Genomic DNA, 72,089 nt, shown 5'->3' on the forward strand with positions numbered 1-72,089 from the left:
TGCAGTGACTCTCCGTATTGGTACCAAGATCATCCAGCCCGCTGAGAGTGTACGCAATCTCGGTATTGTGTTTGACACTTCCTTGAGTATGAATGCTCAAGTAACATCCTTGTGCAAAGGTCTCAACTACCAGATGCGCAATATCTCTAGAATCAGAAGATTCCTCGATAAGGACACCTGTCATCTTGTTGTCCGTGCTCTGATTCTTACCAGGCTTGACTATGGTAATGCCTTGCTGTTTGGGTGCAACTCAACATACATACAACGACTGCAACGGCTACAAAACTGGGCTGCCAAATTTGTCTGTCGTCATCATCAGAAAGCATGACCACGCCACACCATACTTACAAGATCTTCACTGGCTGCCGATTAGGGAGAGGATAACCTTCAAGATCTTGGTTTATGTGTACAAATGCCTCAACAAAACAGCACCTGGCTATTTATCATCTTGCCTGTCTCTCCATCGGCCTGGCCGCCCAACTCTACGCTCAGCATCCGACACTACTCGCCTCATGGAACCTAACTCAATCAAACTTCTTAAGTCAGCTTCAAGTCGCACATTCTCTCATTTTGCTCCTCACACCTGGAATGCACTCTCCACCTCTTTAAGAAGTGTATCAAACATTCTCTGTACCCTATCTAATGCGCTGCGTTCTTGACGTAGTAGTGCTATACAAATGCCCAATATGTATGTATGTATGTATGTATGTAGCCCGAGTTTTCCTGCAAGTGATCTTATTGTGTCTGTTGTTTCAGCCATCTTGGTAGCAGATTCCTTGAATAAAGCTATGTCGTCGGCATAGTCTAAATCAGAAAGCCTCACCTCAGGATATCTTGAGCTTCGCCTGGGTGGGGCCTGGGTATAAGAACAATACCTCTGTTGCTGTTGTCTACAGCATGTCTAACGATGAAATCAATGACCACACCAAATAGCAAGGGGGACCAGATATCGCCTTGTCTCACGCCTGTGACAATCTTAAACCAGGTGGAGATGGGTCCCTCTGACTTCACTGCACATGTTGTGTCTTCATAGGAATTCTTGATAATATTGATCATCTTACTAGGGATGCTATAGATCTTGAGAACTTCCCAGAGTGAAGGTCTGTGAACTGAGTCAATGGCCGCCTTGAAGTCAATAAAATTGCCAAGACATGGTAGTTACGGTGACAATTTGATCTTGGCAGGAACGGCCTTTTCTAAAGCCTGCTTGGTTTTCTCTCAACCTGTTGTCTATGTCATTCTTGATTCTCAAGAGCATGATGTTAAAAAAACACTTTCACTGCTATATCAAGTAAGGTGATCCCTCTATTGTTGTTGCAGTATGAGAGGTCCCCTTTCTGTGGTAGTGGTAAAAAGATGCCCTTTCCCCATTCGCTAGGAGTTCTTTCTTTTAGCCAAATGAGTCTGCAAATTTGTAACAGCCATTCTCTGATGTTATCGCCTCCATCCTTAAGTAGCTCAGGAGGAATGTTGTCGATCCCTGGAGATTTGTTTCTCTTCAGTAGTCTGACAGCTTTATTCAGCTTTGCCATGGTTGGTGGTTCCATGTTGATTTCTAGTTCACCAAATGAATTGAGCTGGGAGAAGTCAAGGAGTTCTTCAGGTTGGTCTGCATTAAGTATGTCCTCTAAGTATTCAGCCCCCCTCTGCAGCCGAGTTGCCTCATCCTTTATGATGTTCCCTTTAGAGTCTCTGATCTGTGTTACTCTCCTGCTGGATTTATCAATCAAGATGTTTTTCTTTTGGTAAACCTCTCTGATGTTGTTATTAGCAGAGGCTTGTTGGATGTTATCTACATTACTAAGCGTACCAAACTTTCTTACCATGTCGCAGGCTAGCTCTAGTTTCCCTGTTGAGATCCTTGTATTTCGCGTCAAGGTAAGGTTTGGCTTCTTTCCTCTTTGCAATCAGATCTCATGACTGTGTTGAGATCCAGTCTTCTTGCTTCCGCTTCCGATAACCCAATTCTTTCTTCGCAGCCTCATTGATGGAACTTCTGAAATGATTCCATTCTTTGTCGATGTCATCTTCATCTTCCAGTTCGACTAGAGCATGGAATTTGCCACCCACTGTAGCATCAAAACACTTTAGTATATTATCCCTGTCTAGTAGCTTTGCAAAGTCATATTTCATCTGTTTCTTTTGCTGCTTGGATGCTGCCAGTGAGAGACAGATGGTTGTAATTGCAAGGTTATGATCACATCCAATGTCTGCTCCTCGATATACTCTCACATCCTTTAGGGAGTTTTGCCATCTGCGGTTAATTACAGTATGGTCAATTTGGTTGACTGTTTTCTCATCTGAGAGTTCCAAGTGAGCTTGTGGATCTTCTTGTGTGGGAACATCGAAGAGCCAATGACTAGGTTAAGGGCTAGGCAAAAAGAAAGAAGTCTGATGCCATTGTCATTAAGGTTACTTTCTGCATGACTTCCAAGAGCAGGTTTCTGTGTGTCAAAGTGTTTCCATTTTGTGGAACTTTGTAAATTCTTTAGTCTTTTCAGTTCAAGGATAGTTGGTTTTATTTGAGATTTATTTGGTGTAAACCAGCCAAAGACGTGCTCTGAATTTATTGATTTAATTTAGTGGACGAACCCTCGAGTTCAATCTAAAACACTGTAAATAATTTGTACTTGAGGTCGAAAGCAAAACCTCTGAGTTGAAGGTTAACAAGACTGTGGTGTCATATTGGTTACAGCCGTTGGTAAGATGGAAAGTGAAATTCTTGAGTTGCGTGAGTTAGGTGTGAGTTGTGGATTGAGTAGAAGGGATCTATTAGATTTTGTACAGAAAGAAAGTGAGAAAATGCACACAGAACGCCTCAAAGAAAAAAAGGAGAAAGAAAGAGTAGATAGAGACGAACGCGCTCACAGTCTTGAAATGAAAAGGAAAGAAAAGGACATCCTAGATTCACAAGCAAAACTAGAGGTCAAGAGAGGAAGTGTTAGTAGTGATGATACGTCTTTCAGTGGTCACAGTTCAAGGTTAAAGGCTAAGGCATCCAAGTTACCCTCATTCGATGACACGAAGGATGATGTAGATGCATACTTATGCATCAAGTCAGTCGTGGGAACAGGAAGAATGGGCAATTAATTTAACACTCTCTTAAAGGGCAAATCATTGAATTTGTATTCTCATTTAAGTGCTGACGATTCCGCATGAAAGACGCGTTGCTTAACCGTTTTCATTTAAATGAGCATGGCTTCAGACTTAAGTTTCGGTTTGCGAGACCCAATAAAAAGTGCACCTCAATTTGCCGTCCGTTTAATACGACTCTCTCATAGATTTGTTTTTGCGGTAACAATTTTTGAACTGTTGCAGCGAAAATGCAGTGAAAGAAAGTAGTAGTGCGAACCCTCATGAAAGAGTAGCGTGCATGGTAACCGTACCCAGGTCTGAACCCCTTGCAGACTGCTGTGTACAAGAAGGTTATGTTACATTGAAATGTGGCTGCGAACTCCCTGTCATGACTGCTGCATGCATTAAACTAGATAAATCTGGCATGCCCATAACTAACGGTATAGTCAATGAAAAAGCCGCACAAGGTTTACGCGATAGTGGATGTAGCAGTGTAATACAGACGTAGCTTAGTACCCAATGAGCAATTGACTGGCGAAGAAAAGTCATGCGTCCTGGTTGACGGCACAATTCGTACTGCAGCCATTGCAAAAATCAAACTCGACACGCCCTACTACGTAGGATGGACTTATATGCAGTGTATGACAAATCCCATGTATGACGTGATAATGTAGGAGCACCAAATGCTCCAGACTTAAATTGGCAGAAAAGCAAAATACCTGAAAATGCAGCGACCGATCAATCGCACGCAAATAGTGAACTGAACGCTGTAGTAACTAGAGCACAGAAATTGGCGCAAGATAAACCGCTCAGAAAACTCAAAGTCCCTGACATCATTCCTGATATTTCAAGGCAAGAGATCGCGAAAGAACAAATAGATGATCCATCACTGTTTCGTGTACGCGAACGCGCCTCTGACGAAAATAAGAAACATAAATTTTATGGATCCTACTCAAGATTCTTTTGGCAAGACGATTTACTGTATCGAGAATTCAAATCCCCAAAAGTTCAATTTGGAGACTCATCAAATTGTCGTTCCAATGAAATTCCGTAGCTATGTCATGAAACTAGCTTATGAAGCAATTAGGAAGGCATCAAGGCCCACGTAAGCACCTGATAAAGTACTTTTTCTGGCCAAGTTGTCAAGCAGACATAACTAGGTATTGCCGTTCTTGCGACATATGCCAAAGGAAAATTCCTAAAGGCAAAGTTCCTCTAGGAAGTATATGCCTGTCATCGACACTCAGTTTCAGCGCGTTGCGATAGATATCGTCGGCCCGATACACCCCAAAACTGAAAGTGGAAATCGTTTTATCTTAACACTCGCCGATTACACCACACGTTATCCGGAAGCTGTTCGCCTACCGAGCATTGAAACTACTAGAGTAACCGAAGCCATGGGCGTTGTATTTCACGCATAGGTATCCCGAATGAAATATTATCTGATCAAGGTTCACAATTTACATTGTACCTCCAAGCTTGTGAAAGAAATTGCATTTCTATAGCATCACATGCACACCATCACAGACAGCATGTTGTGGACAGGTACACATGTATTTGAAAGGCACTGTCATATTCGATACTGTATATTGTGTGTATGGTTGCACTTGAACGGTTGGGCTATAGATTCTAGGTCATCAAGGCAAGGTTTGAACTATAACAGTGATGATCGTAAAGAGTACTATAGTTATTAACTACATGTAGGCTACTTTATTTCATAGTAACTTTACATCGGTGAATTAATTAGCCTGATAGGTTTCTGAATCGATACATATAAGACAGAAAGCTTCTCATCTTTAAAAAATAACATACCATTAAATACAGGCCATTTTTCCCGCTCTAAATATTACTGTAATTAAACGGGATACATCAATTTATTTGCATATATAACTCAAGCTATAATGACATAAAATTAGTGCAATTAAGGTGGTGCGGAGAGAACTTAACAATCACCTGTAAGAAGCTTGTTTTGCTGCAGTAAAAAAATTGTACTGACAATTGATTGACCAACATGGGGTAAAAAAAAAAAAAAATTACACATCAGGGCCCAATTTCATGGCGCTGCTTACTGGTAAGCAAATTTGCGTGCTTACTGTAGCAGAAAAATTTGCTTAAGCCTTAGCGTATTTCACAGGTTGGGCGGCCATATTGCGTGTTTACCGTGGATTTGCATTGCGACGTGATTTATTTTCATGCAGTAAGCACCGGAAGGTTAGCATGCCTTTTCGTGTTACGGTCAGCAGCGCTATGAAATGGATATCGCACAGTAAGCAAAAAATCGGCCGCTTAGCAGCGCTATATAATTGGGCCCAGATATGCACTTGCACCTTTCTGCTCAAAGTCAATTTTACTGTATCCCCCATTCTTTAATTTCACCTTCCATATACAATTCTATGGACATTAGTTTTAAGAAGGTTTTCAGTCATTGCAACACACAAAATGAAAGGCAAGTCCAGGGCTCTACTCTTTAAAGGGTTTGCATGGGTACATTTTGTAGGACACATAGTCCACAGATGTACTTTAACAGTTTGAAGATAAAGATGGTAGAAAGCTTCCCTCAACATATTACTTGCTGAGGTTTGTGGTTTTTGAAAAATGAGTAAAATTGTTTTAGCATGTGCAACATGTTTACCAGAACTGCAGTATTGAATACCATTACCGGTACATGTACATGTACACGTAAAAATGTTGCACATACTCTAATGATTTCCCAAAGATGAAAATTATTTTTGTGACATTGTTTCACTTAGTTCTCAGAAGCTACAGCACCTCAGCACTTTCTACTATCATTATCATCAAACCATGTAAGTTTAATCTGTGAACATCGTGTACAAAAATTACCCAAACCCTTGTTGAAGCAGAAGCAACCGAGTTGGTGACCCCTTGGCTAGTTGCCATTTTCTAGGCCTAGACATCAACAGCAAACCAGATTTTGTGTTGTTTACCATGTTTACCAGCATTAAACTGAGCCAAGTAAGTAGTTTATCACTAAAATTTCAAAAGAAACCCATCTCCATGTTGTGACTGAATTCTGTCACACTAACACCAACAATTTAGTATAGGTGGTTTCAAAACCATCAAATTCAGAGAGCCAGATTGCATCAGTTTACTGTAACTCAACTTTAAGGCATTTGCCTCGATAAGTCTATCAATTATTTGAACAACTCGCGCCGAAATCTCCATATTGGAATTAGCAAGTGATATTATGAAGCTCCTGATACAGTACACTTTTAACATTCCTAAATTGCGATGTTTCTTTTTAACCATTACCGCGTTCCACATGATATGTTGTATGGTTTCGTCTGCACATAAAGTTCATGATGATGTTAAAAAAAGGGCCGACTATTAGCTCAAGATGCAAGCCTTGATCTGATTATACTGGCCAGTTGAAATACTGGCTGCTTCGTATTAAATATAGAGAATATTTATGCTATATAAACCTCTCCTAGAGCAAATGACAACACCAATTTCTGCATCAATCATACATGTATTGTTGGTGAACGGTTCCTCTCAAACTGTATTGCAGGTATTGAGGAAAATTTTGTTTCCCCTTCGTTTAGATGAATTTAGATGTCTGAAATTAGTATCTTTACTTCGGTAGCTTTACAACCATCTACATGGCTCTTGAGAATAAAAGAAAAACGTAGTATTTGTGCTTTAAGAAAATGCTCTTCTTTTTATTTGATAAGGTTTTTGTTATTGAAGATTTGTTTGTACCTACATGTTATTTTAATTGTTTCCATAACCCACTACATATTTTCAAACACATCATTACCAAGGTCTAAAGCTTAGCATCTGAAATCTATATGGATTGATGAGCAGTTCACGACAGACTTCTTTCTCATAGATAATATTAGTTGAAAATCTAAGGAGATCTGAACACTCTATAAAATTATCTATACCAACACAAAACATAGAAGAAAATCATTTAAGAGAATGAACAAAGCACGGCTAAACAAACACTGACAGCAATATTGAACACAAAATTTGGTATGTTTCACACTGGATGAAATAAAATCTACACTTAATTACTGTGTTATTTGTGAAGTGTATGAAAAGACAATAGCTGAAATCAGCATATAACTCCACAGCCTCATATATGAACACACTTAAATCATTCTACATTTTACATTGTGTGGCTGACCATTGACATTCCTACTGTGTGCAAGCAGTACTGAAGTTTGTGTACAACTCCACTACATCAGTCTAAACTGTACATTAAAAAATAACTTAACAGTATGAAAATTATTTAAATTTTACAATTTTGTTTAAATATTCAATAGTCTTACATGTATAAGCTTATTTAGGATGAGGTTTAGTATGAAACCATACTGATTTGAAGAACACATCTAAGTATATCAAAAGTTTACTTTTACGTGTACTTTTACCGTCACACATCCTGTGGGTATGGGATACTGTAACATACAAATTTAACAACTGCAGACTAACAACAAACACTGCACTCTGCAAAGCCTCCAAATGTAAATGGCTATTTTCATTTCAACAAACTTCATCTTTAGCCATCCTGCTTTTCTTCCTTCAAATAAAAACATATATATATATATATATATTAAAAATGTTCCCAGTCAGTTTCCCTTGTGGTTTATTATTTGATATATATATATATATATATATATATATCAAATAATAAACCACAAGGGAAACTGACTGGGTACATTTTTAAATGATTTAGGATTGAACAAAGATTGAACCATAGGATTGAACCAACGACCTCCGGTTTAAAGTGCCGGCGCTCTACCAACTGAGCTACCTAGCCCTATGTTGGTGGTCTCCCAATTTTGTCAATATCTTTGTTCGGGGGGGGGGGGGGGGGGGGGTGCCTGTCAGAAGCCATTAATATCTATATATAAATATAGATAGCTAGATAGCTCAGTTGGTAGAGCGCCGGCACGTTAAACCAGAGGTCGATGGTTCAAATCCCGCTCTAGTCAATTTTTCTTTGTTCAATCCAAAATCATTTGAAAATGTACCCAGTCAATTTCCCTTGTGGTTTATTATTTGATATCTGATATAAAAAAAGTCGCATCCCCTTAAGGTGATCCCCTGTCTGCTGCCTATGTTGGTGGTCTCCCAATTTTGTCAATATCTTTGTTCGGGGGGGGGGGGGGGGGGGGTGCCTGTCAGAAGCCATTCAACCGCAAACTGCCGTGTAGCCAGGGACCACACCCGGGTAATGATACAACCTGGGAAGCGGCAGACAGGGGATCACCTTAAGGGGATGCGACTTTTTATATCAGATATCAAAAAATAAACCACAAGGGAAACTGACTGGGTACATTTTTAAATGATTTAGGGTTGAACAAAGAAAAATTTACTAGAGCGGGATTTGAACCAACGACCTCCTGTTTAACGTGCCGGCGCTATATATATATACATGTATACATATTTAATAGTTAAGACTTCTGGATAATAAATGAGAACTAAATTATTGTTACTGCGCAGACTAGGGCCCAATTTCATAGCGCTGCTTAACGGTATAAGCAAATTTGCGTGCAGCAGAAAAATTTGCTTAAGCCTTAGTGTATTTCACAAGTTAGCAGAAAAATTGGGCGGCCAGATTGCGTGTGATTTGCATTGTGACATCATTTATTTTCGTGCGATAAGCACCAGAAGGTTGGCATGCCTTTTCGTGTGCTTACGGTTAGCAGCGCTATGAAATAAAAATTGCACAGTAAGCACCAAAAAACGCCGCCAAGCAGCGCTATGAAATTTGGCCCTGATCCCAGATCTTAAATTTATACATTTTTTTTGCATTCATGTTCATTGTGTGTTTGTGTATGGTTAGGTATACCACATTTAAAACAGAGACCTATAACAAAATGGCATTGGGGTACCCTGCTGTGGATTGCAATAGGCAGAGGTCTTAAGACCAATTAGTTCTAGCCAACTGTCTGCCTTATATTAGATATTGAGACAGTGAAAGGTATAAACAAAGATCAAACATTAGTCTACCAGTCAGTTAAACCAGGCATGCAACTGTCCGTTGAAAAAAAAGAGGAAAATTTTCAAAGGCACAACGCAAGTGCGGAGCGAGGCAGCCGAAACGCCACAGGCCAAGATACCCACAATGGTACCCTAGAAAATTTTGAGGTTTTTTATGCTTAGGTGCATTTTTAGCATGTACTAGGCTTATTTTACATGATTGTAGTTGTTGCCAGGCATATATTAGGCTAAAAACTAATAATCTGCAAACGCGGAATTCCACGAACGCGGAAGAGTTGCATGCCTGTTAAACAGAGCAGTTGGTATGTGTAAATGCAATTCCGACTAAGCAATTTCGTGCAGGCATTCTATTCTTCCTAATTTGTTTTGCCCTAAAAACAAAAACAAATGATAATAATAATTGTGATTAAATACCCTAAAAATTCTTTTACAGTCTACACCAAGTACATGTAGGTCAGCCCTTGTACTTGATAAAATGTTCCTCCCTATTGGTGACAATGAAGGGAAAACAATGGACAAAAAGCCTAGGACATGACAGACCGGGTAAACGCTATCAATAAACCACAGTAAACAGCGGCAAACAATCCATTGGACCCATTATGCTCAAGCTGCCTCGTATCTTTAATACCGACATACTAATTGTGGCACAATCTTTTCTCTCACTTACTGTTGGTTTTTGACAACTTATTTTACAAGTCTGCTATCATTTTTCAAAGTATTTTTCCCCTTTGCAAACTTGGAAATTGTGTGTAATTGAACCCTAAAGCCCTCTGTACGGGTCTGAAAGTGGTTTAGGTTTTGTTATCTGTTAGAACATGGAACCAGTGTTTTAATCTGTGAATTTGGCAAGGTTACCACTGTTCAGTCATTCACTGCATACTTTGAAATTATTTGTCTCTGTTGTTCACCCTCAATATTGGGCAGTTGCTGGCAACTCCTTTATAAATTACTGATGTGTAGTGGCAAAGTTTCTAAGTAAAATATTTGAATTGACTTCACACCTTCATGCATGAAAGCACACAAGCATGAAAGCACACAAGGGTGTGACAAGGTTGATTTTCCCCACATAATTATCTTGCAACTTTGACGACCAATTGAGTGAAAATTTTCACAGGTTTGTTATTTTGTGCATACGTTGAGATATACCAAGTGAGACAACTGGTCTTTGACAATTACCAAAGGTGTCCAGTGTATTTAAAGAGTTTGATTTTAATTGTATCGTTATCTTTTGTATTACAACCAATTTGTCCCCTTTATCCACTTATTGGTCAATTCATGTTTTTCTCTTCAAATGACCAAATCAATCGATGCATGCACCACAACAAAATGACTACCTAATCAAGCATAATAACCACACATGTATACACTGTACATGCACATGTACAGTATCTAATAAAGATCCAACAAACTTTTGTAATGCACATCACCCAAAATATGTTTTAATGGCCGGTGATATTTAAACCATTCTTTCAAATAATTCATTTCTGAAGCATACACATGTTAGATGTACTGCAATAACACATGTGCCTAAGTAGTGTGTGCTTTATCAATCTGAACACACTAGCTACATCCCATTTCCCAATGCTTCTTGACTGAACTATCAATTACATGGACGCTAATCCTAGGGTATGGGCAACAAAGTGACAAGGAAGCATCAGCCTACTAACAGACTTGCTTATTTACTTATGATTTATGTTTGGAAGAAACTAGCTACAGCCCATTTCCCAATGCTTCTTGACTGAACTATCACTTATAGATGGAGGCTGTACCTTGGTGTACCTTGGGTAGGGGCAACATTAAAATAAGTGACAAGGAAGCATTAGCCTACCAACAGACTTGTTTATTTGCTTAATGATTTCTATTTGGAAGAAACTGTGTGTTAATAGTGACATAAGAACCATACCCACTGTCAACATTGTATATACTCTCCACTTTTATTTGGATTCATTCAATTCAAGTTCTCTCTTTTTGGATGTTGATTTGCATTTTTAGTCAAAGCAGAAATGGATGCATTTAGCTTTTAACCTCCCTTAAAAGGGTCTATGTACTTTTTTCTAACACACACACAATGTCCACAGATTTACATTAGTTTTTACACAGTTTGAGGATGATGATAGAAAGCTTCCCTTGGTGCTGTAGTTTTTTTTAGAAATGAGTAAAACAAATAATTTTTGTCTCAGTTTTAGAATGTAAAAATGTATTAACCAGTTATGCCATGTTTATGGTATAATATCATAACTGGTTAATGGGTTTTACAGCCGTGACACTTGTGTCCTTAAGCAAGACACATAACCATTGCTTCGTCCTTCGGATGGGACGTAAAGCCGTTGGTCCCATGTGTTGTGTAAACGCATGTATAAGAACCCAGTGCACTTATTGAAAAGAGAAGGGGTTCTGCATGGTGTTCCTGGCTGGATTGGCAGCATGTTGCGCCACAGCACCTTGTAAACCATTACATGGTGCTTAAGGATTAGGTCAGTAATAATACCTGGCACTTAGTATCCTTTGGCAAAAGGCGCGTTATAAATACGATTATTATTATTTATTAAAATAATTTAATTTTAAAGTTTAATGTAAATCTGTGGACATTTTGAAAAAGTACCCAAATCCTTTAAGGTACTTTTTGTAACACAAAACATAATGTCCTCAGATTTACAATTAACTTACTCAGTTTGAAATGAATGATGCTAGAAAGCTTCCCTTTAAATATTACTTACTGATGTGCTGTAGTTTTTGAGCAATGAGTAAAACAAGTCACAAAAATAATTTTCATCTCAGTTTCGTCTTTAGCATGTAAAAACATTTTAACTAGTTGTGGTACAATACCATAACTGGTTAATCCGTTTTTACATGAGACTAAAACAATTTTGTGACTCTGAGACTAAAATAATTTATGTGACATTGTTGTACTCATTTCTAAAAACTACAGCACCTCAGCAAGTAATAATTTAAAGGAAGCTTTCTACTATCATTATCTTCAAACTGTTTAAGTTTCAAGTCAATCTGTGGACATTGTGTTTTGTATAACAACAAGTACACAGACCCTTAGACAAGAAAGTAAAGTAGATCCTAGTGATATTTGCCGAGGGTTCTAGGATTGAGTAGTTGTACAGGGGTTGATTTCACAAAGAGACTACCTAACTTAGGACTAGTCCAAGGAGATATACAAATTGCATGGATAGTCCTAAGTTAGGACGAGTAACTGGTCCTAACTCGATATAAGACTAGTCCTAACTGTTTGTGAAATCCACCCCAGGTCCTGTTGGAATCTCAACAAAACACTATATTAAGATTCGCTATATACATGTACATACAAAATAGAGACATACACAAACACACACACACACACAAGGTGGATTCTCTGAAGAATGCAGATTGAAACTTTACACAGTCAAAGCATGAATGTATCTTTCAAACACCTGTTATAGTATATTATGAAGAAATTCTTTTGGAAGGTGTAGTAGTGCACAAAGCCAAAATTGGGAAATAGTGTAAATACCTCTTTGTATGCACTGAAAATAAAGGACAATAAATTATTTGCACAGCAAAGGTCAAGTACAAACTAATAAAATACATTACTGCTTAACATTAACAATGATGTTTTCTTTGTTAGGGCTTGAGGTGTGTACGATCCTACTACTGGCTGGCCAATTATCTTCAACTACATGATCAATAATTTTGTTAGTATCATGGCCAAAGGTTGACATGAATGCAAGTACATGTACATGTAACTGACAAGCACTCACCATGCAAGTTGAAGCAAGATTCCACAGTACATACATATATACACAAACATAGTTACAGTAGCATGCCCTCTCCACTTCCTAACTCAAATTCAATCAAGATTTTAAAAAAAAATCAAATGTTTCATGGTACTTGTCGCCTAGAGGGCAATACTTCCAAATACACCAGTAATTACAATTGAGACAAAGTTCTCTTTCAACACCAGCCACTCATTTTTTGCCTTTATTCTTGGCTGGACCTCTCGGTGGTGTCAAAGGTCGTCCTGAGTTCAGGCCATATGTAAACTTTTTCTTGTCTGCTGGTTTAAGAATCTGTGGGCAAAGAACACAAAGGGTGTAATAAGCATTTAATCTTCTGGCAATTAACATCACTAAACTAAAGACAATTGTTGGCCAAGATAACAAGTAAGACATTATTATATCCATGGTAATCCAAAAGCATAACAACAATCCCAGGTACAGGGGTAAATTCCAATTAGCTATTAGAAATTCAAATCCACTCAGCACAAAAAAATATGTACAAACCTTAATAACCTACATATTTGTGCCAGTCAGGTCAGTTTCCCAAGCAACGATTTGCTACTTGATAGGGATTTTTTTTCCCCAGTATTTTTTGTGTGTTGAAATATCAATTGAAAGCTAGCATACATTTGGTAAAAAAAAAAAAAAAGTTCAATGATCATACCAATCCAACTTGTAATAGGAAATGGTTTCTGAACATAATGCATATTTGAAGTCATTAATAGGGCACGGCAGTGGTTGAAAGGACATCGATGGCCGCCATGTAATTCCAGGCCTGAATGCCATGCTCTTAGCATTAATTGCATGCTAAATTGCTCTTTGCTTAAATACATACATTTACAAGGTGACCAAGGCGATCTCATTTAATGAAATTATTATTATTTTGTTTGTATGTGTTGTTAATTTTTTTATTTTAAGCAACACTTTAATGATAAAAGTTTAGGGTCACGGAATTCAGGTTGTAAATTTAGGGTAGGTTGGGTAACCCAAAACAGAACATTTATTTTGTTTGGCCTAAACACTTATATCAACTTTATAGCTTGCCAGCTGAGATGAGCAGATTTTAAAAATAAATAAAAAACAGTAATATAACTGCAATTGCTTAGCTTTATGGTATGGCAAACTAAGCCCCTTATCCTAAACTTACAAGTCAAAGCTTGTGTTGTTTGAAGTACAGTGGCGCCCACATTATAAGCCTTACATGCTACTTAGTGGAATGTGCAACACGATAACAATACATATTACAGCTGTACACATAAATCCATTACAGATCACTTCAGTGAACAATGGACGAAGTTATCACAGAGTGCCCAGCATCGTTCATAACCAACCTTCAATCCAGTTGTACAAAAATGATTTTGTTAACAATTATTAGTGCTAAAACAAAACAAAACAGTTCGCTTTGTAAAACATGATGATCACTATTAATTTTCAATGTTACCACAACGTATCTTTAAGCCTTACCGAATAGATTCTATCCAAATGCTGTACTTTTTACATTTGATTTCATCCGAGTCAGGCGCTCGTTTTGCAAACACTTCTCACAATTTAACTTAGCGCCTGTTGGTGAATATGCCGCCAGGTTCCATGATCGCAACTCAAAAACTGGCAGCAAAAATTTCCGCTGCTAACTCATAGCATTTAGCAGTGAAACTTGATACATTCCAATCACCAGCTTTCTAAGACCCCACACTGTGCGTGGGGCATATCATCCCTTTGATGTTTTTGGCGCGGTGCACAAAGCAAAATGTATCACAAATTGTAAGTTTTGAATTAGTTTTTCAAATAAGTTTGTTCCGACCAAAATGGATGTCAATCAATCGCCTAGGTAGCATCGGGCCGGGTTTAACAACATTATTTTGAAGTAAAGGATAATTGCAAGCATTTGTTGCTTTCACGTTTGATGACGTCATATACAAACTGGCATTATTTTTATTACATCATATGAAAGGGGGCCACTCTCCTAAAAAAAAGTCTATAGTGCACTGGGGGGAGCAAGGTACCCCCCTCTTTTACCTGAAAGGAACACATAAGTGTTTCATCTACACTCATCATCGCTCCTGCGTTGTCAAACTCTCCACAGTAGTTAGGTGCAGAGAAGAGTGTCACTAGTTGACGTTTGGCAAAAAATTCATAACCATCCTCAACTACCTGTCAACACAAAATAACAATTTGGAGGTGATTAATAATTTTAAATGAAATAACACTGAGGTGTCTTGAAATGTTTTGTCAACAATTTTTTGTAACCAATAATTGGCGAATAATTTTGTTAATCTGAGTCAGGTTAAAAAACACACAGAAAACTCCAAGTATAGTCAGAACAAATACCCAGAACTTTGAGCAGTAAGACTTAATTATGTGAACAAATACAAGCAGATAAAGACGACGTTGGTCATGTTTTGATCAACCACCGGAATGAAAAATTCAGCGGAATGGTTTTGGATCCAGTGACAGACTTCCACTCGCTGTGTTGCATTCCTTATTCCCATGATACACCTTAGGCCATTTATTCTTGAAGACTTGGATTACGGATTTCTAAAGCTACAAAAATGAGCGGGGACGGGAAAAAAAGGAAAACAAAAAAAGGGATTACGGCAATTCCAGCTCATGAAATTGGGCGGGCGGGAAAAGAAAGAAAAAAAAAAAACAATGAATAAAAGTGGCCGGCTTCTAAAACACATGAAAACTACCAACCTGTGAAAGAAAACACTCACCGTCTGAAATTATTACCGTTTTTAGATTTATGTTTGTGTTTGTAATGCATTGATTTCTCCTGTATCGCATCGCAAATTGCAATGCAATTTGGATGATTTGGGATTATATAACTAAACTGATGTTTTCTACTTGGAAAGTAAGAACAAACAGTTGTTATTTATGTTAAGAACATCTGCAAGGTATATTAAATCATTTAAACTGCTTTTTTTTTTTTTTTTTTTTCGACAAAGGAGCTGGAGAAATGCAAGAATTTAGATCTATTTTATTTTAATCGTGTGAAGAGTCTGCTAATGCGACGAAGCCCTCCCTCTCCAACTGAATATTTCATCGGTTCAACAACAATATACATGTAGTTCATGTTGTTCCTTTTATTATTAAACTGGTTTTAAAGTTGTCTCCTAATTTTGCACACATTTATTCTAAATATTATCCTATTTATTATTATGGAAATTCTTGGTTGTCTGTATCCAAAGATCCTTTCAAAGTTTCAAACTTGTGTCCTCATTGATTTTCTCGTTCCGTTCAACTGGACAATCTCCCAACCTTGACATGTATACATGCCCATGCATTGCTCAATTGCTAGCCTGTGGAGGGAAAAAATCTGAAGCCATCGTTGGTTGTCATGTATACGCACTTGGTCAGTTTTACGTGATAGTGTTTATGTACATGTACATACACAGAAAAGACACGTGTTTTACAAGCACACTCGACTCCTGGTGGTACAAAATGTACATCTAGTATGGGGGTTATAACACACTTCTTGCTCGTTCTGTATTCTGGTTGGCTGAAACACGGTCACGTGGGATGAACTATATAGGCTAATGATCGCGCCCGCGTGTTTTGCGGGAATAGTACCAGATCTGTGTTTTTTTTTACACACAAAATTGCGGCCATTCCGTAATAAATAAAAAAATGGCCTTACAGGTAGAAGTAGTACTTAACTCATTATATGTTTTAGTCAAAATTAACGAGAGGCTTAGGTTTGCCGTTTCCTCGATTTGCCTTCGTTTTACATATTTATTAAAAACAAGTGCCCCTTTCAATTGTCTAAAGCTAACAGCCCGCTCATCTGTAGGAAAATCATTGTCTTAAATTAAAGCAAGCCTTTAATTTAATGCACACACTATTCTTGACTTAACGACATCATTACTAAACATCAATGTTTCATGCACCGAAACTTGATGAGTATTGAGAGTTTTAAAGCAACAGAACTTTATAATTGTCAACATATGGCATGGCTTATTTTGAAAAATATTATATTATAAGCGTCATTGAACCTGATACAATGTACATGTATGTACTTGTGAGTAACCCTAAGTGCAGTTTTGAGATCTGCAGCGAAGATGATAAAAAGGAAATCGAAAACTAGAGGTACATGTACAGTTTTTGTTTACTACAAAAACAAGGTGTTCGTGGTGAGTGAGTGAATGAATTGGTGACAACATTTACCTCATCAATCCAATGACTGGTTAAGGAGTTATGATTTTTTTACAAATTAAACACCAACTTCCGGTTTGCATCGGATAAAAGGTCAAATAGGGGTTACTTTTTATGTAGCGCGTGATAAGTTTATTAAGACCTTTTAAATGATGGATGGGTTGTAAAAATCCAATATTTGGTTTAGAAGTTATGGTTTGTTCAAATATAAAATTTCAACTTCCGTTTTGAACCGGAAGGTACTGTCAAATGAGGTCACACTTGGTAGCGTTGGTGATGTCTTTTGAGTTCTATCTTTTGACGTATAGATGATAAAAATCAAATCATGTGGTTTAGGATTTTTTTATTTTTCAAACATTATATATCAATTTCCAACTTTAACTGGAAGTCAAGGTCAAACAGGGTCGCATATTGTATAGCACGTGATAAGTCTATTAAGACCTTTCAGATGATGCATAGATTGAAAAAATCCAATGTATGGTTCAGATGTTATGATTTTTTTCAAATATTAAACATCCGGTTTGAACCGGAAGACAATTTGTCAGGTCACAAATTATAGCGTTAGTAATGTTTTTCAAAGCCTTATCTGACGACGTTCAGATAATAAACAACTAATTTCTGGTTCTGGGGTGATATTTTTTCAAATAATTAACTGCATCTTCCTGTTAAACTGGAGGTCAAGGTTTAATAGTCAATGTTGTGTATCGTTTCTTAAGTTGTTACATACCTACCCAATGACGTATAAATATATAAAAAATCAAATGTGTGGTTGTGAAATTATTTTTCTTTGACCAATTATTTTCAACCTCTGGTTTGAACAAGAAGCCAAGTTTAAACTGATTTCATTTGTGTAGATCCCGACTAGTTCATTAAAACCTTTCAGCTGATGTATGACTTGTAAACATTTTATAATTATGTGATGGACTATCTGAAGGTGTATAATGTATCTTATAACATCAATGCATATGTATTCCTACTTGTAGTTTTGGTGCGAGACGTTGTTCATTAATACTCAACTACTGCGATTCACCGCGATTCACTCAGCGCTCGATGTTACTAAAAACGTTACAGCGCCCTCTTTCGCTGGACTAAAGAGAGCACTTTGGGAATTCCCGCGCTTGCACTGCATAGCGTACATAGCGTGCGTTGTTGATCAAAATGGGGTAAACGCGTGGGTCAACAGGTGCTTTGACGTCCCTTTTCGACTGATGTAAAGGTCCAAATTTTGTTATTTCTGTGCAAAAGATTGAGCGGGATTGCTGTTTTACAATCTGAAACAAAAATTACGTTGAAATGATCAGTAGTTTTAAAAACATGAACACGATAAGATTTTATGAAATTTTCAAATTTTGTTTTGCACTAGAAGTATTAAAAATATTTTACGTGTTCTGTGAAGCATTTGTCCAACTTTTAATGATCTATCCGATGATGTGTAGATTGTCAAAATCCGATTCATAGTTTTTGAGTTATGATTTTTACAAATATTAAACTTTGATCTAACGTAATTCAATTCCCGGTGACGTCATAATGACGTAATTAAGTATGTGTTGTCTTGATACTGAGGTTCAACTATCTGTTGAGTTTCAACATTCCAATCAATCTCAATCTTGGGTTATTCCGTAGAAAAGCTCGAAAGTTGTTTTTTGACGAAAAAAACCCGAAGGTGAACTTCGACCCAGGGTAACGACCCGGATGCTAAGGTCGTACGATTTTGGCGTTAACTTTTCAAATGTTGCCCCAGTCTTGGTCTATCAGATGCGAAAACTTTGAACATCATAGCTTTCATATTCGTTGAGATACAGCAAAACGAAAATGGTCCCTTTTCAACTTTAAAAACCCTGTAATTTGACACCTAATGACGTCATCATGACGTAATGAAAACTGTGCCGTCTTCGTATTGAGGTTCAATTGTCTGGTGAGTTTCAAGGTTCAGTTTGGCTTGAATCTTGAGTTATGCTGTAGATAAGAGTTGACGGGAAGAAGAAGGAAGATGGAGAAGAAAAAAAAAACAGAGCAATAACAATAGGTGTTCGTGCATTAGCACGAACACCTAAAAATATTGCTCTGTATGATTTATGATTATATTGACCCTTTCAATTCTGAAGATGAATTGAACAAAATCTTCCGGCGCCTTGGTGAGCGGTTTAAAGTATCTGGACTTCCGACAAGTTCGCACTGTATGAAACAAAGTTTGACCCATCCTTTAAATTTACAGATAATGACGTGAACAAATTAATATTTGCTTTCGTCTGCTGACAACATTTTTTGTAAGTTTACTAAGTACGTACATGTACTTAAAATCAAATCTCTCTATAAGAACTTAGCTAAGAAATCTGTTTATAACAAAAGTTTATTGTTTTGAAAAATCCTATCATGAGCAAGAAAGATTTTCAGCTTGGCTTTTTCTTGTGAATATTCATTGTATGCATGTTGTTTATAGTTCCCGTTGACACTATGTGGTAGAAATAAAAAGTTGAAATGTATAAAAGTAATCCGTTTTCATTTTGATTTCTTTGCATTTTGACACCCACGGCTTTGAATTGATAATATTATAAATTTCGTGAGGTTTGTGCTCTGGATGTTATACTGTTGTAAAAAGCGGTCAGTTGCATTACACAAAAAGGACATGGTAAAAAACACACTTGTCACAATTCAAAAATTTCCTCTATCAAAAAGCTTGCGAAAAAGTTATTCTATGTTACACACAACTCTTATACATGAGTATCCAACAGGATACTTATAAATGGTCAGCAACTTGAACTTTTAGGTATACATGTACATAGAAAAACCGTGGTCAGTCGCATTACAGCTTTCCAGACAATGTAGCAACGCCTACATGGAGCCCAATCTGAGTTCTTATTTGGCAAAATTGGGTTCATTCCTTGTCTTGATTTTTTGGTGTCATGTCCATGTTTGCTTGGAATTGCCCATAAGCTTCATAAAGATCCATTGTAACAAACGTACACTCGCAAGAAATTAAGGAGTACTCACCTGATGAGCTCTGCATATGAGATCCAAGTCATGTTTGCTAAGAAACTTTGAGACTATTTCAGGTCCAAATGTGAATGATACACCCCTGTCATTTTCACCCCAACCATTGGTTTCTTTGTCAGGGTCTGACCAAAGCAGATCACACAGTAGACCTTGGTCAGGGACATCTGTTGGTCGCATGATACGCCTTATTTGTTCCATTGCTTGCAAGTCTGGTGATAATCCTGAAAAAAGGGTAACACAGTTTAGTCTCTAACAAATTTAACAATGTTCAAATGCAAGGTTTTTTTCTTTATCCCCCCCCCCCCCCCCCCTTAGTTTGTCAACCGAACATTTTGATCGTCCGCAGGTTTTTTCACTAGCCCGCAAGTATTGACACACATCAAAACATAACAAATAAAAACAAAAAACAAAAAACAAAACATGGAAGTGACATTTGCAAAATTGCATTTTTGGACGATCTTATTTCTTAAAGCGACACGTTGCCTTGGATCGGTCGAGTTGGCAGCGTTTGACCTTAACGGTGGTCTGCTGACCAAATGCCAGTGGAAACTGCAGCGGACCAGCTGAAACGCCTTGCCAAGTGGTCCGGCTGACCAGTCAAAAATAACAGCAGCGGTACTACAGAACTATGACTATTTATTTATTATTTTAAGGTTGGAATAAAACGTAAAATCATTCACTCAAGGTTTGTGACAATAAATGTAAGAAAAAATAAACACTAGAGGGCGTTTCAGATAATTCGGTAGCAGGAGAATAAACGTCCTCTATTGGTGAAATCCAAAACTAGTTTCAACCGCCTTGACAAAAGACCACACAGCAAAACATGCACATTCTGTCAACAGCGTGGTTGTCAGCGGAGTAGATTTCCGTGGGAATAAAGTTGAGCGTGTTCTACGAAAAAACTGAAGACGGTGTAGGCTGTAATGGCTTCATTCAACAAAAATTACCAATTTAGGATAACTGGATGAGCAAAAAAGAGTATTGTTTATGTACGATTCTTCCGTCCTGGTTTTGGTTTATTTTGTTGCGATTTGGTTGGGGCTTGGTTTGGTTTTTTTGCGGGCCGATTGGGCATATGAAGACGCAGTATAATTTGATCACAAGCGCGGTTTGGTTGTTTTTTGTTTGTTTTGGGTTTTTTTGCGGGATTATTTTAAGCAAGGCTTGCGTGATAAAGACGCAATCATGTTTTAGATCACATACATGGTTATTTATGCTGCTTTTTAAAACGTTTTTTTTTGTCACAGAAATTTTATTCACAAAACAGACAGCGACACCCACAATTCCATATTTTTGGTTACACATTTTACAAAAATAACCGTTTTTCTGGCTTCAGGATATGTTGCAACTATTTTGTTGCTTCTTTTTGTTTCTGGACGAGAGTGGGAAGATGGTGAGAACTTCTTCATCCGCCTTGTTGAATAGAACACTCCATCTTCCAACTCATGAACATATTCGCACCTTTGCACTCACAAACATTCATTATTTGTATAATATTCTACTTTTAAAACATCTTTCCAGCTATATGCATTTAGTAAAAAAAATTCAAATACTTTTCATAGACCAACTCGCCCGGTCCAAGGCAGCGTGTCCTTTTAATTTCTGCCCTAAATTACACTTTTTCCATCTTTTTCCAACAAACTTCGTGTTTCAAGTCAGTACATCTTTGTGAATCACTGATCAGTTGACAATACACATTGAGAAACAATGCAATGAATCCAGCGGCTGTGTGTTTTACATCTGCAGGCGTGCTGCACAATATGCGGCAAGCCTTTTCATGCCATTCATGAACGCCAACTACATTGAATCACATATGGTAATTATCAACAGCCACCAATGACCAATCACAGCGTTTGGAATATTGGTGAGCTTGGACTTTGGACCGTGCACTGTGTGTTGTCTCTAAGGCCAAGTGCACGCATGGTGGATACTTAACAGTCAGCATGTGGTTATGTCCATCGTGTTTTAATTATTGTATGTGTACCGAAATGAACGTTAGCAATTCCGATCAACAATTTCATTTGGATTTTACCCACAATAATTTCATCAACATTGAGTGTCAATTGTAACATTCATGTATGTTGTCATGAAACATGGTTGCCTGGCTTATTAGCTGCACGATTGTTTAACGTTGGGCCAATGATTTTCTGTTTCATGTTTTTAATTAGAAACTAGAACAGCGAAGCTGCCATGGCGAGCTGCTGATCACCAGATAGAACCAATGACTGACAGAAAAAACAATCATTTGATCGATTAAGGTTTTCATTGATTTAGCTCATTCAACTGGAACCAGTGATCTTTGAGTTTTATCTTTTCATATTATATGCATCTAAGCAGCAATAATTATTTGATTAAAACTTTGCACTCTTCAGTGATGCACTCGTTGAGTTTTATTTGATTTAGGTTTCAAGTGAGTACATCATGGAAATAAGGAGTTATGCCTATTCAATGTGTTCATAGTTTTAGCTCATTCAACTGAAACCAGTGATTAATTCTTTAAGTTTTATCTCTTTATATTAATCTATATGTAAGAAGCAACATTTGACCTAAGTTTCAAGTCAGAACATCATTGCAATCAGGAGTAATGACCATTTAAGGCTGTTATTGTTTCAGCTCATTCAACTGGAACCAGTGATGCACAAAGGGAGGTTTAAATCTTTTCTTTTGAATCTATGTAAAAAGCAATAGTTTGAAGTCAGTTCATCATTGAAATAAGGAGTTAAGTCTATTTAATGTTTCATTGTTTTAGACCATTCAACTGAAACCTGTGATTAATTCTTTGAGTTTTATCTTTTCATATGAATCTACTTGTAAGAAGCAATGTTTGACTTAACTTTCAAGTCAGTACATCATTACAATAAGGAGTTATGACCATTCATTGTTTTTCATTGTTTTAGCTCATTCAACTAAAACCTGCGATTAATTCTTTGAGTTTTATCTTTTCATATGAATCTACATGTAAGAAGCAAGGTTTGACTTAAGTTTCAATTCAGTACATCATTACAATAAGGAGTTATGACCATTCATTGTTTTAGCTCATTCAACTAAAACCTGTGATTAATTATTTGAGTTTTATCTTTTCATATGAATCTACATGTAAGAAGCAATGTTTGACTTAAGTTTCAAGTCAGTACATCATTGCAATAAGGAGTTATGACCATTCAATGTTTTTCATTGTTTTAGCTCATTCAACTAAAACCTGTGATTAATTATTTGAGTTTTATCTTTTCATATGAATCTACATGTAAGAAGCAAGGTTTGACTTAAGTTTCAATTCAGTACATCATTACAATAAGGAGTTATGACCATTCATTGTTTTAGCTCATTCAACTAAAACCTGTGATTAATTATTTGAGTTTTATCTTTTCATATGAATCTACATGTAAGAAGCAATGTTTGACTTAAGTTTCAAGTCAGTACATCATTACAATAAGGAGTTATGACCATTTAATGTTTTTCATTGTTTTAGCTCATTCAACTAAAACCTGTGATTAATTATTTGAGTTTTATCTTTTTATATGAAACTACATGTAAGAAGCAATGTTTGACTTAAGTTTCAATTCAGTCCATCATTGCAATCTGGAGTTATGATCATTTATGTTCTTTATTGTTTAAGCTCATTCGACGGGAACCAGTGACAGAGAGTTTGATTTTTGTTTTAACAAATTATTTCAAACTTAAAGATTTTAATTTGAGTTTGTTTCTTTTAAATCCAGATGTCAATGTTCGAGCCTGAAAAAAAAACTTTTTTTATTCCAAAAACAATTTTTTATTAAAAAAAAAAAAAACCCTGAAAATTACTGAAATGACTGGCAATTGTATATAACAATCTCACAATGGCTTGTATATATACCAAAAACAACTCAACTCAAAGACTTAAACTTAAACCAAAAACTTTAACGCGGACGGCCGGACGGACGGCCGGAAATTGGTATTACATAGGCTCGCACTGCTCTGCAGCACGCCAAAAAGGTTGTTAATACCCAGGGAGTCACTTACAAACATTACTTTTGTAAAAAGTTGCACTGCTGACTTCATAAATGTTAATTTCAATCAATTTTTGTTTCTGAAAAATACTGTAAATTTCTTGTTGATTATTTTGTATATGGTGTCGATTATACATTTCAGACGATTTAACATAGTGTATTATTACAGTGATTTCAACAAAAGAAATTTTTATTCTGGATAGAAGTAAAAAAAACCGTCACTAAAGATATTTTATCAAAAATTTTATTCATCCACATCTTTGGATATAGATGCCATTCGCCCAAACCACCATGGTGTCGATCATACATGTACTCAGAGCAGTCCTGATACTTCACGGCAATTGCCCAATTGCCGTCGCTGCCCCTACCGATGGCCGCAATGCCCTTCAAAAACCCTTTCTTCATCATTGACGGCGTGCCCTTCCTCCCAGAAAAAAAATTATATTCAACGATGTCCAAGTTTGAAAATAAGCCAAACAGTCCTGATGTCTGTGTACATTTCACGCAAAGAAATATACCCCAATTTCACGCAAGTAATGCACAACAGCAGATTTCAGGCCAGCTAGTCGTTGTTCTTTGCGTGCGACAACAAAATACGAGAAACATTGAATGCTAGAGGGCGTTTCAGAACAATGCGGTAGTGTGAAATTTAACGCCCTCTATTGGAAAAATTCTGCGAACCAGGAACAAACGCCTTGAGACAAAGACTTGACGTGTCTGCACATGCTCAAGCAAGTGGTTGGTCCCCAAAAATTACATGCTTAGTACATGTAATGTACCATCATGTACACAAAGTTGTCGCGCACCGCATGCATTCATTCTGTCAACATCGTGTCCAAATGGTGCAGTTACGTGGGAATTTTAGCGTCTCTATGAAAAACTACACAACGTGCATGACCAGTAGTAGGATTCCGTATGAACGAAAATATTATTTTATTGTGTAGTGTAAGATTTGTTCTTGTTTTCCTTTTTTAATTGGATGAATGCTTTCTTTTTCAGTGGGTTAGTTTAGTGCATGATCATTGGGTATATGAAGCAATCGATTAAAATGGAAAAATTGGAAGAACTATTTCTTACAGCCAACTCGGGAGTTTTGCCCTTAGCAACTTTTTATGATTGCCTTGATGCCCTTTGAAATTTGCCTTGGTGCCCTTAAAAGCCGAAGTATCAGGGATGTCAGAGAAACGCCTTTTTATGAAAACCAATATTTGTAGTTCAAACTCTGTGGTGTGTTTGAACTTTAATGCAATTTGTCATATTTATGGATTCATCAGACCTCTGTTATGTTAATACACTTCACGACAAGACTTTGGTTTTTTAAATTTGAATTTTAAGAAACGGCATTTAATATAGTGGTGTCGGACGTACATTTCAGTGTCAGACGTACCTGTCTGAGGCGTGATAGGCTTGATTTCGCTCAGTGAATATTTTATTCATTTTTGTTTTGGCATCGATGCAATGCAAAATTTCTCTATTCTCTTGTGACCCAGATGGCCGATCGATCTTGAACTTCTACAGGTTTGTCAGTTTATGTATGTGGTGGATTACATAAAGTGCTTACACTGTCGGCAACTTTTTTGCTAGCAAAACCAACTCTGTAACTTTAAGTTTAACAAAAAAGAAGCTTAATAAAGAATGCAACTTCAATAGATTTAGACTGAAAAACATGAAGGGGAAAAAATGGGGGGAAAAAGAGAGAAAACAATTTCTTTCTAAATTGAAATCCCCTTTTCCGTTTCAAAGGGCGGATTTCCCCGAATTCCATCCGTTTTCCATGATGCGGAATATCATTGGCCCTATAAAGGGCTTCTATGCCAAAGATTATAGTATTTATTTCTGTTCATTTTTTTCCCACTTTTAAAAAATCAACTGAGCAGTGTTCTCCACACACGTAAATTGGGAGGGCGAGCCGCCCTCCTAAAATTTAGGCCGCCCTGCTAAAATTATTGGCCGCCCTGCCCAAAAATTGCCCTATTTTTAGACAGCATTTAATAAGATCAAACGAGTTCCTGACAAGCCAGAGCCGATTATAGCATCAGAAATGCGATCGTAAACAAAATGTCAAAACACGACGTACACACGGCCACATGGTTCGTATGCCGAGTGCATCAACCAACCATGCACACACACCACGCACATCGTCGACGTCGCCCAGAACATGGGAATCTCCACTGCATGCATTGTGCATGCACAGTCCGCACGCTGTGATTGGCCGTTGATAGACTCCAACACAATACGCACGTTCACAAACTGAGAAAGAATTGCCACACAGTGTGCCGCACGCATGTACGGAATGGTACAATGTACAGCATCGAAGCATATTCAAACATGTCGACTTTCGCCCATTGAGGGCGTGCGCGATGTGGGGCAAAGTTCATTGATAAATAAATTGTTCGGTGCGTTTATCGATCGTTAAATCTATATTATTTTATTACAAACGAAGTTCTTAACGACCGAACCGTTGATCACTAATTCATGAAAATAGTTATGGAGGGAAGAAGTATTATTTAGGGCCATAACTTGGGGAAAAGATCGTCCAAAAATGTGGGGTTTTTTTTTGTTTTTGTTTTCTCGTTTTGAAAATTGCACACGAAGACCGTCCGATAATGGTCCGATCACCCGCTTTCTAAATTCCGACGTGCGGCATGCCGATCATCCCTTTGAGGTTATTGGCGCGGCGCACAAAGCAAAATGTATAACAAATAGTAGTTTTGATTTAGTTTTTAAAATAAGGTTGTTCCAAACGAAGTGGATGTCGATCAATAGGTAGGTAGCGTCGTCTGGCCCAGGGGATGATACATTATTTTAAGAAAATGGTTTTCTCAAACATTTGTTTCACGTCCGATGACTTCTTATCAAAATGGGCGCCATTTTGATTACGTCATATTGACGGGCGCCATTTTGTTTACGTCATGCCGCCCTCCTAAAAAAAAAGTCTGTGGAGAACACTGACTGAGTACTTTGAAATTCTTTCACTTACCTCCATGACAACAGAATATCTTTTCATCAATGATAGCTGCAATAGGTAGACAGTTGAAGCAATCTGTGAATGTCTTCCAAAGTTTTATGTTGTATCTCCTCTTACCTTAAACAAAATAATAATAAAAAAAATTAAAAGTTCCACAATCCCGCATGCATGTGAAACTCGAATTAAAACAACAAACAAATTACAACAGGAACCTAAAAAAAAACAGGATTCTGGGTATCCCAAAACCAATTCGTATACCAAGATTTACATGTAATTTGATATGCCCAGTCCTTCTTGAGTTATGATCTTCATTTTGACAAGAAATTAAGTTAATTTAAAATTCCAATCAAAAGAACTTACATTCATCATAAAAACCATAGATTCTGTTGATACTAGCACACTCGTGATTGCCTCGTAACAGGAAGAAGTTTTCTGGGTACTTGATTTTGTATGCTAACAGCAAACAGATGGTCTCCAGGGACTGCTTGCCACGGTCAACATAATCCCCCAGAAAGAGGTAGTTGGCTTCTGGTGGAAACCCACCGTACTCAAACAATCGCAAAAGATCATAGTACTGGCCATGTATGTCACCTGGGATAAACACAAGAAAACAAACAAACACAGGTTATCATAGAATAATAAACTGTTACACTTTCTAAAGACAGAAAAAGATGTAAATAAAATTTTAAAAATGTCTAAGATTATTGAAAAGGTTGGCTTTCTAGATCAAACTTCTCAATGTTGGGCCTAATCTTATGCACAAAATTGGAACTCAACAGAGTTCATAACTTCACCACTTCAAAAAGTCAGATGACATTGTTAAAACTAGCTTAAACCACCTTGACAAAAGACCACGCACAGCAATATCCAGGGAACGATTTCGCCTGTATCGCAACGCAAATTGCGATGCAATTTGAATGATTTGCTATGCAATTTTAAAAAGTGAATCGCAAATTTTGCGCTCCAATTTGCATGTATATTTTGCAGTATTTATGCTTGATACAAAAATATTGATTTCTTATTTAAAACCATTCATACTAGGTTTTTCAAGGTTGAATTATTCCAAACCCAAATAATTCTGAATTACAAAGGAATAATCTCTAAGTTAAACTTCGTGTTGGGTAAGAAATATCGCTAAAATCATGAGAAACATGCACGGGTAAATAGCGAATATTCCCTGGTCTTCAAGCCGAGTATACCCGGGGGAATTATGTGATGCATCGCTGACCATGCTGACAGCTGTCCTTACTCTGTTTTGATGGAACGAAACTCGCATTTCAAGTTGGAAATATTAACGCAAATTGCTCTAAAATTTCAGGTAAAAGTGTCAAATTTATTGTTGAAATTGTCTACACATTATAACTCAACTTCTCGTTGGGTTGTTTGTACGTTTGGTTATTTTGTTTGTCTGACTACGGGGGTTAAAAATTGATGTTTTCATTTCGTAAAGAAAATGTTATTTTAATGAGTGTGTGAGACGTCACGTTTTTTTTTTTTCTGGCGTTCATGTTTTCCAAAACAGGTCGTAAAATTAAGCGTCAAGGTCGTCAAAAATTCCACATTGCTTCAGACAGGAAGGTCGTATGATGTTGATTTAAATTTGTTTTAAACGTTAAGATTTGCTTGTTTGGATTAGGATGATAAACGCAAAAATGAAATTTACTCGACATTCCTCATTACGATTGAGCGGGTCACATATTAACGTCATATCGTCCAGGCTTAATTGTACGTTACTAGGACACAGGTCAAGGCAAATTTTTTTAAACCATGGAGGTAGAATTGTTAGCACCAACTTGAGATTTGACTAGTTGACTTTTCTATAACAAAGGTGTTAGACAACTGACGAGTTGAGCTTTTAGAGGATTTTTTTTTTGTAACACAAAGCACAATGTCCACAGATTTACACCGTTCAAAGATAATGATAGTAGAAAGTGACCTAAAATATTACTTGCTGAGGTGCTGTAGTTTTTGAGAAATGAGTAAAACAATGCCATGAAAGTATGTTTTCACTTGCTAAAATAATTTTTGTCTTATGATAACTGAGACGAAAATTATTTTCATGACATTGTTTTACTCATTTCTCAAAAGACACAAGACTGCCAAAGCTATTCGGTCGAAAGTTTACTGGTCCGGGGCTAATATAACTGGGCCTGTGGTCCAGTGTTAAATTCGAGGCCCTTAACACCATGCACACTATGTAAAAGTACAATATGCAAGTGGGCGATTTCGCGGTAACACGCATTACGTTTTATAGGGTCCTTCATCATTCTCCATTCTCTGGCTGCAAGACTAATTTGATTTGAGTGTTCATCTTTTGTAAACCCAAGGTTCTAGGCTAGATCCCAATAATCAAACAAAAATGAAAGATCAACTGGTTTAGCTGAGAGAGCTCAGAAAAAATCGGTAACACGCGTTACGCTGAATGGAAAGGCCAAAAAAATATCAAACTTTATCTCAATTTTGTCCTTAAAGTAACCAGTCTACAACAAATTGGTTTATATTGTCATCAAGTACTATGCTAAGGTTTATTAAACTGGAGTAATAAAAAAATATCAAGTGTTACTTTTTTAGAAAATTGCAAAATAGTCGGTAACACGCGTTATGGTGACACGCGTTACAATTTTTCCCAGCTACATTGTTTGTAAGTCATTTCAATTATTGAGTTACAATTTCTCTAAAATCTTGACCAATATAAGTTGCACATTATATTTAAAGAGCAAAATAGTAAGTATAGACCTTTTTTATTGTTTTGCTCTACATATCTCAAAATTTAAGGTAACACGTGTGCGTTACGGCAACACGCGTTACAATTTGTCCTGCCACATTGTCGATGTCATTTCAGTTACAAATTCTCAAATTTATCAACCATTCAGTTGCACATCATATTTGAAGAGCAAAACAAGAGCTGTACACCTTTTTATTTATTTATTTTGTTAGTCGTCTACATATGGGTCTTTCCATGAAGTTGAGGAACAAATGGTGACATACAGGCCAAAAATTCAAGTTTCTTTGATTTTGAAGAAAGACTCACATTTGGATAGCTGATTGTTTATACTTCACATAAAAAAAAAAATGAAAATGATAACATTGACAGACAAACTATAATTAGGCACCGAATATAGTGAAGACTAGAAGGTTCTGGATGTAACATTGGAAACTATTTTTATTTTAGTTGAAGCTATCAGAACATATAGAAAATTTATTTCATCATCGAAAGGTTATGTAGTAATTGAGGTTGGGTGAACCTTTCATAAAAAAATTTTTTAAAAAGAATTTGAGACTCCCATTGCCCAAAACATTTTGTTGTCGTTTACAATCAAAGTATTTTCTTGTCTTGTTCCAACCAAACTAAAACAAAGTTTTTATACATCATAAGCATTAACACTTCTGTGTTTGATAATTTCATTTATTAATTTTCACATAACAGTCGATCCATATTAAGACAGAAATTACCAGAAAATTAATTAGTGTTTTAACTGACGCAAGTATAGCAAGAGTTAATGAAGAGGTTGTGGATGTAACAGGAAACCGTTTCCCATTACATCCAAACCACATCATACATCATGTATAGTTTTCAGTTTTACCAGCTAAACATCAACTCCCAAAAACTTTTCCCTTCAACACGAGAGTAATTATAAACTGGGAAACATTTTTTTTTTTTAGATATAGTATGTATATCAGTGATTCTGTGCAAAATATCTGCCAACACAACACACCTATGTTATTATCGTTAAGGAATTCACAGGGCGTGGATGTAAAACAAAACCATGTGTAGTATAAAGGCAATGATTTGTTAGACTAAGCACCCTACTACACTGTACATGTATAATTAGAAACACACTTTTTATGGGAACATTAACAAATGCAAGTACAGCGTCAGTTTATGAAGAAGGTGTGGATGTAACGGGAAACCGTTTCCCATTACATGTACATCCAAATCTAATCGTATGCAGTTTATAAGTTAAAAGTCAGAAACAGTTTTTAGCCAAGATGCATTGTGTCATCAGTCTGTCTGTGCAAAATATATGCCAACATAACCCACATTTTTTAGTTAGATATACATGTGTAGTATGTATATCAGTGATTCTGTGCAAAATATCTGCCAACACAACACACCTTTGTTATTATCGTTAAGGAATTCACAGGGCGTGGATGTAAAACAAAACCATGTGTAGTATAAAGGCAATGATTTGTTAGACTAAGCACCCTATTAATAAGAAACACACTTTTTATGGGAACATTAACAAATGCAAGTACAGCGTCAGTTTATGACGAAGGTGTGGATGTAACGGGAAACCGTTTCCCGTTACATGTACATCCAAATCATACCGCATGCAGTTTATTAGTTAAAAATTACTGTTCGTTTGTGCAAGACAACTTTTGCTGAGCGTGAGACATGTCAAATTGAGAAAACATACGAGAACCAATAAATGTAAGTGACTCTTTGAGCACACAAATAATATCTAATATAGGGTGAACAAAAAAAACTTCCTCTCCAGGCGGCCACGTGTACAGGTTGTTATGGCTGTTGCTTTGCATCATGTATGAAAGCACAAACTGGTCCGCTGGAAGAATGTTAATGACCTGCAAAAAATAATGTAAAAAATGAAGATATCAACAAAACATTGCAAACAAATCACACATGACTGAAGCTTGGCATTTTAAGGTAAGTATTTTATATTCCATTTTTTTTCAGTCACTGCAAATTTATGATTGTCAATGAAATAAAACAAAATCAAACTTAACTTAAAATTAAATAAACTTCCATTTCACTAGATTATACAAAATCAATTTACCTTTGCGATATGCATCTTCTTCGTCATTTGCTTCCCCACACAGGAGACCTGCACTGCCACAAAATCATTTATTGCGATGCTGGATGCCGTGTCGGATACGGTGTCGGATGGGTTGCTGGATGCGTTGCCCAATCTGATGCTGGGTGCACTGCTGGATGCGTTGCCGACTGCATTGCTAGATGCAATGTGGATTGCAACACTGGATGAGATGCTGGAAGCAGTCGGTGTTGAGTCGGTTGGGAGGTTGTACTCAAGAACTGCATCAAGGGAAAAAAAGCATGGCTAATTAGTCAGTTGTATGTTAATTGTGCATTTTTCTATTGTTTTAATCGAACAGTCTTTTAATTGGAATAATTAATTTGTGATACATATGAAACGAATTTAATAAAACATTGGCTGAAAACATTTTTGTGATTTTGATATATAAGTTTTAGGTCCTACCTTTCGGTGGTCTGGTGAAAATGACAGATTTCTGCATTTTGTCCACATAGTCTCATTCACACACCCACTTTCAGCAGAGGCAAGGCAAGAGTGACAAAAACATGACAAGTTTCTTGTCATTACAGCTCCGTCTGGTGTGCCCTTGATGGAATGCAGCTTCCTAGTTCCTTTTAGTGTCTTCAAATCGACTTTATCGTGTCCTTGAAGATGGTCGATTTCCTCCACATAAAACAGAGCGCTGGAAATGGAGGCATTTGCCATTCACAGGCTGCTTGGAGATCAGTTTGGAGAAGTTAAAAAGATCCTTAGCATTATTGATGATAAACTCTCCCCCAATCACGGCTTGAGATGCCTGGCGCTTGACAACAGCTGATTCGCCATCACTTGGACCCTTACCATGACGTGATCCAAAAAAATGGTAGATGATTGGTATTCCAAACGTTGCCTTGGACATTGCTACATCAAGAAAGGGCCCCTTACTCTTGTATTGACAGGAGGCACCATCCGAAAATCTTAAAATCTGTTGTAGGGGCCCCAATTTGGAAGCCAGGTGCTTTACGGCTAGAGATGTGAAATGATGAACCGCATGATAATCGTGTTTTTTGTCTGGGCGTGATGAAAACTAACGACTCTTCCATAGTGCTGACATTGCAGTGAGGGCAGTTATAATAACAAACAATGGGATGAATGGTGGCGCTGGAATGGTTCCAGTGGGCGGACTGAATTTCATCTTGACAGATGCACATGAAATTCTCTGCAAAGTCTTGCACCATCACCACAGTTCCACATGGGACTTCTCCTTCAATGAGGTTTGAAAATTGACGGTTTTGCCAAGATGCATTAAAAAGGTGCTGACTGATGGACATAAGGAAAATACTTCAATAATTGAACATCATTGTGAATTGGAGGTTTGTTTTATAAAATATGGGATAACAACAGGTGTTGCTCAACTTCGTGGAAAGACCCATATCACAAAATTGGTAGGCCCCTAGTGCATGCGATACAGGTTCTACAGTTTCCTAAGAATATGATTTAATATAAAATAACATGATTTGCCATCTTTAAGACTGGCCAACTTCCAACTAATTCCAGCAGGGTGCATCCCTGAAACACAGAAGTCATTTTCTTCACTTATTTCCATTACTTCACCAGGGAAATAATCCAGACCTTCGTTTTTGAGGAGCGCGATCGCGCTCGCGCTCCTGGGGCTGTCTTCAGGTGCGCGATCGACAGCGCTTCTCCTCGATCATTACGGTGTATTTTATTTATAACACAAAAGCAGAAAACCCGCCAGTCGTTGTTACTTTGCGTGCGAAAATAGATAAAAGAAACATTGAATGCTAGAGGTCGCTTTGGAACGATGCACTAGCGTGATATTAAACGCCCTCTATTGGTAAAATCTACGCGAACCAGCAATAAACGCATTGAGACAAGACTTGACGTGTCATGTGGGAGTTTGAGCGCATTTCCAGGCGGCGCAAATGCGAGGGCGAAGCGCATACCGTCGGCGTACGTAGCTCAAGCAACATCTGTTGTGCAATCTCGAGATTGAGCAGCGCAATTAACAGATTGCTAGCTTTACGAACTCGCTACTGTATACGTCGGTCCGTGCAATACTAGAACTGCTACTATCAACCATGGATCAACGACGTATTTTCTCGTAAGAAAATGTGTATTTTCTAATACTTTGTATCAAATGTGAAAACATTTTAGAAAAAAGGAAACTTACAACCTTAAAATCGTGCCGTATTTTGTCACATGGGAGTTTTTTGTCTGTAAATTTTATTTGTGTACGTCCGATCCGACCAGACCATAGTAATCATAAACTGAGTATGCTATGCTAGTCAAACAAATTGAGCTCCTGGACAATCTAAGAAGAGTGATTTTTTAGTTGAGCTCCTGAGTATTCTCAGGAGAGCGATTAAAAGAGCTCCTTCTATTTCTATAAACGAAGGTCTGATATTCCCCATCATATACCACAAAAAACTAACTCTACAGACGCTTAGAATCGCTTAGTTGACACCCCCCCCCCCCCCCCCCGATTCCATCGCCATGGTTGCCATAGGATGTCGCAAAGTAATTCCACCTAAATCACATCATGCTTGTCTACAAGGCCTTGGATAGTGGCAGGAATATATTGTTTTTAAACTGTTTGCTGGGCCCATCTGACCATTGTATACAGTGTAATGGCCTTGGTAACATGCATTACATTGGTAACACGCATTACAAAGTAACACGCATTACGGTTTTTGGAGGTTCATTGTGAAGTGGTGGTTGAGAATTTATCTATAGTTTTTATTGTTTTTACATGAGCCCATACTAGTAGGAGGGAAATTATAAGTTGCAGCAATTGAAACCAGATTATTTAGTAATTATATTTAAAATAGTGTATTTTGGTAACACGTTGAGAGTACCTCAAACCAAGTATTGATACAAGTGTACATTGAGCTGTATTGAAATTTTACAATTTATAAAATCGTAAAAATTTTACTTTTTTCCCATCAAAATGCACTATTGGAAAAGAAAAAAAAATCACAGTTAACAATACCCAAACAGAATTTAAATATTTCCCCTGACACTTGGACGTGTTTGGAATGATATAATAATAATAATAAATAATAATAATAATGAGAACTTATGAAGCGCACAAATCCATCAAAGTGCTCATGGCGCTAAATACAAAGAATAATATTTACATGTACAATAACCAAAATTGAAACGTAAGCCTAAGCTAAGAAGAAATCCAGAACATGTTGAAGAGAAATACAATACAAATGCAATATCAAAGAAAACATCGAAGGGTAGAACTCAAACCATTTTCTCAAATACTTGGTTGAAAAGATGTGTCTTAAGGTTTTTCTTAAATTGTGTTAAAGAAACAGATGATTTTACTAGTGCTGGCAATTTGTTCCATAGGCGTGGGGCAGCATGTGAGAAAGATCAGTCTCCCCATGAATGATTGGATATGGGCTCAATAAGGAGACTAGAATTGTAAGACCGGAGTTTGCGAGGAGGATTGTATGCTTTGAGTAGATCATCAATATATGCAGGGGCATTGTTGGTGAGTGATTTATACACAAAAAGCAGAAGTTTATACTTAACTCTACTGCTTACGGGTAACCAGTGTGTAATTCTTTCAAAATCGGAGTTATATGACAGGACTTTTTATTTAAGGTGACAACACGAGCAGCATAGTTCTGAATACGCTGAAGTCGTTCAATTTGAGTATTAGGAAGACCATATAGAAGTGAGTTACACATGTCAAGTCTGGAAACGACGACGGAGTGGACTATTTGCTCAGTTGCTTTTTGTGTTAAATATTTCCTCAATTTGCCTATATTACGATAAACATTCAATAATGGGAGCAATTTCATTTTTCTAAGAAAATTCCACCTTTCAAGACAATGCAAACAACATGTTTTATTTTTAATATTGCATTAAACATCAACAATTTTTAAGCGGCCTCTAATGTGCCTTGCACTGCACCACGTTTCGCTCAGTTGCCGATACTATCCAGGGCTCGAATGTGGGGGAAAACTCCACAAGACCGCATGGCTTGTTTCTCAGATTATTTACTGGAACGGAATATTTTGTTAAAGACCAAAGTTTTAAATTATAAGGGGGAAAAAAGGTAACATGATAGAACAGCAGGTTTTTTTTTATCCCTTAGGAGGCGTTTTTGGCTGTAAAACCCAATCGAGAAATGTCCACATACCTACTTACGCCATTCTCGCTGCCACAAAAAAAAATTATTCCGATTTGACAGGTCAAATTACCACTGAAACACTGCAACAGACAACATTGTTTTACATGTGCATCAAAAAAAGGGCGTCAAAAAAAAGATTGATCGAAAATTTGACAGCAGTGTAGTCAGAAGCTAATCACTGTTGGTCGACATACTGAGCAAGACGTTTAGAAACAAGACCTTACTTTTAATCCATGCAACACAGGGGTGTGTGATGTTGCAAGTAGACGTCTTTAATACAAATTCAACACTCGTTTGTAAGGTATCAGACTTCACACATGGTCGGTGGTATACGAAGCACTGTAAAGCGTAAAAGCGTTAGAAACCGTTTGTTATAAAATGATGGTTAGAAAGATGTTTTTAAAGTAGAATACATTGATCTACACAAATCTGCCTCGAAATTGCGTGGTTTACCTTTTACTTTGCGAACTAGCACGGTCGTCCATTTATGGGAGTCCAAAATTTGACTCCCATAAATGGCCGACCGTGGTAGTCGACGAGGTAAAAGGAAAACCGTGTAATTTCGAGGCATATTTGTGTAGATCATTGTATTCTACTTTTACAACATCTTTCTACCCATTTTATAACAAACGGTTACAAACGCTTTTCAAAGACCAACTCGACCGATCCAAGGCAACGTGTTCCTTTAAAAGCGTAAATTAAATAAATTTAATACAATCCGCGGATCTGAAAACATGGAAAGTGGATGTTAATTCTGTGATTTTCAGATCCGCGGATTGTATCAAATTTATTTAATTTACGCAGACCCTTTTTTTAATTATACATTTAACAGTCATGTTTTGTTTGTCTTCATCCTTGTGGTAAAACCGTTTTAAAAGTGCTATTGAGCCATTGTTGTCCCCTTTTGTTGTCCCCTTATGCTGGTTGTTTATAATACATGGATAACCTGGATCCTTATGCTGCGCCATAGTAAAATGTTGCTATAAACAAAGCACCAGTCTACTTACAACATTGTGCGACAACGTCACGAAGATTTGACAGTAGCAATGGCTGGAAACACGTATACACTGGCATTTCACCGCTTTTGTTTTTTAAATCATTTTTCGCTAATTACGTGACATTTTGATGTTTTTTTTTTTACAGCAACCATCTATAAATACATTATTTATGATTCTACACCCCAAATTTGCGTAAATGGTAAGCCGGTGTGCCCCTTTAAGTGTAGATTTGTAACATAACCTACAGTTGTGTGTATGTGCAGGGATGTGATACATTTCGACACATTTCGATTTATGAACTATGCAAAAAATCGCAAGTGCTGAAACAGACCCAACAAAACCCCAAAAAACAAACTTAAACAAAAACCAGAGCTGTTTCGCTGCACTTCGCTACGAAACAGCTAATTATCACATTTGGAAACTCCATATGAAGAGATGAGGTATTGCAGCTCAAATACTACGTTTTACATGTTTTAGGTATCAGTAATCATAAGATGTAAGTATCACCTGTAGTAGTTGATACTATAAGATAATCTTTTGAAGTTATTGTGTAATCACAGTTCTTATTCATTCATCTTTCAGATTCAAGATGTTGATTCTATTCGCAAAAAAGTGGAGGTGCGGTTCTTGAAGGCTACTGGGGGGATTGACACATGGTCCAGAGTGGACGACATTGCTTAGGTACCACACCAAAGCATCATGAAAATTCTGGAACCACCAATGATCAATTCTAGGGGTCATCATATCTCCAAATCTACAACTTAAATATGGTTTTATTATTATGAAAACCCTGTTGCCATAATTTAAAGGAACACGTTGCCTTGGTTCAGTCGAGTTGGTCTATGAAAAGCGTTTGAAACCATTTGTTATGAAATGCATATTGTTAGAAAGATCAGGCCTCGACCTCTACAGCGGTCACCAGCGGCCATTGCCCCGATGCCCCAGCAAATTGACCAAAATCACGTACCTTACGGCCACTTGGCGGTCGTGCCCTTTTCCATTGATTCCATAACATTATTTATTCGAAAATGTTATTAATGTTAACATTGTGACCCATTTAATTTATATGGAGGTAAAATCGGAACGTACGATCCCGCACACTAGTTTTCACAATGATGCTTCTGTGCAATAAAAAATGTGTCGAGAACGTGGCATGGTAACCATATCAAACGTAGTTGAGCTGTTTACTACTAAAAACGCAGCACCAGACTACTCCAATGTATAACCTCGCTACAAGTCCCTACACTAAATTACGCGTTTTCGCACTGATTTTGTCTATTGAGATCTGTATTTGTAGCGGATGGGGCGGGGGAGGCGCGCGGCCGGGGCTGGATACAGTATGTTTTTCCCTTGACTATTTCGCTGGTGTCCAAGGCTTGTACTGGATTAATGTTTGTGACCCACCACTACCAGTGATCTGCCTGCCTTGCGACATTGTTTTTCATTGCCAAACACATGTTTGTGTACACACAACAAACGTGGAATTGTAAAACGTCAAAATCGGATTATATGGAGGTAACGGCAGAGCCCTAATTTTGGAAATCATCATACTCCATCAAGTTTGTTATTGATTAATCAGCATGCCATCCCACAAAAGATGCAAAAATAAGCAGGAAGGCGACAGGGCTGGAGTGGCAGAAAAGTGCCAACTTTAGAAGCATTTTTTAATTAGGTGTGGTGTTTACATTTTTATAGTATTTATTTAGCACAGTCTAGCGTGGCATAAACGCCGGCATGCACAATACAACAGACACGTTTAGCTAAATGCTAGGCAAATTATTTTGTGCTAAGGGGTTGGGGGTTCGTTTTTAATTTTCATAATCATATTTATATAAAAAAAGAAAGAAAAAAAAATATATATTTTTCCAAATCATCGGATTTAGCTGAGCCTCTGGGTTGTTGGTGGGTTGATGGCGTGGGGTGGGTGGGGCTCGTTTGTCTCGCAGAGTTGGGGTAGTGGTGAGCCAGAGACTAATTGATCTTTTTTCTTCAGATTAGCACGCAGGGAGTTAATTTTCTTAATATTTTTTTCTGTATGATTTTTTCAACAATTCTTTGTTCTGATGATTTGTTTTCAGATAAGCAGAAGGGAGTTTAATTAAGTCAACGAATAAGGGGAGGGGGTAAAATGGGGTAAGTTAATTACTGGGGTAATAGTTTGCAATTCGAGTGCTGCAAAAAAAACTTTAAACAATTCAGAAACTTTTATTCAATTTCAGTTGCACAGCATGTAAACAGTGACAATGAAATAAATATGGGTTGGAAAGTTGACCACCATCTTGAAATCAGTGGAATGTATGTTAACATAATCATCAACAAATAAAGGTTTGAAAATGGCCTTGCAGAGATGCCAACATTGAATTTAAAAAAAGAGTAGCATCTCCCAAAAGTTAAGGGCGAGCATGGCTTGGGCTCCCTAAACCGATCTTTCTATTACTCTCTACAATGCTAATTAGCTCATTTTCAGGCATTGTCGTGAAATAACAATTACATGTACCTCTGTATGCACCACCAGAACAGCTACAAATGTTTATAGTGGCCAGTGAAAAAAAAACTCAAAAAAAAAGAAAAATTCAAAAAAAAATTCCCTCATCTTCTGACTTTGTTTAAAAAAAAAACCATAACATAGGGTGGCCTTACTTAAATATTTTTGTTTTAATGGTCAGAAATGCAACAACAAGCTATTGGGAGAGAGAAAAAAAAAGAGAAGAAAAAAAACGTTCTTAATATTCAGAAGGAGAAAGTTCTTAACGTGGCTCACTTTACATGCAGGTATTTCTCTTCTTTTGTAACGCCTTGCTCAAGCAGCCACTTTTTATGATTCTATGGACTGTATTAAACATCCTGACAGGGTAAATTGTGTTAATATCTGTTGTCCATTTTTGGTCTATTTTGTAACAGTAGTGTGTCATGTATCATATCCCTGCACGTATTTTCAATACATTAGTTCAACTTGAAAATTACTGTCTTTCCAAACTGAAAGATGAAGTGCAACAAAACATTGGCTAGCTGAATATTATGATGTTATCTTTCAATTTACAAAAACTTTTTCCAGTTTATAAAAATCACTTTAGTAACACAATTTATTGTTAGCTGAGCTAACTGACAGTGTACTCGATAATGTTGCAAGCACTAAAGAATGCCTCAAATATGTTGTAAAATATTTATAAAATGTGACCAATCGTCATTTGTTAACGTATACGAAATTAGATAGACTAACTACAATTGTTACTACTGAGAAACCCAATTCATTGAAACTGTTATATAACCAATCATGTCAATGGGGGAAGTAGTTTTAAGTCAGAGACTAGACTCTAAAGTGTAGATTCGTGAATACAATGTACTTGCCTTCGGCTCGTACTTTCTATTCACGAATCATACTTTCTCGTCCATTCTCCTTAACTTAATGTAGTTTTTGAGAAAGAAGTAATTTACCACTAAATTATTTGAATTTGATTTCAAGAACTAAATTTTGAGGTCCCAAATCAAGCATCTGAAAGCACACAAAGGTGTTTTTTCTTCCATTATTATCTCGCAACTTGGATGACCAATTGAGCTCAGTAAATTTTCACAGGTTTTATTTTGTGCATGTTGAGATACACCAAGTGAGAAGACTGGTCTTTGACAACTACCAAAGGTGTCCAGTGTCTTTAATAAAAGATTTCGCTAGTTTTCTTTGAGCACAGACCAGGGATAGTGGGAGAGCACATCTTGCTGTGCTGGTATGTGCTGGTGACAATTAATAGTTTTGTTTTGGGGTAATCATATTATGTTTTCACATTTTAGCCATCCCGATATTCAAAAAATAAACAGTATTTATTGAGTAGATGTCTGTTAATACCCGAACTGGCAAGAAGTATACTCTTGATGATGATGACACATTTAAGGAAACAATATTTTTTAGGCTTTCATAAAAAAACATTTTTAAAAGGGTTTTTATTCCAAGTTAGAGTTTAGAAAACAAGTATTGTACCTAATATGTTCTTAAAAACTTAAAAAAATATTTCCTCACAAAAGTGAGGATTTACCTCAGGATTGACCTTAGAATGCACCACAGACCCCACACTGTAGGGGCTTTGCGTTCGCATTGTACGTACCCCACGCTTTAGCCCCACCACCAACCTTTATTTTTCAAAGTAGGAGAACACTGCAAATGTTGCGCACAAGAATGGACAGGCTGCCACATGTTCAAATTTCAGCATACAATGGCAGGTTAGAACCTGTGCAAGTTTCAAACATTCTTTTTAAGCCTGCCGTCTCAGGTATAAAAAAAAGAAAATGCTAATACTTACCACATATTTTTAGGGGTGCCTCTAATTCCAACAGGATTGGTTGGCTGAGAAAAATTTCTCTTGATTTTAAACACAGTCCTCTGATCTCTGCTTCAGTTAACTGTACATTCTTCCCTGGACGAGATCCTCGAACTGTGAAAAAAAAAAAAAAAATATGTAAGACCCTTATCAAATCTTGCAATATCCAGTATCGTTGTGATGGAGTAAAAAATATATGATGGAGTAAAAAATAAATGGTATTGTTAACAAACATGAAAAGTGTACTAACAACTGTTGCTAGGGGTGTTAGGGCAAAACTTCAATATTCATACTTCTGTTTGGTTTTATTGAGAACTAGGCAGCAAAAAATTAGCATCATCGAAAAAAGAAAAAAATTCAGATGGAAATCCAACAAAGCGTTCTGAAAGTGGGCAATTCCATGGTAACTCGTGCTACACTTTATGGTGTCCTTTTCCATACTTTTTTAATTGAGAAAAGAGGGAAAAAAGAAGTGACATCTTCCAGCACAAATCTTTGTGCCAACAGGACATCCAGTGTCAACTGGTTAAGGACGCAATAACCATCAAATTGTTGTTTGGCCGGTTCTTGAGGTGTACTGAGGAAGTGGCCAGCAGCAAGTCATGGAATTGGTTAAAGAGTGGAGAACTAAAGAAGGAAACAGAGGGCTTGATTACTGCGGCGCAAGACCAGTCTCTAAGGACAAATGTAATGAAGGCAAGGATAGAGAAAGCAAACGTCTCTCCTATGTGTAGAATGTGCAATAAAGCAGAGGAGACTGTATTTCATATTGTTAGCGAATGCAGTAAGATGGCCCAGACGGAGTACAAAGGAAGACATGACAAGCTGGCCAAGGTGATTCACTGGGATCTGTGTAAGAAGTATGGTGTCAAAGTACTTGCGAAATGGTACGACCATGTTCCGGAGAAAGTTGTAGAGAACGACCAGGTCAAAATCCTATGGGACTTTAACATTCAGACCGATCATGTTATACAACATAGGCGTCCGGATGTTGTGCTATTAGATAACACAAAGAAGATGTGTCATCTCATTGACATAGCGGTGCCAGGTGATATAAGGGTAGCTTCGAAGGAGATGGAAAAGATCGAGAAGTACCAGGACCTGGCCAGGGAACTTCGTAAGATTTGGCAGGTAAAGGTAAAAGTAGTCCCCGTGGTGGTTGGAGCACTTGGCACCATTCCCAAAGCACTGGGGAAACATCTAGATGAAATAGGGACAAATGTGAGGGTAGATCTATTACAGAAGGCAGCGCTTTTGGGAACAGCGAGGATCCTGAGAAAGACCTTTGAGATCTAAGGCTACGGGACACAGCCCGGCTCGAGGAGTTACCGGCACAAAGGAAAATGAGATCTTTCTTTTGCATGCTGTGATAAAATGAAATAATAATAATAATAAAAATAATAAAAATCTCGACGAAAACAATAGCTGTTCCGACTGGATCGGAACGGCTAACAAACAAAAAAACCTCGGTCATCTACCCAACATCCATCCTACAAAAAGAAGGGGAAAAAATAAAATTATTTGTATCCTGTCGCAACTCTTTCATTATTTTTCCTACAAGAGGGATCGGACTGCAAATGCAATTTTCAAAACGGAAAAGAAAAAGGAAAAAAACCTGTCTTGGACGACAATATCCCCAAGTATTGGCCCTAAATATTACTTTTTTTCTTAAAAAAATATGTTACAGGGGTGAAAAGGAAACCCGTTTATCAGTTGACCTTTCATTCATAAACATTCGCGTCGCGAGATTAGTGTGGCGCCACACCGAAGCGTTTGTTTATCTATGCAGCGAGGCTAGTCACCCGACATAGCGCTGTTGCTACGTGACGTCATAGCTAGCTTGGTTCCACTATGTGCGCAACATAGGACACAGTACATGTAGGACACAGTACACGTAGCGAGCCAAGCTATGGCGATTGTTGGCACGCGGCCATGTTTTTAATCCAGTGGAATGTTTATCGAAGTTCGGAAAACACTGTCTCATTTTCATCAATATTTCGGGTTTGTTTAAGGTTGAATTACTCCAAACCCAAATAATTCTGAATGCTGATGGAATAATCTTTCAGTAATACTTGGTGTGGGCTGAGAAGCATCACTATAATCATGAGAAACATGCACGGGAAAATTGCGAATGAAATCTGTCAATGTACATGTACTGCCGGATGCGACGCGGGTGATGTACCTGTATAGCCCCCGGGGAATACGTGATGCTTTGCACCCAGCCATTACGGAATGACCTCGCATTTGAAGTTGGAAATAACAGCGCAAATTGCTCTAATATTTCAGGTAAAAATTTTCAAATTTATTGTTGAAATTGACTACACATTATAATAAAACTCATTAATAGTTTGTACATTTTGGTCCAACTGTTGGTCCGATTACGCCGGGGTTAAAAATCACAGTTTAATTTTGTTAAAAATAATATTTTAATGAGTGTGTGAGACGTTGCGTTATTAAAAATGATTTTTTGTTGTGTTTATGTTTTTCAAAACTGGTCGTAAAAATTAGCGTCAAGGTCGTCGTAAATTCCACATTATTTCGGACAGGAAGGTCGTACGATCATGATTTTTAGTTCATTTAAAATGTTGAGATTTGCTTGTTGGGATTATCATGCTAAACCGAAAAATGAAATTTACTCAACAGTCCTCATTTCGTTAGAGCGGGTCACAAATGAGTATTTTTCAAAATGCATAAAAAAAAAATTTGAATGGAAGTTTAATGTAAGCAACAATATTCTGAAAAATTGTGATGGGCACTCTTACAGTTTTTTTGTTATGATTTTTTTTAAATTGGCTACCAAGGGCAAAACCATAAAAACGCATTGTACAACATACACAATGTACAGTGTACAGTATTGTGTACACGCACATTAAAAACCATGTCACCCTGGTAATAATATGGAGTCCAAAAGTCTATTTCATGACATGACTTAATGAGCTAATCTTTTTCATCCCCTTAATTAGTATAGGAGACACTGTGTATAAGACATACTCAGACATGCCAACCTCTGAGATCACAAAACTGTATTTTGAAACCTCAAAACCTGGATTTTGCATCAAAAACCTGTATTTTTGGTAAAACATGCGTAAACGTAGTTTTAAGCCCCGAGACAGGCAAAATAGAGAAGGTGCAAAGGCTTATTAAGTTATCAAACAGCCTAATTAAACCAATTATTAAAAATAAAATATTAAAACAATTAAAAAATTAAAATATTGGGCAAAGGTTTCCCTACGGGTGGTTAACCCAATGAAACGGGTTTTGTATGAAAAGGATATCGATAAATCATATCTTATTCATATAGAAACCCTTGGTTTCAAGTAAAAAAACTAAATTAATTTAATTTCAATGAAGAGGACAACCAGTCATCCCAAAAAGTTTTGTTTCTTGCATTTGGGGGCATAGTTCTTAAATTTATCTTATATACATCTCGCTTATGGCCCTCTTTTGCGTCTTTATTTCGGCAAATTCTTTTGCAAATTCGATTCATTCACCATGTTTTTCGTCCGTTCACTAAACCACCGATACCATGTAAGGGCATTTCTGACAACAGCGCCCTCTGTTGTTCAATGAATTGTGTTAGACTGGTTCCGTGTGAAATCGGGACGTTAGACTGGGCCCCTGTCTTTATCCGTCACGAGCCTCGAAGAATGACGTCAGACGTTCAGGCTATCGGGACGTCAGATAAACTGGCATATAGATTATGCAATGCAGGTTTGCGCTACTAGCATGCGTGCAATGACTATGGATGCGAGGGAATCTCCGTTTTGCTCGATGTGTGGTGAACGTTGAACGAATACCACAGGAATAAAATTAAGAGTTCACTGGATAATCATTGTCGGCCGTAAGTAGTCGGCCGAAAACTCAATAAAAAAATATTGAACTTGAGTTTAAAAAAAGGGCACAAAGTGGATAAAATTGTATTTTTGCGGTGGCGATGCTCAAAACCGCATTTTTTTTAAGAACCCGTACACCCGTAATTTTTACAAAAACCCGTACGAAATACGGGAAAAACGTACTAGTTGGCATGTCTGCATACTGTATACATGTTAAATACAATGTACAGTGCAGAGTATTCACATTTTTTTAGTGCTCTAAAAGTCAATTCGCTGGAGGATGATCATGGAGAAAAATGGGTTGTGACCCATTTAAATCACACAGCAAGTAAAAAATAGCAGGCTCTAGCAGTGATCCAGAAGTTCAGGGACCAAAAACAGGGACCATCAATGTCATCTGCGCATCAGGATGTTTTTGTGCAGCCAAATACCGACATTAACATTATCAATGAGGCTATGACAATTATTGGTGTATCTCCTATCATAAGTAAGAAGAAAGCTCATGGAAGTTACATGGAAAACAAAGGTAAGAGAATAGAGACAGCAATCCCGCTAGTGCCAAGAAAAGCAAAGAAACTGGTGAATTAGCAGGGAATGCTTTCCATTCCAAATCCTAAGGCTGGAAAATCTCTTTCATTAAAAATGGTGCAAACTGTGAGAGACTTTTACTTGTTCGAGTCCGCCAGCAGACAAATGCCAGGGATGAAAGACTTTGTATCGGTTACTGTTGACGGTGAGAAGAAACATCTCCAAAAACATCTTGTTCTTTGTTATCTGAAAGAGTTTGAACTTTTCAAGGAAAAAATCCTCCTGAAAGTTTTGCTGAAAATTTGCTGAACTTTGGCTGAAGCAGTGCATCCTTGTCGGATCTAGTGGAATGCATTCAGTTTGTGTTTGTACTCTACATCAAAATGTGAAACTCAAAATGTGAATGATTATCTTAGTCTGGTTCCCAGACCCAAAAATCTCCGACTAGGCTCTGTCGAATTTAGGGTCCGGTATCACCCAAAATCACGTGACCAAAAAGGAGGAATTGGACCAAGTTGGCGTTGTGGGGCAAAGTTCATTTAATTATTTCTCGATGTGCGTTGTTGACTGATCGTTGATTTATGAAGATTTTGTTGCAAACAGAGTTCAAAACATGTTCAAATCAACCGACCATCTAACCACGAAGTCATTAGAGTTGTTGTTGATGGAAAAGGGATAATTTAAGGTAAAAATTTAGATACAAAATCCCCCAAAAACCCATGCCCTTTCTCCCGAAAACAAATTATATTCAACGTTGTCAAAGTTCGAAAATAAGCCAAAAAGTCCCGATGTCTGTGTAAATTTCACGCAACGAAATAGACCTCAATTTCACGCACGGAAGGCACAACAGCAGATTTCAGGCCCGTTAGTCGTTGTTCTTTGCGTGCGACAAAAAAATACTTGAAACATCGAACGCTAGAGGGCGTCTCTGAACAAAGCGATAGCGTGAGATTAAACGCCCTCTAGTGGTAAAATTACACGAACCAACGCTAAACGCCTTGAGACAAACACTCGACGTGTCTGTGCATGCTGGGATAGTGGTTTTCCCCATGCTTGGTACATGTGATGTACCATCATGTACAACATAGCCGTCACGCACCGCATGCATTTATTCTGTCAACATCGTGTCAAAATGGAGCAGTTACGTGGGAATTTTAGCGTCTCTACGAAAAACTACACAACGTGCATGACCAGTAGTAGGATTACGTATGAATAAAAATGTTTTATTGTGTATTGTAAGTACTTGTTCTTTATTTTGTTGAATTAGATGAATGCTTTCTTTTTTCATTGGGTAACAGTTAGAAAATGGAAAAATTGGAAGAACTATTTTTTACAGGCAACTCGGGAGTTTTTTTTTCCAAACTGCCGTTGTGCCCTTCGCAACTTTTTATGATTGCCGTGATGCCCTTCCAAATTTTAAAAAATTGCCTTGGTGCCCTAAATTTTTACAAAAAGTCAAGGCAAAACTGCCGTGCCCCTTAAAAGCCGAAGTATCAGGGCTGTTAATAAATACATGCGGGCTAGTGCAAAAACTTGCGGGCGATCGAGAATTTTGGTTGACTCACCCGGCGGGTGATTGAAAAAAAAGTTAAGGGAAACCCCTGCCTAATAGGGATGGTAGAGTAAGACTACTAGGCAGAATTTTTGAGTGTTGAATTTATCAATTGAAAAGCTTGCAGTTAGTTGCATACATTCATCAGCAGGCAATGCAGAGTGGAGAGACAAGTTCAGAAACACAGGATGACGGGACACATGTCCGATCACTGCCGCAAAATCTAGACGATTCCATTTCAAAAAGGAGCACATTTGTAAAAAAGGAAAGCCATGTTTCACTGAGTTTATATTTATTGACAATTTCTGAACGAAGTGCATTCAATAAACTAAAAAATTGATTCTTGTCATTTCATTTTTTATGATTTCATTTTTTTTTTTGCACAAATGTTAATGGGAAAATCATCAACCCTACCCTCACTCTGAAAATTCTAAATAAAAATGTCATGCAATGTGGATGACTCCACCAACCTTGTCCGCCCATCAGATTAACTTTTTTTTTCAATCGCCCGCCGGGCGAGTCAACCAAAATTCTTTATCACCCACAGGTTTTTTTCACTAGCCTGCTGCATATATAATACCAAAAAAATTGAAACTAAAACAAAACAAAAAACAAAACACGGAAGTGAAGTCACTAAAGTTGGATGACTTTATCTCTTAATTTATGCCCTAAATTATCAACAACCATTTGAATGAACTTGTGGTTTGAGAATTGTTTGTTTTGAACATGTTCTGATCTCCGTTTGCAACAAAATCTTCGTGAATCAACTATCGGTCAACAACACACATTGATAAATAATTCACTTTGGCCCGCAACGCCCTCTGGGGGCAGAAGTTGCCATGTTATTAGAATTCCTCCAAGGCTGTGCATTGTGCACACAGTCTGCAGGCGTAATGCACAACGTTCGCCAATTCTTTACTCTGTTTGTGAGTCGTATTGTGAAGAAGGCTAGCCAAGAAGATCATGAATATGGATTTATCAACAGCCATGAATATGGGTTTATTAACAGCCATCAATGGCCAATCACAGCGTGCGGAATCTTGGTTAAAATGGACTTCGGACTGCATGTGTTATGCGCTGGGCATGCTGCATGATCCAGTGGGCGACCGTGTGAGTATTATCATGTGGTTTTGTGCACAGGCCTGGAATTTCATCACTTTTAGGGCAAGGCCACTTTGGCCTTCGATAGGTGCAAATTTTGAAGGGCACCAAGGCCAAATGAAAGGGCACCAAGGCCAAAATTTTTTTTTTTTTCAAGGGCACGGACGCCAAAGAATTTTTAAATGAGCGATATATGCAAAATAAGAAAATTTAAGCAAAGCACAAACATTTAAGCTACCAAGGTTAAATGAGTCCGGTGTTAAAACCAATCCTAAACAATGAAATGTGTATTTAAAAAAAAAATGCACTTTTAATTTTATATAATGAAAAAAATAATTTAAAAAAAATGGCGCCCATTTTGATATGCCGTCAGCGAACGTGAAAGCAACAAATGCTTGAGAAAACCATTTTCTTAAAATAATGTATTACGACGACGCCACCTACCTATTGATGGGCATCCATTTCGGTTGGAACAACCTTATTTTAAAAACTTAATCAAAACTACAATTTGTTATACATTTTGCTTTGTGCGCCGCGCCAATAACCTCAAAGGAATGATCGGCATGCCGCACGTTGGAATTTAGAAAGCGGGTGATCGGACCATGATCAGACGGTCTTTGTGTGTACATTCCAAAACGGAAAAAAAAAACCCACATTTTTGGACGATCTTATCCCCAAATTATGGCCCTAAATAATACTTTTTCCATCCATTTCCATGAATTAGTGATTAGCGGTTCCGTCGTTAAGAACTTCGTTTGTAATAAAATAATCGAGATTCAATGATCAATGAACTATGCCCTGCATCGTGCACGCCCTCAATGGGCGAAAGTTGACATGTTTGAACATGCTTCGAGGCTGTACATTGTACCATTCTGTACATACGGCGGCACTGTGTGGTAATTCTTTCTCAGTTTGTGAACGTGCGTGTTGTGTTGGAGTATATCAACGGCCAATCACAGCGTGCAGACTGTTCATGCACTATGCATGCAGTGGGTATTCCCATCGTTGATGGTGAGTGTGGTGTGTGTGCATGGTTGGTTGATGCATTGCACTCGGCATATAAATGCGAACCATGTGGCCGTGTGTACATCATGTTTTAACATTTGTTTACGATCGCATTTCTGATGCTATAATTTTGAAGTCGGCTCTGGCTTGTCAGGTACTCGTTTGATCTTATTAAATGCAGTCTACAAATAGTCTCTTTGTACTTTTTTGGGCAGGGCGGCCAATAATTTTAGCAGGGCGGCCAATCATTTGGCAGGGTGGCCTAAATTTTAGGATGTGCCCGCCCTCCCAATTTACGTGTGTTGAGAACACTGCCCAACTTTTGTTTGGAAAAAACAAAACGAAGATTCGTTTCAAATTGTTTCCTTCGTCTCAACAACCGTACCCAATTCATGCACGTATGACGTGACTTGGGTACGAAGTGACTTGGGTACGAAGTGACCGACATTCGCCAAAACGCACTCCTATGATGTAGGCCCCTAGTCTGCTAGTAGTACTACTACAACTAGTCTATCACAGAGAAAGGCTACAATACAAAGGATAATTGTTATAACCCAACTGTTAAGTTAGCATCGATGTATCCGGCAGGATATTTTGCTGACTTAACCAATGGAGATGGAAAAGTGTAATACTAGGTTACTAGGTATAAACTTATAGTTAATATATTATCGTCATTTAATGTGTACTACTCCTAGAACTATTTCGGTTTCGTCCGGCTATCGTCTCCCGTAACCTCATAGGTTTATATCTCTCACGCGTTAAACGATGAATGGTTCAATCATTGTTCAATGAATTTTTGAATCGAAAATCTCTCTTTATTTTAATTTTAATCTCGCCAAAATTAGGCTCTGTGTGTCCTTTGATATCTCAATGTCCGAGGGGGCGACCAGAGAACCCACTCCGCAATCTCAAAAAATGTTAAAAGTTTTAAATTCGTACCGTAATTCAGTCCCCAAATACTCCGTTTTACCACTACACTACAAATGCTGATTGTCCCCGAACGCATCGTGAAGTCACGACACATGACGAGCGTGCGCATATTATTTGTTTCCCAGGACAAACGTGGAGAATTATCTACACACGTTTGTCCTAGAATAAAAAAACACTTGATCCGTGCTTTGCGTACAAAAACATATGGACACGCGTCTGGGAACCAGACGTCTGATTCCTAGACGCGTGTCCATATGTTTTGTACACAAAGCACGGATCAAGTGTTTTTTTATATTCTAGGACGGAAAAACGAATATTCTCCACATTTGTCCTGGAAAAAAAAAAATATGCGCACGCTCGTCACGTGTCGTGACTTCGCGATGCATCCGGGGCCCAATTTCATGGCTCTGCTTACCGCCAAATTCTGCGCTTACGATCGCGATTCCCCGCTTACGTGCAAGCGCCGAATTTATGCGCTAGCCTTGTAAGCGTAGAATGCCTAGTAACGTGCAGTACGCATGCGCAGAAGCCCAAATTCGCCGCTAACCCGTGAAATACGCTTGCCGAAAGCACAGAATTCCCTGCTTCCGTAAGCGCCGATTCTGTGCTTATGGTAAGCAGAGCCATGAAATTGGGCCCGGCAGAGTTCGGGGACAATTAGCATTTGTAGTGTAGTGGTAAAACGGAGTATTTGGGGACTGAATTACGGTAGTAAGAATTTATAACTTTTAACATTTTTTGAGATTGCGGAGTGGGTTCTCTGGTCGCCCCCTCGGACATTGAGATATCAAAGGACACATACATTTTGGCGAGATTTATCATTGAACAATGATTGAACCATCATCGTTTAACGCGTGAGAGATATAAACATACGAGGTTACGGGAGACGATAGCCGGACGAAACCGAAATAGTTCGAGGAGTATTCCGGTACAGAGTAAACCTACAAATTATGATTGGATCTTACCTTCTAATAACCGCTGTATAACACTATCAACATTAATTTTATCTGCATCGGCCATTTGAACAGCTTCTTAAACTCAAGAAGATGTCAGTTAGTAAATTAGAAATTCTCAAATAATCAGGATGACGGTTGATGAACATGTAACTAGTTCAATTATCGTACTGTCCAAAAATTATTAATCTTCGAAGATGGCGATGGTCGATCTTAATGCGCATGCGCGCAAGTATAAGCACATAACCGCAGGACGCAAGCGCAGTTTCGAAATGTTTCCCTGACAATTTATTTTGTAGTCTGGTTCCCAGACCCAAAAATCAATAGGAATCTTTGGTCAGGGGACCAGACTATTTATTTTGACCCTTTTCGACAATACTTTTCGATCATAAAAACTAAAAACTATAAAAACGACTGGATTTGGCTTTGGCTTTGGATCCAGTCGCCGGAGCCATTATTACGGAACGCAGTATCTTTCGGCTTTGGCTTGATTACGTCACATTCATGATCATAAACTTTTTCTTGCGGGAGCCTTTTAAAATCCTCGGTTTAAAAAAAGTGACAAATTCGGCTCTTTTGAGGACATTTATTAGACTAGCCTAACATTAAACAACAGTCTTCGCATGGGACGCCATACGGAAACTTTTCCTTCACATGATATCACCATCACCAACTGAGAAGGCAAACAAATTTCATCAATGAAATTGAAATATCACGATATTAATTAGGGTAAGTTTTGAAAGATAATAAAATGTAATTTTTGGATGGTTTACTTACCATGCATGGGATGGGGATAGACCCAGTAACTGGGGCGCTGTATTCCTTTTTCGAAATTTTGACATTATCTTATGTATGACCGATTCGTAGCGTCATACGTTAATAACGTATAACGTCGTTATCGACCCTTATATATGTTTAAAATGATTGATTTTTGGTACTAATCACTAGTGCATTATTTAATATTACGCCAACATTCAAATGAGTCAAAAAGAAACCGGTCCTACTACTTGCCGTCAACTCGCCGTCAACTCATTTTCGTGCCGTCAACTCATTAAATTTACATTAAAAATTTATAAATGGGGCACGGAAGTGTTAAGTCTGGGCTAAAATAAACTACATATTTCTCATGGTTTTCGGTGTGTTGATAAAAAAAAAAGTAGCAATCATGACATTGACATCTGGGCCAAGACTAATCCATGTGAAAAAGCAAGATGGTGACCGACGGTTTTGCTGCTTCGAGATAATTTTTTCACAAGATAAAAAACTAAATTTTTATTCCGAAATATGACCTAAAACTTACGCGAATTATCTTTGAGCTGATATATACTTTACTGTTCTATGCTTCTTTTGTGGAATTAAATATATATTGGAGGGGTTGACGGTGAGTTGACGGCGCAAGTGAGTTGACGGCAAGTAGCTAGTAGGACCCAAAGAAACATCAACCAACCTCGAAAGTTCAAAACAAAATTACTATCTGCTAGATTGAATTTCATTCTGCTTTAGTCACTAGATGGATTAGTTGCGATAACGTAACCCTCCTCCCGACGGCCGTCGGGAGGAGGGTTACGTTATCGCAACTATAGATGGATCACGTGAGGTGGTTACTATGGATAACTTTCCGTATGGCATGTATGGCGCCACCACTTTTTCACTTTCCACTTTTTTACTCATTTTTACAAAAAGGGATATCTCATTGAGGTAAATTAGATACTATATTATTTCATGTCGAATGAAAAAGTGGTGGCGCCATACGGAAACTTTTCCGTTACTATTTGGGATTCTATGGCGTGCCAATATGGGGAAAAAATTAAAATATTTTAAGTGAAAATTACAACAAAATTTTTTTTTTATTAACTGCATACTGTAATAAATTCAGATAAGCGTAATAAATATTATGTCTACATTAAAGAGAAAACATCATAGATTGGTTTATCTCCTGAAACCAAACATTACTGGTCTGAAATGGGGGAAAACGGATGTTATGAAGTGTGTGTGCTTCAAAGGGGGGTTGGGTGTTTTACTTTCATGCCTTATGATATCTCTGGATTCTAATATAGTAGCCATAATGCCTTAGGACAAAAATGTAATTAAATTTGTTAAGTAGTAATTGAATAATATTTTTGATTTATTTTGCACGCCATACTTGCTTCTGAATATTCAATAAAAAAACAACCAATGAAAAGTGTGAAAACATATGACGTTGTCATTGCTCCAATGTCGTGCATGCATTATAAGCACTGTTAATGGCGGACTGTCTCTCGCAACGTAAAACCAAATCTTAAAAAATTTCAACACACCATGAAGTGTAAGTGTTATTGTTAAAAAATTGGCTAGATGATTTGAAAAAAAAACATTTAGTTTTTGATTGTGAACAATTTTCCTGTTATCCTACTGAAAACACATGACACAGGATACTTCTAGAAACTATAAGTCAAGCTCACAGGGGAGCCTTATATAGTTTGCTAGAAGTAATGATCGATAATGTCAAAATTTCGGGGAAAAAAGGAATCTAGCGCCCCAGTTACTGGGTCCATGCTGGGTCTAGCATGGGGATGGTTACTCTGCCTGGTAGTGGTAGTTGCGAGGGGTATCGGTCCTGCGGGACTATTTGTAACGCGCAGATTTAAGGTATAGGAGGATATAGGTCTATCCTGCCTGGCGTCATGTGTTTTCAGTAGGATAACAGGAAAATTGTTCACAATCAAAAACTAAAAAATTGTTTTTTAAATCATCTGTCCAACCTTTTTACAATTAAACTACACTTCATCGTGTATTGAAATCATAAAAATTTTTGTTTTTCTCTTGCGAGAGATAATCCACTATTTACATTGCTAATGCGTGTACGACATTGGAGCGACGTCATGTTTTGAAACCTTTCATTGGTTGGTATTTTATTGAATATTCAGAAGCTAGTATGGCGTGCAAAATAAATAAAAAAATCTCATTCAATTACAGTTTTGTCCCAAGACATATGGCTACTTGATTAGAATCCGGAGATATCACAAGGCATGACAGTAAAACACCCCGACCCCCTTGAAGCACAAATACTTCCAAACAATCTGTTTTCCCCCATTTCAAAACATTTGGTTTCAGGAGTAGGAAACCAATCTGATATTTTCTCTCTTATGTAGACATATATGTTTTATCATGTTTATCAGAATTTATTACAGTGTAGCAATATTGTCTGCTGCAAATATTATTCTGTTGAAAGTCAGAATTAAACACCTCTTCACCGTGCTATCGATGGTCAATGGATCGGAAAATGATCAATCTAACAGCTAGTGTTTTTCTTGGTTTTCTTAAAATACTAATAATGGGTTTTCATAAAACACATCGAGACACATGTTCCTCATTTTTTGTAACTGGTAAGTTACTAATGTCACCTCCATGCGCAATATAAAACAAGGAATATGGGAGGTGGACTAAACAAATTTTGTAAAACCACTCATCATTTTCCAAACCTTTTTTGAGCAGTTTTATTTTAATGACTTTTTCATTTTAGATGACAAGTCCGTATGCAGTAGTAATTTTTGAGTCTGAAGGCGAAGAGACTGTGGAGGTTGTTTCTGCATCGTGGCTTGAAACAAAAAAATGTAAGCTGTAAACCTACTCTTATCATTTTCTATTTTAAAGTCACTAGGCTAATTTCCAAGGTTTTATTGCTTTATTTTTTGCTTATATAATTAAAAAAGAACCATTTCATTGACAATGATTACTGGAAATATACTCATCAAGATTCAGAAGTCTGAAAAATATGAAGTTTTTGTTAAAGTCACCTGGAAATAGAATTTTTTTCTTTCAAACATAAGAGTGTATGCTTACGAACAATAAAACAATTTTTTTAGTAATTGTTTGTCATGATTTATATGTTTAAAAAATATATAAAGTTGTTTGGGGGCTGACTCCGCCTACCCCTTTTGTGACGTCAATCGAGGCAGACTTTGCCTGCAATGCATATAGTAAACACGTGCAAAGTACATGTACGTCCAAGTCGTGAGTTGGTACGTTTCAAAAAGTGTTTTTCTGCATTCAGCAGCAATACACCTGGTCGGCATTGCCGGGAAAAAAAAAAAAAAACTCACATATGCATTTTATAACAAACGGTTACAAACGCTTTTCAAACGCTGTTTACTCTACACATTACAAGCAAAGTCTGCCTCGATTGACGTCACAAACAGCGCCCTCTCGGGTCGGGGTCTACTCTTAAATTTGTAAATAACATAAGAACCGATTTTTTAAAACCTTATAGTCAACTGTTTATTCACATTCCACTCATCAAAACACATATATTAGTGACAAAAGCTTTGTTTTGAAAAAATACCACTTCCAGGTGACTTTAAGATGACTCAATGTAGTTTAGCTTGTCGGAACAGGACAAAATTACAAATCGTTGAGTTACTATTAACAACATACTACGGTTTAGCATGGGGTTTAGTTTATCAAAGTACAACACCAAATCATGAAGAACTTTGATGAAGCACATGTATTATATAACCAAGTTTTCCAATCGACAAAAACTTCACTTAATTATCAGCACTATACATGTGTATCTCTTTATGAATAGCCGAATCGTGTCTGTGTGTGAACGTGTGAACGCTGCAAACCGAGCGCTTCTATGTGAATACACACTCGCACATCAAGGACTTATCAGATCGAGGACGTCCTCGCTTTAAAAAATTGTGATAAATGCAGCATTATAGCCAGTTTGGACGCCACTGAGATATCTAAGCTTTTGGGACTAATCCTCGGTTTACATAATTTACGAGCGGAGTATGTGTGAGTTAACACCATTCTGTCATGTCTGTGGCCGGTTAGCACTCTTGGATGGTTACACCGCCCTCTGTTGATATTAAGTTTCCTTCTTGTAAAATAGAAGCGGCCATTTCTAATTCTTAACTCATTAATGCATGACGGTTAGCTTATTCAATTTGAGTCGGGTAGCGTGGCCCAGCCGGTTGCAACTGCATGGGGCGCTGTCAAGGAGACGCATCATAAACATTTAGTGCATTGCATCAGGACCCTAGAGTCAATCATTCGACCCATGGCAGCTCTCGAGAGAAGACAAGAAATGGTGAGTGATCTGAGTGTAAATAATTTGCCATGTAATCTGTACTGACTATCACTATACAGTCGTTTGACCAGTTAAAGGAACACGTTGCCTTGGTTGGATCGGTCGAGTTGGTCTTTGAAAAGCTTTTGTAAACGTTTGTTAAAATGCATTGTTGATGTTGTACAAGTACAATACAATGATCCACCAAATTTGCCTCGAAATTGCGTGGTTTTCCTTTTACTTTACTAACTAACACGGTCGGCCATTTATGGGAGTCCAAATTTTACTCCCATAAATGGCGGACCGTGTAAGTCGACGAGGTCAAAGGAAAACCACGCAATTTTTAGTGATACTTGTGTGGATCATTATATTATACTTGTAAAATATCTTTCTAACCAAATGCATTTTATAACAAACGGTTACAAACGCTTTTCAAAGACCAATTCGACCGGTTGCACTAAATACCGACAACTCACGACAACTCACAACAACAATTTGTAAATGCACTTTAATAGAACATTTGAACAGAAGTCAACCATTGAATATATGCACAAGAGTCATACGCATCTAAATCACTTTCAAACTATTGAAAAAATTGTAATTTTAATTGAACAAGAAGTTTTGTTTACCCCAAATTTAGTAACGAACGGAAATAGTTTGCCGTGTTGTCTTTCGACGTACCTGGATGATTCTATTGGACCGCAGGGGTAATTTGTAAGGGTTGAGTTGTATTTTTTTCTTTTTGGTATTTTTTGCCTTGTTTTAGTCAATAACTAAGCCGCCACTCTAGAATTTGAAGTAATTAGGTGAGATTTTAATATAATAATTTTGAACTCCATGAGAGGCACATAAAATAGTGAATAATCATCTTGCATATTGTTTCACCCCTGCGGTGTAATGGAATCGTCCAGGTACGTCGAAAGACAACATGGCGGATATTTTCGTTCATTACTAAATTTGGGGTAAAACACACTTTGTTACAAATAAAAAAACATTATTTTTCAACAGTTTGAAAGTGGTTTAGATGCATATATGACTCTTGTGCATATATGAAACGGTTGACTTATGTTCAAATGTTCTGTTAAAGCCATTACACACTTTCGGTAAACAGTATTGTCCAAGTCCCACACTTCGTGAAAATTTAGGCTCAATCGGTCATCAGAGTAGGGAGAAAATAACAGGAAAACCCACTCTTGTTTCCGCACGTTTCGCCGTGTCATGACATGTGTTTACTATAAATCCGTAATTCTCATTGTCGAGAATTGATAATTGTTTTAATGTTTCCTCAAAAAGTAAAGCATTACATGGAGTAATATTTCAAGAGAAGTCTTTCATCATTACCTTCTGTAAACCCTGTAGGTTATTTGTAAATCTGTGAACTTTTTTTTCTGTACCTAAAGTGTATAAGGGCTTTAAGCTTTTTAAACATTTATGCATTAGTCGGTTATAGTTAATGAATAGACAAAAGGAAAATTCTGGGACAATCTACGCCAGATTGTGAAACTATCAAAAGCTGTGTTTTACGCAGATGCACAGATTAACATTAAACTTACAGGGTTTGAAGATAATGATAGTAGAAAGCTTCCCTTCGAGTATTACTAACTTAGGTTGTGTAGTTTTTGAGAAATGAGTAAAACAAGTCACAAAATCATTTTGGTCTCATGAGACCAAAACTATTTGAGCATGTAAAATCCCCTTAACCAGTTATGATATTATACCAAAACCATAGCATAACTGGTTAATGCGTTTTTACATGCTAAATCTGAGACGAAAATTATTACTTTTACTCATTTCTCAAAAACTACAGCACCTCAGTAAGTAAAATTTCAAGGGAAGCTTTCTTCTATCATACTCTTCAAACTGTGTAAGTTTAATGTAAATCTGTGGACATTGTGTTTTTTGTTAGGAAAAAGTACATATTATACCCTTTAAAGTGCATTTATAAATTGTTGTCGTGAGGGGTCGTTAGTTGTCTGTATTTAGTGCGACCCAACTCGACCCATCCAAGGCAACGTGTTCCTTTAACGATGACTTAAACTTTTCAACAAACACATAGTTAAATTATTTAGGACATTACCAATTTATGTTTATGCATGTGATTAAGAATAAGCCCAAATAATACGTACCCAAGTTGGAAATCCCGAAGTTATTTCGAACCCAAGTCAAGTCATACCAAAGTCAATTCATACCCGAGTTAACTCTTACCCAAGTCAACTCGTACCCGAGTCAACTCGTACCCTGATTCAACACGTAGTATTCTTCTAATGTTTTAAACATTTCAGCCTGTAATTTCGTTTTTATATAATGTTTGATGCATGAAAGACATAGACCTAAAAAGGGTTAACTTCTTTAACCGTAATATTCTTTCAATGTTTATAAGAGTCGGCCTGTAGTTTTTGTTTTGATGTTCCTCTCTTTTCTGCTTAAAAACTATTTTCAAAGACAAAATAGACGATGTATAAAACGAGTTGGGTACGAATTGACTTGGGTACGAGTTGACCCGGGTACGAGTTGACTTAGGTACGAGTTGACTTGGGTACCAGTTGACCCGGGTACGAGTTGACTTAGGTACCAGTTGACTTGGGTACCAGTTGACTTGGGTACAAGATGACCAGAATTTGTATGTAATCCCCCCCCCCCCAACAAATTATATACAAATTAATCAACCGTTTGCTCTTTATATTTCAGGGAAGTCACTAATCAAGTACCGTGTGTGTTACAATGATGATGGCATGACACGCTCCTTATTTGAGCACCAGGTGAGTAAATATGTCATGTATTAATTCCATCGATATGAAATTCATAAAATGCTATGTTACTTCAATATGATATTATTTTATGTACAATTGAGACGTTTTTCCAAGGTTTACGTGTTGAGGCAAACAAATGTCCTCTCTAAATGTAACAGAGTGCCAAACCACTTGCTGTTGACGGCAAACGAATCGCTTTATAGTAAAAGCTGCATAATAACCAATGCGTGCCACCCCCACCCCCCCCCCCCACCCCCATGGGATATACTGTTTGAAAGGATGGTTTAAAGGAACACGTTGCCTTGGATCGGTCGAGTTGGTCTTTAAAAAGCATTTGTAACCGTTTTTGATAACATGCATGGGTAGAAAGATGTTGTAAAAGTAGAGAACAATGATCCACACAAACATGCCTCGAAATTGCACGGTTTTCCTTTTACCTCGTCGACTAACGCGGTCGGCCATTTATGGGAGTCACATTTTTGACTCCCATAAATGGCCGACCGTGTTAGTTCGCACAGTAAAAGGAAAACCACGCACTTTCGAGGCACACTAGTGCAGCCATTGTGAATGGTGATTCTGTGATGACTGATCTTAAACGTCACCTCTGTAAAATGTTCAAAGTCATTGAAATAGTTGGAAAGAGGAGCAGAACTGTTCCTTTGCTTCTTGGTACTAATGTGGTGGCGTGGTTGAAGGCTCTGGTCGCAAATAGAAATGCAGCTGGAGTGGCACAAGACAACATGTTCTTATTCGCACAAAGTTGTTACGGAGGCACAGGTCATATACGAGGAAGCGACTGTCTACGAACATATGCTAATGAGGCGGCCTTGAGAATGGTGATAGCATGCGGTCTACAAAGCTTCGTAAACATGTAGCGACTGTTTCACCAATTCTGGCCTTGAATGAACATCAGCTTGAAACACTTGCAGACTTCATGGGTCATGATTTGCAGGTCCATCGTGAGTGCTACCAGTTGCCAGACACTGTCCAGAGGGTTACCAAACAGTCAAGACTTTTCCTGAGCTTGGAGAGAGGCAACTTGGTTTTGCAACATGGCAAATCTTTGGAGGAGTTGCATGTTACTGGAGGTAAACAAACCCGTTTGTAACTTTTCTTTCCAAATTAAAATAAACTGTTGTTTTTGGCTCTCAGACCCTCCCCCTACTCACCCAAAAACTCTTGTTGGGGCCTGATAACTTGGCCTGTGACCATCATCACCTAACAGTAACACCCCCCCCCCCCCATAACAATCATTCACTGTACAACTATTTTGTGCTCAATTGCTTATTGATTTACTCAGGGAGTAAATGTCACATTGGTAAAATGTCAATTTGTAGGTTATGAATAGGCCCCATTGAGATTATGTTTCCTAATTTTCCTCTTCTTTCTTCCTGTGCGTTGTAGGAAAGCCACCAACCCAAACAGCTCCAAAAGCTCGACAAGTCAAGCGACGCCCCTGGACTGCCCAGGAAAAGAAAGACGTAACCGAGGGCTTGCAGAGATTCTTTTTGCTGAAGTAGATTCCAGGAAAACGTGACATCGAATCGTCCTGTCCTGTGGCATTGCACACCAGAACTTGGAGAAACATTAAGGACTTTTGTAGAAACACGATGACACTTCAACAAATTTAAGGTCCCATGCACCACCAAAGTAGTCATAACCTAGAGTGACTCTGTAGGCACAGCCAAATGATTAGTCTAGACTTTTGGCCTGCCCCCCCCCCCCCCCCAAAGAACAAGAATGTACCAAAAAAAAAAATTGTGACAAAATTATGCTTTGAGGGAATTTTTCCACCTTTTATACAAAATTGTTGTTCACCTGTTCTTTTTTCGATTGGGGGCTCCGTTTTTTTTAATCCTTTTTTTCTTCTTCATAAAACATTTTTTAAGCTACTCACACAATAACACTGTCAATATAACAAAATGCAGTATTCCTACGTTTTGACATCATCAATCTTTTTTTTATTGTTACCTGAAAACTCCTAGCAAAAAGAAATTAGGAGCCATGAAACAAAACAGCATAATATTGGAATGTTGCGATCATAAGAAATAAGGGATTCGACACGAGGTGTACCGACTGACAAACCCACGATGACAAACATGTACTCTGATGTCTGGCTCCCAACCCCTCCCAAGCTCATGGCGAGACCCGCAAGCTGGGAGTCCATAGCGCCCGGGATTACACCTCCAGCCCCCCCCCCCCCCCGAGACACGGCATGTGCGGTACGTGATATGCCCCAAGGCTTACGTTCCGATTGCTCCACGCCGTGGGGCCATATAACAAGCTTCCGTTACACGTACTCTTTGAATGCGAATCTTATGTTAAATTTTTCACCATTATTTAAATTTTGTAGCGATAATTTGAATACATGATCTTTTTCGTCACTTACTCATTAATAATTTTGTAAAAAAAAGGACAGGAATTTGCACAAAACAAAAAACATTGCAAAAAACCATCCAAGTGCGCGAACGGGGGATAATGAACAGGACGGGAACAAAATTATTTCGACAAATACAAAATGGGAAAAACAGGACGAGAAAATAATGATCAGGACGGAAAAAAATTAACGGAGCTGGGGAAATAATACGGGGGAAAAAGGGGACTAATAAATGTTACTGGCCAGGAAAAAAATAGCTGAACAGGAAAAAAAAAAAATAAGCGGAGTACAAACAGGGACATGGTAATTGGTATCGTGAGGTCACTCTTTGCTTAGCAATTAAGATTGATACAAAGTTAAGATCAATCTTAGTGCTTTGTGAAATCGAAACAGCGCGGAACTCTATCGGGACCCGCGCTAGGCGCGGGTTTCCCGCTAGTATATAATCAATTACATAACATGGAAAACCGAAGTACGTCATTGTAGCTTTATGATACACTTTATTCTACAATGCAATCTATTCATGCGTGGGGTATAAACACATTTCTCGCCAATCGTCAAGCATTTCTTCTTTAAATTTATACTCGGTAATATTTCATTTGTTGTATCTTATTGCAATAGGATACAACAAGCTGCTATTGGCCTAACAAAAACCAGTCTAACAAGGCAAGAAAGCATCTAAGACCGGACACAGAGCGGTGGAAAAGTTACAAAACCAGACGGGTTGGGTTAATAATAATAATAATAATTTGGGGGGCTAATCGTCCTTACTCGCAGCTAAGAGCTGAATTGCGAAGGACGCGGCTACAACGTGTTCGAGAAGCAGGCATGCAAGGGCGCAATCAGCTGCCAGCCACATCAACCCATTATGACCACGGAGCACAGCCAAGATCAAAAGTGTTTGATTTTTTCCTGAGGGAGGAAAACCGGATAGTCTGGAAAACCCTCGTGGCACAGCAGAGAACCATCGCACAACTCAACTCACATATGGCCCCGACCGGGAATCGAACCGGGGTCACCTTGGTGAGAGGCAAGCGCTTTACGCACAAGCCAACCGTGCCACCCAAGTGGGTAAGTTAATCAAACATTCAGCTGTTATTCCAATTGTGTATCCTCCCATTTTAGTTTTATAGAGAAATGTGTTTTAGGGAGTGTCTATAAAATTATGGAGCACTCATTACAACAAGTGAGTCATATTTGACAAGAGTATCTTCAGATATGAACTGAGTTGAGTATCAACTTGTTCAAACCATTCTTTACTGGTGTAAAAATACTTATTTTATCCTCAACATAATTATAATACAGATGCGGTATAATGCTCTTGTAACCTCCCATCCAGATGATGATGTAGGCGATATTGAACCGTGAGTAAGAGGCCCTGATATGGACCCATGCGCTTTGTTGAGGATAATGATGCTGAATGGGGAATCAGAAGGTGCTTATGGGTAAGAACCTCAAGAGCCCATACATTCCCTTTGCCTGTCCTTATGTGTTGGATAACTCGACCTCTTTTTTTCTCGTGTTCGACCTGAACGGACGTGTTTGGATTTCCGTCTTCGAAAGTATTGTACAAGCTTTCAGATTCTGTTTTTTTGTAAAGTTTTATAAGGACATGGGTATACAAAGTTTTTTTAGGAATGGCAGAATCTCGTTGTTCGAGACGCACTGCGTCGTCGGCACGGCTTCGGCCTCGCTCTCCCTCTGCAGATTCCACTGGGAGAGATATTTCTGTTTCCTTTACCAGGGACATGCTTTCCCTGCCTCTGGCTCCTGGTAACATTTCAGATGCTAATGTCCTGGAGCTATGCCTTCCAGGCCTCTATCTTTAGGTACCTTGGACCCTGCTACTCCAATCGCTCCCTCCGGGGCTTCGGTTTCTGAAGCAAGAACTAAAAGCATGGCCTCTTCCACACCCAAGCCGACTGTGGCTCTTCAGAGCGCAAGTCGTCTTGCCCAGCTCATCAATCTGACTGGGGCAGACGACATCGCAAGAAGAAACGGCGTTACTCTAGTCAAAGCTCCCTGTCCTCGAATGGGTCCACTTCTTCGTCTAGCTTTCCGGCTGGTGAGCGTCGCCGTCTCCTCTCTAGCACTTCTACCCGCTCAATGCTAACACATCTCACAGCTACTATGTCAGCATAAGTGCAACGACCGGCTGCTTAATGCTCCAGCTTCAGCAGTTATTCCGGATCCTGGTCAGATGTCGGAGGGAATCGTATCTCTTTTCCCTCTGGTGAGTTCTCTGATAATTCTGATTCTCATCCACGACGATTGGCCCCTGCTCCTTTGGCTTCCCTCTACCATGGGACAGAGCCTAACCCAGATAGGGCTAAAGAAGCTACAGCCCCCTTACCCCCTGGGGATGGAGAGTCTTCTCACCCAGATCAAGCTGTATACTATTCTTCAGGCAATGAATCGGGGGACTCTGTCATTCTTTCCACAGCCGACATTAGACTGCGCCGGGTTATTCAGGATATGGTTCGATTCCTAAATATCCCATGGGAGGGGGATCCTACACCTGACCAAGAAGCCCACCAGTCATTCAAAAAACGCACCGGCCAGGCTGATACTAGGGCCCAGTCCTTCTCAGTTCTCCCTGTAGACTGCCTCTGCGCTGACCGTATTGAGGTTATCGCAGAGGTTAAGAAATGGCGCCCTGTGGCTAAACGTGATGTCCGTCATTTTCGGGTTCCGAGGAATTACTTTGACAAGTTTCTTGCAGTTCCCACCTTACCTGATGCAGCACGTGACAAATCAGCGGCCGACTCCGGGGGGTGTTCCTCCCTCGAGTCCCCATTCTTAAGTAAGGAACGCAATACACTGGAAGACACCCTCATCAACGTAGACAAGGCCTCCAGAGCTGGTCTCTGTGTTACTTGCTTCCTACAACTGCTCTCTGAGTACTTGGTGTGCTCCTGTGAGGCAGACTCACCAGTGTCACCTAATGCAGTTGAGCTGGCTTTCTGCTGCCTGGACGACAGTTAATGCATCTGCATTGAGCAGTTCACCCGGGTATCCGCTCTTGCTACTTCTACCCGGTGAGGAATCGTCCTTGCTGCAATTTTTCTCCCCACCGAGGGGCTCGGTCTCGACTCTAAGCCCTCCCTCGATTGGGTACGGACCTCTTTCTGGGTAAATTCCAACAGACCCTTGAAGAAGAGGCCAAGCGCATCAAAGCAACAGACAAAATGAATCAACGCAAGTCTTCCCAGAATGTCTCTGGCCCTGGTCGTGGTGGGAAACCGGGCTCCGGCCCCCGCTTCCCTCGCAAGCCCTTAGAGCTGCAGGTCGTACTCCATCGGCTAGCCCAGCTAACCCCTACTCTTCCCCACAGCCATTGTTGGCTCCCAGTGCCCCGCGCGGCAGCCACAATCGGGGTTCCCGGATTTCATACGCCCCTCGCCCCAAAGCTAATTATGGGAGCGGTCGGAGTAGGCCATGGCGTCGGTGATGCTTTTCTTTTAGCAGCCCCCTATTACAGGCCTGTAGGGGGCCGCCTCAAGTCTTTCGCAAAGACTTGGGCCCTTTTGTGCAGCGACAGATGGGTGCTCGATACTGTCGCTCATGGATACAAACTAGAATTCAGGAGCACCCCTCCGTCGTCGTACCTCCCTCAGCCTACGCCGATCACATCCGATCATTTTCAACGCTTGGCTCTTGAATCGGAGATTCTTGCCTTACTTAAAAAAAAGGCATTATACTGTTTGCAATATCCCTAAACAACCAGCTACCGGTATACTGCGCTCGCAGTCGGGATCCTCAGGCTTGGGCATCAGATGCCCTGTCAATCAACTGGGAAAACATGTACGCTTATGCTTACGCTTATGCTCACTAATTCCAAGGGTATTAGCCAAAATAGAAGTGGAGACTTACAGGGTGCTCCTCATTGCACCTTTCTGGCCTCGACAAGCATGGTTTCAGAGGCTCATTCGCCTCCTCATACATGTACATCCCCCAGTCTTACTTCCCCGATGGGCGGATCTCATAGCCCAACCCCGGTTGAAGATCTACCACCCGGGTCGGAGAACCTCCACTTAACGAGTTGGATGTTGTCCAACATTCCTTCAGATCAGCAGACCTTTCATCAGACGCTGCATCCATGGCCGCCGAAAGTCCACTAGAAGGACCTACGACAGCCGGCTTCAACATTACCATAAATGGTGCCGGCACAACTCTTTTGATCCCTGCTCAGCACCTTTAAAAGTCATTGGTGATTTTCTGATGAAATTCGTCAATCAGGGTCTCACAGCTTGGCCACTATTCAAGGCTGGGAGCAGTTCACTCTGGGTTCCCAGATGGATCTTCCATCTCAAACAATAACGCATTAACCCAAATGCTCCGGGGCATATTCATCGAGCGCCGCTCGAACAAAAAGCTTCTCCCTGCTTGGGACTTAGGACAAGTCCTTCACACTTTGTCTAGGGCCCCTTTCGAACCCCTATCGAATGCCTCACTTATAGATTTGTCTGTGAAAACAGCATTTCTGATGGCTATCGCAACCAGTAGAAGACGGAGCGAGATCCATGCCTTATCAATTGATACAGGTCACATCCGCTGGGAACCAGGCGGTGTCCGCCTCGTCCAAAATATAACATTCTTAGCAAAGAACCTGTCTCCGTCATACACCCCCCCCCCTGATTTCATTCCAGATATCAAATCGTTCTCGTCAGTTACTGAGGATAAATTATGGTGCCCTGTTCGAGCTCTGAAGTGGTACATTGCCCGCACTAAGACGCTCAGAGGCCCCGTAACCCAACTTTTCATAACTACTACCAGCCCATATAGGGCAGTTTCACCTGACACTATCTCCTTTTGGATAGTTAGAGTGATACGTTCGTTGTGGCTTCCTGGCCTTCACCCATGGCCGATAATCATCCAATTAGTGCTCATGAGACCAGGTCCATGTCCACTTTATGGGCTTTTCTTAAAGGTGTTCCTCTCCAGGATATCGTACAGGCAGCAGCCTGGAAAACACCTTCCACATTCATGAGATGCCCAACCTTTTCTGAATAACAACCATTTTTAACAGTATGGTCGAGTTCTGAATGTGAGCTGCTTCACCTGGAAAGACTGAAACGGTTTAAACGCGAAAAAAGTAATTGACTTTCTGTTTGCAACACCTTAACCTATGTTAATGAATGGATTATTTTACAGGAAATTGAAGAAAACAATGGTGATGTTGATAGTGCTCCAGAGGTTGAAGAATTGACATGTTTGGTAATTACTCAAAGTATATGTTAGCATAAAAACTTACTTGGTAACGAGTAGCGGAGAGGGTGAGAAACCACTCCCTCTGAAATAACGTAGTTTTTGAGAAAGAGGTAATTTCTCACTAAAATATTATAAGACTTGTGTTTTTTCTTTTATCATTTTCTTGCAACTTCAATGACGATTCAGCTCAAATTTTCACAGGTTTGTTATTTTATGCATATTATGTTGGGATACAAGTGAGAATACTGGTCTTAGACAATTACCAAACGTGTCCAGAGCCTTTAAGTTAAGAAGCACAACTCCTTTTTGTTTCAAAAGTTGGTTCCATTCCACACTGTCTTTTGTGTTGTGCCATTCGATCAGGGTGCTGGTTTTCGTAGCCCCTAGTGGAGTGGCTTATCTGAAATAACAAAACTCTTTGCTATTGCTACAGTGCTCAATGTATGGGGAGTTCACATTCAACAACTCCCCCACAACTCCCCTTTAGTACAGCACCAAAGCGTTCTTACACTGTTATATGGAAACCAGCACACTGATCGATAACAGCACCATGCGGATAATGTGTTTGCACGATGCATCCGCAATGTTTTGAAAATGAAAATGAAAATTTTGAAATGATTTTTGGGGTTGAACAAAGAATTGACTAGAGTGGGATTCGAACCAACGACCTCCGCATCAGTTCCTCAGTTGGTAGAGCGCCGGCACGTTAATCCGGAGGTCGTTGGTTCGAATCCCACTCTAGTCAATTCTTTGTTCAACCCCAAAAATAATTTTTAACTCCTAAGATCTATTGCGGCATATTGTTTGCTGCTGGTGCATTATAGTCAAATTCAAGCTGAAAGGATTGAAGTTGTTGGGAATAGTCGTGAGCGAAAATTGGTTCACCAAGCGGTAGTGAAGACTTTTTTTGAATTAGTCAAGGCAGCATAATTATCTGGGTAGTTGAAAAATTGTAGTCGTAACTCGACTAGGCAATCAATAGTCGCGACTTTGACACAAGTCACACTGTCGCTCAGGGCTTATAGTCATCAGTAGAGGAAATATCACCTGTGATTCAGCAGAAGAAACTTCACCAGTGTTTATAAAGATATAAGTTCAATTCTAACTCTAGAAAAGTAGCATAAAGCAAACTGATCTGTACTTATTTGCTCATATTTGCTAGCCACTAACTACAGCTGAAAAATATAGATTTGAAAAAGCTTGAAAATTCTGAAATACTAGCAGAACAGTTGCCAGAAGTAATCGTGTTTCCTGCACTACAAGTGGAGATCATCATTATTGAGTGAGTTAAATACACTAACATTTTCTCAGCTATAGAGAAGATGAGGACAACAAATTTATTTATTAGCACCGTGTTATTTGTAATCTTAAAACTTAAGCTAATTGTTACTTTTGTTTAAAGACAGTGTACACTATTGGTAATTGTAAAAGATCAGTCTTCTCACTTGGTGTATCTCATCATATGCATAAAATAACACACCTGTGAAAATTTGAGCTCAATCTGACTTCAGAGTTGCAAGATAACTATAAAGAGAAAAAAACACCTTGTCACACGAAGTTGTGTGTGTTTAGATGGTTGATTTCGAGACCTCAAGTTCTAAACATGAGGTCTCGAAATCAAATTCGTGGAAAACTACTCCTTTCTACAAAACTAGGTCACTTCAGAGGGAGCTGTTTCTCACAATGTTTTATACCATCAACATCCCAACCTCCCCATTACTTGTTACAAAGTAAGGTTTTATGCCAATCATTATTTTGAGTAATTACCAATAGTGTCCACTGTCTAGCCATTGGATACTTTCGGAAAAACAGTATTGTTCAAATTATATATAAAATAACAAACCTGTGAAAAATTAGGCTCAACCGGTCATCAGAGTCGGGAGAAAGAAACGGGACAACCCACCCTTGTTTCAGCACGTTTCGCCATGTCATGACATGTGTTAAAAATAAATCCGTAATTCTCAATATCGAGAATTGATAATTGTTTTAATGTTTTCTCAAAAAGTAAAGCATTTCATGGAATAATATTTCAAGAGAAGTCTTTCACCATTACCTTCTGTAAACCCTGTAAGTTATTTGTAAATATGTGAACTTTTATATAATAAAATAAAACTTTCTTTGTAGTATACGGCAATGCTTGATAGTTGGAGTATATTTTTTATTCTACATGTAATAGAATAGTTATCTGAATACTCTAGTTTTCAGATAACATCACTTCCAAATTTCGCTGCTTCAGGGTTTGTACAAGTTTTTGTCTTAATTGGTTAGTCAGCAACATGCCTTGCATTGAAACTATGTTTTATGACAATTTTGGTGTGTTTTTGTTGATGAAAACAATCATGATTAGTAAGCTTTCACTAAAATAAATTGTTGTTTAATCAAGTGAAGCTACACAAAATTGAACAGGAAGTGGGCTGTTTTTATAATTATTAAAAGTTATTAAGGTATTTTAAAAAATTAAATCGTCAGCAAGTGAACATGCATATGTTGCAATAAAAATTGTTGGAGTATGATTATTGTTGTTTAATTAGTTGTGTTTTTACAATCATTTTAATGTCTCACAAAAAAAAAGAAAACGATGCACGTTTGTTGTCGCACATTGTTATATTTCCTAAGTGAGCCACATGAAGCCGAAAGCCAGGAGTGCATTTTGGCAACCCCAACCAGGATCATTGGTCATCGCTTGAGCGTTTTTCGCTGTACGGTTGAGCGCGGTGACGATGTTGACTTGTTGAGTCTGTTGGGCTTTGGTTGGGGTCGCTAGAATGCACTCCAGTGAAGCCCAAGTTTGTGAAACAAACTGGACGCCATTTGGTTAATCGGAAGCCAAAGCCCCAAAAAGTTAATCCAAAGCCTGAAGCCAAATTCAGCCATTTCGAAAAAAGCTTTAAGGTTGACAATTAATTTGCACTGGAACCCGGCTGGCTGTACCATGGAGCTATATTTTTCTATAGCTCCAGGCGAAGCCCACATCGCTCGTACCACCGTCGCTCAGACAGGGTCTGTTCCTTCGCGAACATTGGCTGCAGTACACAGAAAAACCAAACACACAAGATATTATTATATCCGTACTAACAAAACAAACTTTATTCAGTATTCAATAATAATAATAATAATAATAACAGTAATAATAATAATAATAATAATAATAATAATAATAATAATAATAATAATAATAATAATAATAATACACAAAGGAAAATGAGATCTTTCTTTTGCATGCTGTGATAAAATGAAATAATAATAATAATAATAATGAAAACTTATCCATCAAAGTGCTCTCGGGCGCTTAAATCGAACAATAACATTAAAATTATGTACAATAACCAAAATTAAAATGTACATGTAAGCCTAATTTGAGAAGAAATCTAGAACATGTGGTATAGAAATACAATACAAATGCAATATTCAAGAAAACATCAAAGGTAATGAAAATAACAAAATCAAATCATTTACTCAAATGCCTGTTTGAAAAAATGTGTATTAAGTTTTGGGTGAGAATGTCTATGTACCTCTTTCTAACACAAAACACAATGTCCACAGATTTACATTAAACTTACACAATTTGAATATAATGATAGTAGAAGGCTTCTCTTAAAATATTACTTACTGAGGTGCTGTAGTTTTTTTAAATTAGTGCAACAGTGTCACAAAAATCATTTACGTCTCAGTTTTAGCATGTAAAAACATTTTAACCAGTTATGGAAATGTCACTGAGACGTAAATTGTTCTGTGACTTGTTTTACTCATTTCTCAAACACAGCACCTCAGTTAGTAGTATTTGAATGGAAGCTTTCAAACCGTGTTAATGTTTTATGTAAATCAGTGGACATTTTGAAAAAATATCTGAATCCTTTAATTAAAGAAACAGATGAGTTTTTTAGTGCAGGCACAAATGTTTCATAGACGTGGGGAAGCATGTGAGAAAGATCGGTCTCCCCATGAATGATTGGATGTGGGCTCGTTAAGGAAGCTAGAATTGCAAGACCAGAGTTTGTGCCACACAAACTCCGGTCTCACAATATGGGTTGGATCATTAATATATGCAGGGGCATTGTTGGTGAGCAATTTATACACAAGAAGCTGAAATTTATACTTAATACATATAATACATGTACTTCGGCTTACCAGTAACCAGTGTAATTCTTTTAAAATTGGCGTTATATGACAGGACTTTTTAGTTAAGGTAATTACACGAGCAGCATTGGTCTGAATACGGTGAAGACGATCAATTTGAGTAAGGAAGACCATAATAGAAGCGAATTACACATATCCAGTCTGGAAACTACGACAGGGTGGTCAACCATTTAAATGCACACAGGTGCTCAGGTGCATTTTGTGTTAAATATTTCCATACTTTGCCTATATTAGGAATGTGATACATTTATGTCATAAAACCGGCAATACGAGAAGTATGGGAAATAAGTGTCACGGAAGAGTCGAATATCACACCAAGATTACAAGCTTTTGTAACAGCGTTAAAGGCAGTGGACACTATTGGTAATTACTCAAAATAATTATTAGCATAAAACCTTACTTGGTAACGAGTAATGGGAGCATTTGATGGTATGAAACATTGTGGGAAACGGCTCCCTCTGAAGTGCCATAGTTTTCGAGAAAGAAGTAATTTTCAACGAATTTGATTTCGAGACCTCAGATTTAGAACTTGAGGTCTCTAAATCAACCATCTAAACGCACACAACTTCGTGTGACAGGGGTGTTTTTTCTTTCATTATTATCTCGCAACTTCAACGACCGATTGAGCTCAAATTTTCACAGGTTTGTTTTTTATGCTTATGTTGAGATACACCAACTGTGAAGGCTAGTCTTTGACAATTACCAAAAGTGTCCACTGCCTTTAATGGAGTTTTTTAGTTTCCGTCTGACTAAGAATAAACTCTGTTTATTTTTTTTAAAGAGGTATCTAAGGAATTCCATAGCTTAGGCCCTTCACGTTTGACACTTTTTTGAGTTAGTTTGGTACGAACATATGGATGATGAAAAATCAGTCACTGCATAATAAAGTGATAGTGAATATCTAGATTTTTGCTGAACATTGAACATACATGTACAGGGCCGTAACTACGAAAGCCGTTTAACCCATTAGATGCGTATAAATGAGTAGTCACTGTATAAACCCTCGTGTCCAACTTCAAACAGGTACTACAAAGCTTGCTTTTAGTTAGCCGCGTTTAAATGACCATTAGAGTTAAACATGTGTTTATAACAAACAATAGCAATTCTTAAACATGGTACGGGGGTTGTTTAGTGAGTATTCTGAGCCATTTAGAAGCCAGATATGTACACAGAAAGGTATAAAGGTGGACAGGATGGATGGGCTCCAAATTTTCTTAATTGCACAAGAGGAGGATGACGAACAAGAAAATCGTCATGGTCGCCAACACCAGCGTCCACCAAAATTGTTTAGGGACAAGGTGAATCCCTTAGAAGAGTATGAAGAAGAGCACCTTGTTAATGGCTTTTCCTGATGGTTTAACAAACAAACAAACAACTTTGTAGTTTAATCAGGAATTAAATTGACGATCTTGGCCAGCTGGGTATTTTTTATTTTTTTATGTCGATTTTTATTTTATTTTTTTCCTTTTGGTAACAATTGATTTTCGATTTGCAGTTATTTCCTTGAC

At 38.2% G+C, this 72,089-nt stretch overlaps 3 protein-coding genes and 1 long non-coding RNA gene across 4 annotated transcripts; 1 reads left to right on the plus strand and 3 right to left on the minus strand.

Moving 5' to 3' along the window:
• Positions 1–819: 819 nt before the first annotated feature.
• LOC117290464 lies at positions 820–1,826 on the minus strand. The gene is made up of 2 exons (XM_033771880.1): positions 1,281–1,826; positions 820–1,125 (listed from the first exon to the last, which is right to left on the minus strand). Exons 1-2 carry the CDS (start codon positions 1,824–1,826, stop codon positions 820–822), a joined length of 852 nt encoding a protein of 283 aa, XP_033627771.1.
• A 10,395-nt stretch (positions 1,827–12,221) lies between these two features.
• On the minus strand, positions 12,222–51,276 carry LOC117290923 (serine/threonine-protein phosphatase alpha-2 isoform). The gene is made up of 7 exons (XM_033772497.1): positions 51,069–51,276; positions 41,137–41,268; positions 27,264–27,494; positions 26,916–27,020; positions 19,947–20,170; positions 14,820–14,954; positions 12,222–13,094 (listed from the first exon to the last, which is right to left on the minus strand). Exons 1-7 carry the CDS (start codon positions 51,121–51,123, stop codon positions 12,993–12,995), a joined length of 984 nt encoding a protein of 327 aa, XP_033628388.1. The 5' UTR covers positions 51,124–51,276; the 3' UTR covers positions 12,222–12,992.
• Positions 28,999–32,323, minus strand: LOC117290924. The gene is made up of 3 exons (XM_033772498.1): positions 32,141–32,323; positions 31,700–31,956; positions 28,999–31,487 (listed from the first exon to the last, which is right to left on the minus strand). The coding sequence occupies exons 1-3, from the start codon at positions 32,175–32,177 to the stop codon at positions 31,257–31,259; spliced, it is 525 nt and encodes a 174-aa protein (XP_033628389.1). The 5' UTR covers positions 32,178–32,323; the 3' UTR covers positions 28,999–31,256.
• A 212-nt stretch (positions 51,277–51,488) lies between the features above and the next one.
• LOC117290672 lies at positions 51,489–56,213 on the plus strand. The gene is made up of 3 exons (XR_004519060.1): positions 51,489–51,785; positions 54,559–54,649; positions 55,975–56,213. It is a non-coding gene; the product is annotated as an uncharacterized LOC117290672 (long non-coding RNA).
• The last annotated feature ends 15,876 nt before the right edge of the window (positions 56,214–72,089 follow it).

Source organism: Asterias rubens, chromosome 5 (genome assembly GCF_902459465.1).
Source record: "Asterias rubens chromosome 5, eAstRub1.3, whole genome shotgun sequence".
In the NCBI taxonomy this organism is placed as follows: domain Eukaryota; kingdom Metazoa; phylum Echinodermata; class Asteroidea; order Forcipulatida; family Asteriidae; genus Asterias; species Asterias rubens.

Coding starts and splice junctions, on each gene's coding strand:
- LOC117290924 (XM_033772498.1), bottom strand. CDS start 32,177: ATGCAGAAATCTGTCATTTTCACCAGACCACCGAAAG. Junction 31,957..32,140: donor TTTCACCAGACCACCGAAAG/GTAGGACCTAAA, acceptor CCCTTGATGCAG/TTCTTGAGTACAACCTCCCA. Junction 31,488..31,699: donor AGAAGATGCATATCGCAAAG/GTAAATTGATTT, acceptor TATTTTTTGCAG/GTCATTAACATTCTTCCAGC.
- LOC117290923 (XM_033772497.1), bottom strand. CDS start 51,123: ATGGCCGATGCAGATAAAATTAATGTTGATAGTGTTATACAGCGGTTA. Junction 27,495..41,136: donor GGCACCCCTAAAAATATGTG/GTAAGTATTAGC, acceptor TGTTTATCCCAG/GTGACATACATGGCCAGTAC. Junction 14,955..19,946: donor TCATATGCAGAGCTCATCAG/GTGAGTACTCCT, acceptor TTGTGTTGACAG/GTAGTTGAGGATGGTTATGA.
- LOC117290464 (XM_033771880.1), bottom strand. CDS start 1,826: ATGGTAAGAAAGTTTGGTACGCTTAGTAATGTAGATAACATCCAACAA. Junction 1,126..1,280: donor TCACCTTACTTGATATAGCA/GTGAAAGTGTTT, acceptor ATTGACTTCAAG/GCGGCCATTGACTCAGTTCA.